The 70,643-nt window shown below is 53.1% G+C and overlaps 2 protein-coding genes across 2 annotated transcripts; one reads left to right on the plus strand and one right to left on the minus strand.

Annotated features, from left to right (window-relative positions):
• Nucleotides 1–18,935: 18,935 nt before the first annotated feature.
• On the plus strand, nt 18,936–19,894 carry FAM181A (family with sequence similarity 181 member A; the record flags this gene model as incomplete). Its single annotated transcript, XM_082619290.1, has 1 exon — nt 18,936–19,894. Exon 1 carries the CDS (start codon nt 19,016–19,018, stop codon nt 19,892–19,894), a length of 879 nt encoding a protein of 292 aa, XP_082475416.1. The 5' UTR covers nt 18,936–19,015.
• Nucleotides 19,895–25,205: 5,311 nt separating this feature from the next.
• ASB2 (ankyrin repeat and SOCS box containing 2) lies at nt 25,206–54,128 on the minus strand (the record flags this gene model as incomplete). Its single annotated transcript, XM_082618455.1, has 9 exons — nt 53,826–54,128; nt 46,703–46,801; nt 43,433–43,599; nt 42,429–42,584; nt 40,140–40,385; nt 36,955–37,126; nt 29,174–29,738; nt 28,070–28,223; nt 25,206–25,342 (listed from the first exon to the last, which is right to left on the minus strand). The coding sequence occupies exons 1-9, from the start codon at nt 54,029–54,031 to the stop codon at nt 25,206–25,208; spliced, it is 1,902 nt and encodes a 633-aa protein (XP_082474581.1). The 5' UTR covers nt 54,032–54,128.
• Between the last annotated feature and the right edge of the window lie 16,515 nt (nt 54,129–70,643).

Below are 70,643 nucleotides of genomic sequence, written 5' to 3' on the forward strand. Positions count from 1 at the left end.
GCTCGCAGGCTCTAGAGCGCAGGGTCAGTAGTTGTGGTGCACAGGTTTAGTTGCTCCGCGGCATGTGGGATCTTCGCGGACCAGGGCTCGAACTCGTGTCCCCTGCATTGGCAGGTGGATTCTCAACCACTGTGCCACCAGGGAAGCCCCTGGTAGACCTGTTTAATGCCCTGTGTGGGGCCCATCACTGCCAGAAGCTCTGATGTGTTCAGGGTCTGTCTCTGGCACATGATGGAACAGGCTGGGCATTCCCCGGCTCCTGCTGTGTCCCAGCATCCAGGGAAGCCCAGGCACAGAGCAGAGCCGCAGGTGCATCTGCTGGGTGTCAGGCAGAATGACCAGGGAGTCCTCAGGGCTGGGAGCTCAGGCACCTGGAGCGGGTACGTGGGAGGAACTGAGAAGAAGCTTAGAGAGGCTGGGGAGGGGTGGTGGCCCAGCCCTCGGAGCGCTGTCGACTCCAGCCATTCATTTCCCGGCTACAAGCCCGACTCGCAAGCGCCCAAGTCCACTCTCCTTTTAAAGTCAGATACACGCATTTGGAAAGGGAAGCATCATCTGTGAGGTCACCGCACGTGGGACTGTCTTCTGCCTCGGGAGTCAAGGCTGGAAATGCCCCTGTAGTGCCTGGCTTGTGGCCCCGTGGCCCCGTGGCCCCTCATGCACCCCTTCTCTTCATGCTGTGCCCTCACCGTCCGTGTTGGGGTCTTACTCACCCCACGACCCACATCCCCCCGCCTGCCTTCAGCACCCAGTGCGGGCCCTGAGAACCCAGCGTCCTCCACCCTAGGCCATTGGACCAACTCCTCCAGCAGGCGTTTGAGGAGGTTCAAGTGCCCTCTGCTGGCTGCTGGCTGAGTTCCTACATGTCAGAGCAACAGCTAGGAGTTGAGAGAGGTGAGCCCCACCTCTGTGCTTGTCCCTGCCCCCTCTTGGGCCCCATTGCCCACCACCTCCCCCTGTGGTCCTTAATATGCTAGATACATCTCCCTTCTTGGGATGCTTTCCCCCCAAGACTCCTGCATTCCCACTGGTCCATCTGATACACTCCAGTCATCTCTAAGACCGTACTCACTTCCTCCAGGAAAAGTCCCTTGATTTCACCCAGGGAAACTGACCTCGCCTGCTTCCTGTCCCTGCTATCCCTGGGAAAACACCTATGACAGCTTCTGACAGGCTGTAAGGTCCTTATCTGTTGACGTGCCTTTCCCTGAGGGGCCTTGTCCCTCCTGTCCTCCGCTCCCACCACAGAGCTCACGGAGACAGGGGCTCACACAGGAAATGTTTGGGGAATGAATGATTTTTCTTTTTTTTTTTGCGATACGCGGGCCTCTCACTGCTGTGACCTCTCCCGTTGCGGACCACAGGCTCCGGAGGCACAGGCTCAGCGGCCATGGCTCACGGGCCCAGCCGCTCAGCGGCATGTGGGATCTTCCCAGACCAGGGCACGAACCCGTGTCCCCTGCATCGGCAGGCGGACTCTTAACCACTGCGCCACCAGGGAAGCCCGGAATGAATGATTTGAGTGTCAACCTACTTCAAAAGTTCTGAGCAAGACTATTCTGAGGCAGATGTCTTGGCGCAAAACCATACATTGGGTTGGCCAAATGTTTGTTCTGCTTTTTCCATAATATCTTACAGAAAAACCTGAACGAATTTTCGGCCAACCCAATATATATGGGACAAAAACATTTGCATAGAAACGTGCCCATTAAGAAAAAAATCAAATAATATGAATGTTTATGAACTGAAAAATGAAATCTTCTTCAACCCTCTCCCATCCCTACAATCTTTCATAAATCACCACTGTTATCAGTTTGGGGTATATTCCTTCCAAACTTTTCCTTAGCATTCCCTTTTACTTTAGTTTACCTTTACTTTTTTCTTTTTTTTTTTTTTTTTTTTTTTTTTACCACAAATGGGGTCATACTATACATGTAATTCTGTCCTTTATTTTTTTTCATGAAATGATCCATCTCGAGATCCTTCTGTGGCAGCACCTGTAGGTTTATGCCATTCTTTTCAGTAGCTGTAGAACATTCCATACTCCAGCACTACTGCATTGTATAAATTCCAAGTGTTTGGGGTTTTTGTCTTTGTTTTTGTCTGTTTTTTTTGTTTGTTTCTTGAGAGCAAACAAGATTTCCAAACAACATCTTCATGCACAATTCACGTGCACATATTTCTGTAAAACTGACTCTTGGGAGTACAGTTGCTCAGTCTAAGGGCAAACTCGCTTCAAGTTGTTTTTTATTCTTTTTTTTGCGGTACGTGGGCCTCTCACTGTTGTGGCCTCTCCCATTGCGGAGCACAGGCTCTGGACGCGCAGGCTCAGCGGCCATGGCTCACGGGCCCAGCCGCTCCGCGGCATGTGGGATCTTCCCAGACCGGGGCACGGACCCGCGTCCCCTGCATCGGCAGGCGGACTCTCAACCACTGCGCCACCAGGGAAGCCCTCGCTTCACTTTTAATAGATGCTGCCGAAGGATTCTCCAAAGAGTTGATGCCAATGTATACTCACACCAGCAATGTTTAAGTGTATCTCTGAGTGTTATTAGACTTTGTGATCATCTCAACCTCCAAATCCAGCTGAAGTCTGGTTAAAATGGGCATTTAGGGTGGCTTCCATAGGAAGAGGTTTGGAAAGTGCGCAGGGTAGGTATATGAACCTCCAGCCTCTCAAAGCAGTGGTGGTGGTCCCACTCCTCCTTGACCAGGAAGAGAAAGGCCCTCCCCAAACCCTGCTGGCCCCTTGATCCTGGACCCATTGCCCAGGACCCTCAGCAGGCCTCCCACCCGGGGGCAGAGGGGCTCCTGGACCAACCAGAGACCCCAGAGAGGCTGCTTGGTCTCTGGCAATGCCTCCCTGCCCACCTGGATGAGATCCCAGATGACTCCATCCTGCTCTTCAGGAGGGGAATGTATTTGGGAGAAGTGGAGAATAATACACTTGGTGGTACACGGCCAGGTGAGGAGGGAATCCAAAACAAAGTGAACTGCAGGCTTCAGAATGTAAGCATGCTTTCTGTGATGTTCAAAGTGGTCCCCTGGGCACATGCAGGGGGCGGCTGCAGCATCCTGCTGGCTCACCTCTCGTTCTAACCATACCCCAGACCGGGAGGACTCTGTTTGGAGAATGAAACTTGGAAATAGCTTGTCATTTGTGTGGTTTAAAAAGATGGAAAAGGGGTGATGGGGCGATGCCAACATTCAAACAGTGCTCTTGATCCCAGACTCAGGTCTTCCTGGCCAGCACCCTTGGGGTGCAGGGGGCACAGTGCCCATAGTCGCCTGGGATCATTTCCATAGTCTAAAGATCACTTCTTTAGTCTTCTAAGAGCTGCAGGATGGCCTCCAGAGAGGCTGGCTTGCCTTTCTTCCTGCTTTTATTCTAATAAGCCTTATGCAAGGACCTTAAAATGACTCAGGGAAAAGCCAAGGTAGGGAAGAGGGGTGGGCAGCCTTGCTGGGGTCAGTAGCAGGATCCCTGAGGGGAATGTCATTAGGGACCCAGGAAGTGCATCTACCAGCAGGTCAGGGGAGGGAGGGTGTGTGCTGGGGACCATGAACTGGAGGCTTACTGGGTATAGCCCTGCGAATGACGAAAACACTGGTGCTGAAATATATATCCCCATGTTGGCAGGTTTATTAGAGTTTCCAACCTGCTTCCATTTTCAGTCATTCTGCCTTCTTTCTTTCTAAGAAAAGGCAGAGTAGGTGTTAATTATTATTCCCATTTACAGACGGGGAGAAGTGTCCAGAGTGGGGGTCCTCACCCAGAGGCAAGGGTCTCCCCTCATGGCTGTTTTGAACGGGGGGCCTTCTTTACTTGGCCAACTCCTTTGTTTCCTTTAAGATTCAAATCAGGAGAACCGGCCTCCAGAAGCCCGCCCTGGGGCTCCCACCCCCGGCCCCTCTGCTTGCTTCGCAGTAAGGCACTGAAGAGCATCCTGTCATCAGGGTTGCAGCTAAGTCTGCTCCCCTCCTGGAACATTCCCTCTATGAGGCAGGGGCGCTGTCCCCTGGGCCCTCCTCCATCCCCCAGGCCTGGTCCCGCCCACCCGCGGGGGCTGAGCAGATGTTGGTGGGTAGAGGGATGGGAGTGTGGGTGGAAGCAACGAGCAAACACCGTCACTGTGATCCTGAACCCCCTGCTGGACAGAAACAATGTGGGGTTTCCCAGGATCCCAAGACTACTCAGGAAACAGAGACTAGATAATCCTGGGGTGGAGGGGCTGGAAGGTGGAGGCAATAGGGAGATAAGCGGGGCTCTGGAATCCCTTCAAGGTGCTGGGGTGGGGTGGGACGTGGAGGGCTCCCTTTAGAGTCCTGATGGGGCAGGAGCATGGGCTGCGGGCCTGGGAGGCCATGAACCTTGGGGCAGATGGACCTAAAGTTTCCCTCACCCTGAATGCTGGAGACCCTGAGCAATTCTGAGGGCGCCCTCTCATGGCCCCTTGATTACAAAGCCGAGCGCCCACAGAAGAATCCTGCACTTTCCTCTCCAAACCAACACATGGGGCAGAAAAGGGGCTTGGAAGAGAGGGTGGGAGCACTGGTTTTGGAGTTGGGAAGCTCGCCATGCCACTAATACACCAGGGTGCTTTGGGCAAGCCATTTCGCCTCTCGGCTTTGGTTTCCTCATCTGATTAACAAGGGGCTCGGATAAAATGAATGGCTTTCACCAAGGGAAATGCTGACCACTGGCCAGCCCTGGGCTAAGCACATGCCTGTGTTACCTGGGCCTCCTCCAAAGGCATGACAAGTAGGTGCCAGAGGAGGAAACTGAGGCTCAGATTGCTTGAGTGGCTTTCCTTTGGTCACCCAGGTGGTAAGTGGCAGAAAGGAGGCTGTGATTCCAAAGCCCTGTCTCTCCACCTCCATATGGGGTTTCTCATGGCCTCCAAGGTCCCTGCCACCTCTGTCCTGTGGTTCAAGGTGTCTGATGGAGAGAAGGAGACTCACAAGAGCCCTTAGCGTCCTGGCAGGCAGTTAAGACAGGAAGTAAAGAGCCAGTCGACAGGGCTTTCATATACAAAATGCACTGTCTATGGGAGTTCCCTGGTGGCCTAGTGGTTAGGATTCCAGCCTTCCACTGCGTGGCCCAGGTTCAATCACTGGTCGGGGAACTGAGATCCAGCAAGCCACATGGTGCGGCCAAAAAATAAAACAAAACAGGACTTCCCTGGTGGCGCAGTGGTTGAGAGTCCGCCTGCCGATGCAGGGGACACGGGTTCGTGCCCCAGTCCGGGGGGATCCCACATGCCGTGGAGCGGCTGGGCCTGTGAGCCATGGCCACTGAGCCTGCGCGTCCAGAGCCTGTGCTCCACAACGGGAGAGGCCACAACAGTGAGAGGCCCGTGTACCGCAAACAAAACAAAACAAAACAAACCAAACAACAAAAAAAGCAAAAATGCACTGTCTTTGCAGAAGAAATTTTGACCACCACTCAACTAGCCATCAACTCTGGGCCAACTCCTTACCCAGGAGAAGATCCGGCTGCCCCAGGGCACAGCTCTTGTCCTCCGCCCCACACAGGTGGAAGATTAGGTGAGTGAACTTGAGCCCCAGTGTGTCTCCTTACAGTGGAAGTAAGGCTCTGGCCGGTGCTTTCTGGTCTCAGGGAGCATCATCTCCCAACAGGCGGCATCTGCTAGGAGCTCACAGGGGCGCAGGGGCAGGCTGGGTGGCAGTGGAGGTGAAGATGACACCGAGGCAGACCCTCCTGCACTGCTCCAGGTGCCTCAGTGGAAGTTCCCCAGCACTGAGGTTTTGGACTTCTTTTTTTTTCGGTCCAGGCTTTGGACATTCCCTCCAATGAGATGAACATTTGACAGGATTGAAGAAAAAACAACAAAAAAAGAGTGATTCTCCAACATTCGCCTGTGTCCTCCTGGGCACTATTCATTAATATCTAAGTTAAGATTCATTTTAATTATTTCAAAATTAATTATTTTAGCTTACTTTAATAGAGGTTAATTAATATTTTAACTGAATTTAATTAATTAAAACTGAAAATAAACCCTGTAACTATCTTGCAAATTGCACCATTATATTGCAGTGCTTTTCTGTGTTAGGAGAGCATTATTCTGTCACATGTAAACATTTAAAATACCACCATTTCTGTACCTTCAAAAGACACTTTAGAATGTCCTTTGAAATGTTTTTAATATGATGAGACTTTCATGAAATGGAAGTGGTACAGGGCTTGCCTGAACCCAGGCTGGGTGTTCCTGGGGACGGCGTCCATTCATGATGGGACTCAACCTCCCTGGGGAGAGACCTGGCAAGAGATCTGGCCAAGGAAACTGAGGCAGAGGCCCAGAGGTATGGGCCAGACCCATGCCCAGGAGTCTGGGAAACATTCATTCATTGAGAACTTATTTTTCGGGCACCCTGTGTGAGGTGGTGTTCTAGGCACTGGGACAGAGCTGTTAGCAAGAGTCCAAGTTCCTGCCTTCTGTGCGACTGACCTCTAGTGGCAGCAGACAGTAAAGCAGGTGAGTAAATATCCAGTGTTTCGTGGAGGTGAGGGCGATGGAGAAGAATAAGGCAGAGGAGGCGGATAGGATGGGGGGAGAGAAGACACACCAGGGGGATAGTGGGGCAAGTCATAAAGGAGGTGAAGGGGTGAGGCCTGCAAAGATCCAGGGCAGGGGTTGGCAAACTTTTCTGTGAAGGACCAGATAGTAAATACTTCGGGTTTGCACGCCCTCTGGTGTTTGTCACGGTCCCTCCGCTCTGCTGCTGTTACCCCAAAGCAGCACAGGCAACAGGTCAATGGATGGGCATGGCTGGGCCCCAGTAAAACTTTACACAAGCAGGTGGTGAGCTGTGGCTTACCAATCCTGATCTAGGGGAAGGGAGTTCCAAGAAGAGGGAACAGCACATGCAAAGGCCCAGTGCCTGGTGACCGAGGAATAGCAAGGAGACTGGCTATACCATGTACCAAGCACAGGAACGCAATACAAGGGGGAGACGTTGGCCAGGAGAGCTCAGGCTCGGTGCTGGGACGGAGGTGAGGGGGCTACTGCATTCACCGTGGCAACTCTTCTGACTCCCCTCTTACCTGATCAGGACCCACTGGGGACCTTGGGAATGGAATACACACAGCAGGCCTGAACAGCCCATTTGCTGATCATGCAAATGTTCCTCTCCTGTGGTAAGACTTTGTTCAGAGAATTCTTTAAAGGGGTGTTTGGGGTTGGATTTGGGATACACACAGAGTTGTGATCAGATGTCAGGAAATGCAGTTAGATGATGAAAAGGAGTCCACTATATATGACCAAAGTGGGACAGTTGCTCCAGGTGGGGGGCAGAGGGGTAGAAATCCGTGAGGTCAGAGATAGACAAGAGGGGACAATGCCCCCCCTTCTCTGAGGGGTGCTGGGGTATAGACACAGACTGAGGTCAAACCCAGCTCTTCTGCTGCTCAGCTCAGTTATAAGAAATAGTTCTTCTACCTCCCCAAGCCTCAGTTTCCTAATCTGTTGAATGGGAAGGACAACGCCCACCTCAGAAAGTTTCATTTGTTCATTCATTCACTCACTCATTCATTCATTGAGGATTAAACAAGATGGCAGATATAAAACTCTGAGCACATTGCAGTCTTCAAGGGGAGTCAGACCCCTGCCCCACCATCTTTCTCTTGGGAAATCCCATTCCTAGGGAGCAAGGGCTCCCCTTTGATAATGAGAGTGTGTTGTTTGTGCAAAGCAGCCGAGAGGGAGAGCTGCGGCTGGGAAGGCCGAGCACTGAAGAGGCACCTGCTGTTTACAGGTTTTTAGGTGACTATCTGTTGAGTTCCCAGGATGACTCAGAAACCAACCAACCATTTTGCTCCATGTTCAAGTTTGTTCATTAAATCATATACTCAGCACACTTTATTATGTGCCTACTGTATGCAAATATACATGGAAGACAACCTTCCTTTCTAGCCTTTTCCTGCCCCACTCCCTGTGGCAACCTCTCCTCTCCGTTGCACTAAACTTCTCACTGTCTTCATTCTCCAGCACGCCTCACACCCCGGTCTCAGTTTGGTGAACTCAACTGATGAACTCTGGCCTGGGAAGTGCGAGCACATGAGTCCTCGGGGAGTCGTTTCCCTTCTCTGGGGCCCTGATCCCTTGATGAAAACCCCAGAGGTTGGGTTACCAGAATGCCAAGCTTCATACCCCCAGCTTTGCATCCTGTGATATCAAAGAGGATTCAGGGACACCTAGCCCATCTCTATCCAGGCCCACAGAAGACACCACTAGCCAATCAGGGCATTCTAACTGCTGAGCCCTGCAGGGTCCTCAGAATCTTTCCAGGGGGTACCTTCCAGCCATTACCAATCAAATCCAAGTTGGCAGTTGAGATTAAACAGACTTTCATTCCTGGCTGGTGCCCTGGATGAGGTGAAGAGACACATCAGAAAGGCGCCAGATACAGTCAAGGTGATGGGCATGTGGAGGGTGGCAGGGGTCAGTACGGGGCAGTGGTCCATTGGGGGCACCCAACAGGGGTACTAAGACACTACTTCTGTGTCATTCCTGTCACATCAGACCCTTTATGGGTGAGACATGCCCAAGGTGGGCTTCACCTGCCAGTTTTGGACCCAGCTCAGAGGGGAGGAAAAAGTGGGGGAAGGGCATTAACTATCAGCCAGGCACCATGTTAGTCTTTTTCAAAGATGATCTTTCCTATTTCCCATTATCCATGCTGCCTGGGAACCACTGTTAGCTCCATTTCAAGATGAAGAACCTGAGCCTCAGAGCTTATTGAACATGATGACTAATCATAAAACCATAATAATCTGCTGGGGTTGGACTCCAGCTTCACCTCTTCTGGCTGTGGGGTCTTAGGCAAGTCGCCTAGTCAGCCTGTCCCTCAGTCTCCTCATCTGTAGAGTGGGGATAATAGCAACAGCCAGCTCATTTTGAAGGAGTTAATATAGATGACATTTTGGGAACATTCTCTAGCATAGAGTAAGAGGTCTATTTGCTAGGCTGTTTGCACGGGTGTCTTATTTATTTTGATATCTCCAGCACCTCACAGAATGCCTTGCACATAGTAGGTGCTCATTAAATGCTTTGGAACTGAGCCATTGAGCTCTGACTATCCTTAGAAGAGTCCCGCATAGCTCTCCTTGTCCCCGTTTCACAGAGAGAAAAACTGAAGCTTGGTGTGATAAGGTGACCTGCCCGAAGTCCCAAAGCTAAGAAATGGTGGAGTGAACTTCCACTCCAGGTGTGTGTGAGCCCAGAGTGCTTCCCATGCCCCTGCCTCCCTCAGGGGCTTCACCCTTCACTTTTTCCTTAAAATGTTCCAAAGACTCACCTGCTGTTCAGCCCCTGAATAGAGGATATGTAACCACGTGTCATAGGAGAACGTGAGTGGACAGTGATTCTGACCAGAAGGAATTAATTAACCAATGAAGTCTGAAAGCTAGATCTATAAAGTAACTGAGATATTTGATAAGTGTGTTCCGAGCTAACCTTGATTCGAGGCAGTGGAAGGTGAAGAATGAACATGATATAAAGTGAATTAAGAGAGTTCAAGGTGCCCATAAGCTGGATAGGGATTGACCATGGGTTTTATCTTATTTGGTGGAGGCTGCTGAAAGGTACAGAGCCACTGCAGGGGTCAGCAGGAAAGGGTGCTGACTTGCTGTGATGTCTGCCCAGGGATGGATGTGAACAGTTGGCATCTGTGAAGGAAATGATAAAAGGCTGGTTCTTTGGCTGGGAACTGGCCCCAGGAATGGTGACGAAGGGATCCTGAGCCTTTCCCCAATCTCCTGATGCTCACTCAGTGACTCAGGTGTTTTGTGAATGGCCAGCCTCTAGAACAATTGGGAGCATTGACTTCTAGAGAAACTGAGCACGGGCTAAGAGCAGAGCCCTCCTTGGTGAGATGGCCGTGTGTCTGTCTCATTCTTCCTAACTTCATCCACAGGTTTGCTTCACTGTACTAAGTGACTTCTAGCCTTGGAATTATGGTGAAGTTTCAGACCTGGACATGTTTCCAGGCTCTGTGAGAACCTACACCTGCCCAATTTATCTGTCCTGGAAGGAGTCTCAGAGAGCATCCAGGCAGTGAACTTCCATCCTGGCTGCACATTAGAATCACCTGGGGGGCTTTTAAAACTACCAGGGCCTGCCTCACCTTCCCCCCCACTGCCCCAGTGAAAAAGATTCTGAGTTTGTTGGTCTCAGGAGGAGCCTGGCATTGGGTAGAGAAGCACTGATTTAGGACAACAGTAAAATGATGGCAACACATTGAAACTAATAGACTGTAACAGTTATGTATGTACACTGAAATACGTAGAGCAACCGCTAAAAAAACTATGCAGAGAGATATATCCAAAGAAACAGAAAACAAATGACCAAATGGCAGACTTAAGCCCTAACATGTCAACAGTTAATGTAACATAAATGGTATAAAAATTAAAAGAGATTGGCAGAGTGGATTAAAAAATGACCCAATCGCCTATTGTCTACAAGAGATTCACTTCAAATATAACTATATAGGCAGGTTGAAAGTTAAAAGATGAACAAAGATATATCATGCAAACATTAATTTTTAAAAGCAGGAGTGGCTATATTAATATCAAGTAAAGTAGATTTTAGAGCAAAGAGAATTACCAGGGACAAAGAGAAGCATTACATAATGCTAAAAGCATCAATCAACCAGGAAAACATAGCAATCTTAAATGTTTGCACATCAAACAATAGAACTGCATAGTACATGAAGCAAAATCTGATAAAGCTGAAAGGAGAAGTAGACAAATCCACAATTATAGTTGAATACTTAGACACCCCTCTCTCGGCAATTGACAGAACTACCAGACAGAAAAGCAGCAAAGATGTAGAAGAACTGAACAGCACCGTCAGCCAGCAAGATCTAATTGACATTTATAGAACCCTCAAGCCCACAACAGCAGACCATACATTCTTTTCAAGTGCTTGTGGAATATTTGCTAGGATAGACCATACCCTGAGTGATTAAACAAACTTCAACAAATTTAAAAGAATTCAAGTTATACTGTGTATGTTCTCTGACCATAATGAAATCAAAGTAGAGATCAACAGCAGAAGGATTACTCTCAAAATCTCTAGGCGCTGGAAATTAAACAACATACCTCTCATGCTTCTCAGTAATCAGTGGGTCTGTAATTATCTGTAATTAGTCAGAGTTCTCCAGAGAAACTATGTCTATCTATCTAATCTATACACACACACACACACACACACACACACATACATATATGGGAGAGAGAGATTTATTATGAGGAATTGACTCATGTGATTATGGAGGCTAAGAAGTCGTATGATCTGCCGTATGCAAGCTAGAGACCTAGGAAGGCTGGTGGTGTACTTCCAGTCTGAGTCCAAAGGTCTGAGAACCAAGCGAGCTGAATATGTAAATCCCAGTTCAGTTCAAGGGGAGGAGAAGACCGATGTCCCAGCTCAAGCAGGGAGGCAGGAAGAGAAGAAATCTTCCCTTCCTCTGTTTTTTGTTTTATTCAGACCCTCAACAGATTGGATGATGCCCGCCCACACTGGGAAGGGCAATGCCTTCTCAGTCCACTATTTCAAATGCTTATCTCTTCCAGAAACACCCTCACAGACACACCCAGAACTAATGACTAACCAGACATCTGGGCACCTCATAATCCAGTCAAGTTGACACATAACATTAACCATCACAGGGTCAAAGAGGACATATCAAGAGAAATACCAAAGACGCACTGAACCGATGGAAATTTAAGATAAAAGATGTCAAAATTTGTGAGATGCAGCTAAAACAGCACTGAGAGGAAATTTTATAGCACTAACTTCTTACATTAGAAAAGAAAATCTCAATTATTTAAGTTCATGAAAGTAGAAAAAGAAAAGTAAAACAAACCCAAAGAAGGGGGAAGAAAAGAAATAATGAAGAGTAGAAATCAATGAAATTGAAAACAGAAAGACAATACAGAAAATCAATAAAATGCTTGTTCTTGGAAAAGATCAATAAAATTGATAAACCTCTAGCAAGGCTGACCAAAACAGGAGACACAAATCACCAGTATCAGGAGTGAACTGAGATAGCATCACAGATCACAGCAGACATCAAAATGATAATAAAGGGATCCTATGAGTGACTCCATGCACAGAAATGCAACAGCGTAGATGAAATGGATCAATCCCTCAAACACTACAAACTACTCAAGCTCATCCAGTATGAAGGAGATAATCTGAATAATCCTATTACTAGTAAAGAAGTTGAGTTTGTAGTTAAAAACCTCCCCCCAAAGAAATCCCCAGGCCCAGATGTTTTCATGGGAGAATCCTACCAAACATTTAAAGAATTAGCACCAATTTTATACTCTTCTAGGAAAAAAAATTTGGAAACATTGCCAACTTCATTTTATGGGGCCATTGTTACCATGAAGCCAAAACCAGACAAAAACAGTACAAAAACCAAAACTATAGACTAATACACCCAATGAACATAGAGAAGAGCAAAAAAAAAAAAAAAATCCTCAACAAAATATCAGCAAATTAAATTCAGCAATATATGAAAAGAATTATACACCCTAACTGAGTGGAATGTTTTTCCCAGGAATGCAAGGCTGGTTCAATATTTGAAAATCTACCAGTATAATTCACCATATCTATAGGCTAAACAAGAAAAACCACATGATCATATAAATTAATGAAAAAAATCATTTGACAATATTTAACACTGATACATGATTAAAAAAACTCTCTGCATATTTGGAATAGAGGAGAACTTTCTCAACCAGATAAAGGGCATCTACAAAAATCCTATAGCTAACATCATACTTAATGGTAAAAGACTGAATGCTTTCCCCCTAAGACCAAGAACAAGGCACGGATGTCTGTTCTCACCTCATCCAACATAAAATTCTTTCTCTGAACCTGGCCCTTCCTGAGACCCCATGTGATGAATGAAAATTTGAGGCTCTAGCCTCTCTTCCTAGAGAGTTGGGTCCTCGGACTCACCTGCTCATTCATATAACTTTCCAGAAAGCACAAGAGAATGCAAAGGAGTTCACCTAATTTTAATATGCTGAATCTGCTCTAATTTATGTTAGGAAAAAGCACATTTTCTAAGTTTGGAACGTTTGTAAATAACACTGACTTGTGACACACCAGCCCCACACCAGTGTCCATGTGTGCACCATGGAGGCTGAGAGCTGCTAATGTAATCCAGCCAGGAAACTGAGGCCCAGAGAGGGTGAGTGACTGGTCCAAGATCACACAGCCAGGTATGGGCAGAGTTCAGAGGTCTTATCTCCAAAACCAGTCTCCCTTCTGGCTTCATAATAATGCAGTGAAATCACTTCCAATATGGGACTTGATCACACTGACATTTGTCTCTGTCACTGCAGTCGAGCTGTGGCCCAGGACACAGGGACTGTCTGAGCTGGGCTGTGACCTCTCCAGGTCATCGCGAGGTCTCTAGCTGCTCTGAGGGCACAATCATGCTGATGTTCAGCCTCAGTTGTGAGGCAAGGTCGCCAAGGCCAGAAGCCCTCGGCCCAGCAGCCAAATTTCAACCCGACGCCTCCCATTACAAGGAAACAGGGAGCCTGTCTGCTCTAATTACAGTTGACAGTAAGCCTCAGGCTGGTCTTTCATAGAAATACTCCCATTATGTAAGGAGGTTACATAAATCATCTTGTGATGTCCACGTCATACATCCACAGAGGTGCTGGCTGGACCACTGTGCCCTTGCCCCCAGTGTAGCCTCTGTATGCTTCCTGAGCGGGGGTGGTTGGACAGTACAGCTGACGTCAGAATGTAATCTACAGGCCCTTATTTCCACATTCCCTGTCATCAAAACAGACTCCTTGCTCTAATCCACTGTTTGCAAAATAAGTAGAAAGTATGCATTTGCGTGTGCAAAGTCAATCTGGACGCACCACACACTGCCGTCGCTGTTTTACACGTTGGACTCCCACACGCTGTTTCTTAATGGGCTTCGCTGCATAAAAGCGGTTTGAAAGCGCACTGCCCCAGGTCGCCTCCCTAGGTTCCCTCTGGCTGGGCTGGCACCAGACATGGCCAACTGCCTCCTTTAGCTTTTCAGTTTCAGGCTGCACCGGCGTCAGCTAATTCTAGAAGAGGACCATGTCAGATGACATCCAGAGATTCTGGATGGGTGGTCCCTAGTAGTTTGGGAAACCAAGGAAAGTTAGGGTGTCGTTCGTTTCACCGCTGGATGGGCCCGAAGATGGATGCTTAAACATCAAGACAAAGTTGATCTCTCCCCTCCAGTAAGTTGCCTTGAGAACAGAGAAGCAAGCGAAATGTGCCCACCCTTGAACCCTCTGGTCCTGGCACATAGTAGGTGCCGAATGGAGTCCCTCGAGATGAATAGTGTGGATAAACTTGAGGCGGGGTTAACACGACTGGGATGTAGGAGATCCATGGTAATGACAGCAGATGGTTGGGACGGGACCCTCAAGTTCAATTCAGCACAGCTCACTTGCTTTCAACAGAGCTTTCTAGAGCCCCTGCTGTGGCGCAGGGGGATGCAATTGTGAAAAAGAGCTTCTTGCTTTCAAGGCACACACACAGTCGAGAAGGAACACACAGTCGAGAAGGAACACACAATTTCTCATCAAGTGCAACCACGGCAGCCACAAGGGTCAGTCATGAAGGCCTGCTCTGTGCCAAGGCCATTCTAGGCACCAGAGATACAGAAATGAACTGGCAGACAAGCTCCCTGCTCTCATGGAGCTTGCCCAGGCAAGGCTGGGAGGTGGGGGCAAGCAATAAACAATAACACTAGACAGGAAGCAGTTGCTTCTAGTCCACAGGATAAATTCTATTCGGCAGGATGGCCAAAGTATTTAATTCATGAAACACTTAATGAGAAGCTACTCTGTGCCAGGCCCCAGTAGGGGCCAGATTCCAAAGGGCCTTTTGTGTTAAGCCAAGGAGGTTAGACTTCATCTTTGAATCTGTAAATGGAAGGATGGGAGACGGTGTCGTATACAATGCTGGCAGTTGGTGGAAGTCTTCCTGGATGTTTGAGCTGGGCCTTGAAGAATGCCGAGGGGACAGGGTTGCCTGAGTTGGGCCCAAGAAGCAGAAGTCTGAGGCTTGCCTTTCGGTGTGTCACCAACTGTAAATAGGGAGAACAATTCACTCCCTGCGCAGGACCAGGACCACAGTGAGAGAACGACTGTGGAAGGACTGTCTAGAGTGAAGCATGGTTATTATTAGTGATGTTTTTCCACCTGTCTATATGGCCCGTTGGAAAATAACGGAGAAGCCTTCCCCAGCAGGTGTCACCGGCAGCGCCAGAGGCCTGGCCTGAGGCCTGGGGTGCCTCCGCGTCCATGTGGAGCCGTGGATCAGGTTCTCAGGCCACAGTTCAAGCCACAGCTGGCCTGCTCCCCTCGCCTGGTCACCGACAGCCACGGCTCCCGTGTTCCTGAGTCGGAAGTTGAAAGTCACATTCCAATGAAAGGACGCAAGAGCTGAACCCGGGACTTGATGTAGAAAATCTGGTCTGCGAGGCCTCCTAACAGCTCAGGGAATCAGCGAGGGCTGGTGGGACTGACACGGGCTTTGTACACAGACAGTCCTGGCTTCAAGTTCAAGTTCTGCCACTTAGTAGCTGCGGGGCCTTGGGAAAGTAACTGCATCTGTGCTCTTCCTCTGTGATGGCCACACGCACACCCTCGGAGCTGTCTCAGGGCCACGTGAGATGGTCCGTGTGCATGCGTCTCAGCACGAACCAGATGTCCTGCAAGTATCGACTGTCTTCACCCCGTGTTTTTCTCCCTCCCTCCCTTCCTTCCCTCTTTCCTCAAAAAGTATTTGGTGGAAGAACAGCCAGTGTTAAGAGCTCTGGAGATTTTTAAAGATGCAGACTCAACTCCCATGGAGCTCAGGGACCTGTTGGGGACAAGGGTCCATTACTGGCTGAAAAGCAAGGGGATGTTGTCACAGGCAGGCAGCATCAGGTGGGTTGGAGTGACTGCAGGTGCCCTGGAGTCTAAAAGGAAGCTGAGATCCGAGCAGAGTGGCCTGAGAGCGTCTTGATGCTCTTAGAAGGGAGAAGGCGTTCCAGAGAGAGGGGCAGGCAGGAGCAGACATGGAGTGTGCAGGAGGCCAGGCAGGAATGGGGCCAGTGTCCCAGCAGAGAGTAATGGAGAAGGTGTCTCCTGGGCCGGTGCTGGGTTATGGAGGAACCGGAACGCACATCAGGCTGGCTGACCCAGCCTCCACCAGGCAGCTGGCAGCGGGGAGCCATGATGAGAGCAGTTCCAGAGCCTAACCTGGTGACCTCAGGCATTAGAGTGTTTTCTCCAGCCGTGTGTGTGCAGGACATTTTGGAGCAGAAAGGATGTTTCTTGCTTCTCCCAGTCAGGGTGGGCTGGGTTATGCTGCAGAAACAAATAACCCCTAAATCTCAGGGGTTTAAAATGACAGTGGTTTAGCCCTCAGCCACACAGACGCTGCTGCAGATATGGGCCAATAATCCAGGATGCTCCAGTCCAAGGTCACCTTCATCTCAGCAGCAGGGGAAGAGGGCATAGAGAACAGTGCACTGGCTCGTAAATGCCTAAACTGAATTCTCCTCCGAACCCGTCCTTCTGCCTGTAGAGACTCTCAGGCCAGAGAGGAGGCGGCTTGGAGCCCAGTGCTGTGGGCAGGCGCCTCGTGCTGGCAGTGGCTGCCTATTGGCCAGCAGGAGGGGGTGGGACCACCACTCTTGGGTGAGTCCTCCTGCCCTGCCGGTGCTCCCAGTCTGGGGGAGTGGGACCCTTGGAGAGGAGTCCTTGGCATTATAGGTTGTGATGTCAAGGTGTGGGTTGGTGTCAGCTGGCTAGGGACAGGAGGAGAAGGTGGCAGAGGAAAGGGGGAAAAGAAAGGAAGAGGAGGGGAAGGAGGAGGGGAAGGAAGAGACAGAGTGTGGGACGGTGGGGGCCCACCCGGCTGGCTGGCATGGAGGCCTCGCCCATCAGCATTTCCCAGGCAGCTTCCCTCCACCTGCGGCCTCACCTTCCCTCCGGGCAGTCAGTGGGCAGGGCCAGAGGCTGGCTCTAGGCTCCCTTGCTTGCTCAGAGCGGCCCTGCTTGCGGGCCCCGCCAGCGTTGGCACGGTGACAGTAGCCAAGTGTGCAAACTTGTGCCATTGTCCCCAGGCCAGGGGGAGCCATGGAGACTGGCTAATATGACACAGGAAAATGTTTGCTGATGGCAATTCTATGGGCTTTGTCCACCTCTTTCTCCATCATGACGACTCGATTTAAGTCCCTAACTGTTTGACTACAAATGCTAGGGGACCGTGCAACGCCAACCTTTTGTCCGGCCGCGCTGAATGGGCAATTCAGGCTTTGTGCAGCTCAATTGAGGAAGCAAACATAAAGACAAGATTCCTGAGAGCTCCAGCTCCCTTCCCATGGATATCCCAGCACCTCGTTAGAGAGTCCTTCCCTGGCTACCTCTCCAACATCAGTGTGCTGCCCGCCCTCGCAGGCCTGCCAGCGCCCGATGCCTTGGGAAGGGGGTGGGGAGAGAGACAGGACAGGGGAGAGAGGGAAAGAGGCAGAGACAGCAGAGAGAGCCACTCAACACCCGGGGACAGCGGGGGAAGCAGCCCACCCCGGCTCACCCCATCCGATTGTCTGTCTGCACTGGAGCATGGCAGCTGTAGGCCTGGAGTCTGGGGGAGCTTTGCCAGCCCATCTCTTCTGGGCCCAGCCCCTCCTCAATCTTGAACTTTTTAAACGTGCGCGCGCGCACACACACACGTACACACACGCACTCGTGCGTGCACGCGCGCGCGCACACACACACACACACACCCCGCCCCCTCGAGGAAACAGGGAACCGAGGTCAAGGGGAGGAGGGGCGTGGAGGCCGAGAAGGAGAGTGGGCTGAGGGGTAGAAATTTACCGGGAAATGATTGCATTTGGGAGCTGTCTTTTTTGTGATGGTCCCCATGGTGACAATTTGTGACGGCAAAGAATGTGGGAACGGGGCGCTGCCGCCTGATTGGGATGCTTTGTATCTGGAGAGGCGCTCCTGATTGGCCTGAGGGGCCCCCCAGCTCCGGGGACTCGTCCTCCATTCAGCCCGCCCGAGGGCTGCACAACTGCCTGAAGCCGGACCACGGAGCTCGCCGGCCGCGCCGGGCCTGGCCCAGGTCTGCGGCGGGGAACCTGCCGGGCCACCTTGGTGGGGCCCGGGGCCCCGCACCCTCGGTCAGTGTGGAGGTCCAGGCGTCTTAGGCCCCACTGGGTGGGGACGTGGGGCAGGCTGGGGCCTGGGGGAGGGGCGAGGTGCTGCGGGTGGTGGCCGAGGAGGCATGAAATTGCTGCAGATGCTTCTACGGGGGAGTCCCTGCTGCCCACAGCCTGAGATCAGCCCGCCAGGCAGGCCTCGGCTTGAGTGCCAGACAGGGGTCCTGCCTGTCCTGCGTGAGAACTGTGGGTGGAGCGTGGGGACTGAGGAGGGGGGTGGATGCTAGTAGGGTTGGGGGCGGGGGTGGGAGGAGGAGGGCACCGCCGGGGAGACAGGGGGCTTGGCCTTGCCTTAAAGTGGAGCGGTTGCCTCGGCTCAGAAAATGAAAACCTTGCTGGCAGGTTGTGCATGCCGGCGGCGTGGTATGTGGGAGACACAGTGGGCTCCAGCCCCAGCAATGCCACTTGTGGCTGGGTCGCCTAGGGCAAGTCGCCCGACCTCTCTGAGCCTAGGCTGCGTGTGCAGGGCAACAGACCCAAGACGATGAAATGTGTTTGTGCATCACAGATGCTCTGGGAATGCTTAGAGGCTTGAATGAGCGTCCCACGGCCCAGGACTCTGTCTAGGGCTGAGGGGTGTTGTGGTGAGGCGCACCGTCGGCAGCCATGTGGCCTCTGGGGAGGGCTGAGCGTGGTTGCGCAAAGAGACTCTAGCGGCTGCTGTGTCCCTCCAGGTCAGCCCCGTGCCCTTCCCTGGAGCCGCCAGCCGCCTGCAGAGCTGCCCTCTTCATGGAAAGCCCCGTGCGGCGGTCCCCTGGTGATGGCATCCGACAGCGACGTGAAGATGCTGCTGAACTTTGTGAATCTGGCATCCAGCGACATCAAGGCGGCCCTGGACAAGTCTGCACCCTGCCGCCGCTCGGTGGACCACCGCAAGTACCTGCAGAAGCAGCTCAAGCGCTTCTCCCAGAAGTATGCCCGGATCCCGCGGGGCCTCCCCGGCAGAGGGGCCGAGCCTCACCTGAAAAGGGGGTCCGAGGACCGGCCTGGGAGGCTGCCCCTCGATTCTGGCCACAGTTCCAGCCCCAGCGGGGGTGGGTGCTGCAAGGAGAAGGCGTTGGGGAACCCCTACAGGGAGGAATGTCTCTCTAAGGAGCAGACCTTACACGGGCCAGATCCAGAAGCTGCCAGGCCTGGCCAGGTGCCCATGAGGAAAAGACAGCTACCCGCTTCCTTCTGGGAAGAGCCACGGCCCACCCAAAGCTACCCCGTGGGGTTGGAGGGGGGACTGGGCCCCAGGGAGGGACCTCCCTATGAGGGTAAGAAACACTGCAAGGGCTTGGAGCCCCTGGGGCCCGAGACAGCCCCAGTGCCCGCACCCCCAAGGGCACCCGCTGAAAAGGAGCCACTCAAGATGCCTGGGGTCTCCCTGGTGGGCCGTGTCAATGCCTGGAGCTGCTGCCCCTTCCAGTACCATGGACAGCCCGTCTACCCAGGCCCTCCAGGGGCCTTGCCTCAGAGCCCGTTCCCCGGCCTGGGCCTCTGGCGGAAAAGCTCGGCTTCCCCCGGCGAGCTGGCCCACTTCTGCAAGGATGTGGAAGGCCCCGGGCAGAAAGTGTACAGACCCGTGGTTCTGAAGCCTATCCCCACCAAGCCGGCCATGCCCCCGCCCATCTTCAACGTCTTTGGCTACCTCTAGCCGGGCTGGGAGGGCCTTGGTTCCCACCGCTGGCTTGCAGGGGTGTTGGAGACCCCGGGAGCTCTCCTGGTGAGCAGTGGGCTGGGCAGTGGTGTAGCCTCTTGAGAGCCTTCCCTTTGTGTGTGGGGGGAAGGGGGAGGGCAGGATCGGGGCAGGGGCTTCTCAGGCAGTTGCCCAGCCAGCCCTTGCAGCCTTGGGAGCGGTGGAGCCGGGCTCGGCCGGCCCCTCTCCAACCGGGCCAGAGCCCGACAGATCACCCGCAGGCCTGTGCAGACCTCAGTCGGCGGGGCGTTGCTCTGGTCTGCCGGCCGTTCTAGAAGCCAGAGTTACGCACCTGTGCATCTGCCACCCACTGTGTAAGCCAATCTCAGTTCTGTTCTTCTTGTTCTTTGTAAATATTAAGAAGGCTAAAAGAATAAAAACATTTCTTTTGCAGTTTTCACATCTTGGGTCCATGAAGTTGAATGGTCCCCAGGACTAGGACATGCTGGCTGGCCCAGATGGAGGGCCAGAGGCTTACAGAGGCTGTGGGGGAAGCCTGGAGTGGCCCAGAGACCTCCGTGATGTCTGGGGATGGGCACTGGGGCCCAACCGCTCAATTCCAAGGAAGGAGGGTGGAGACAGTTCACGGGAAAGGATGCTCTGATTCCCCACGCCAGAGAACAGAGCGGGGAAGGTGTGGCTACCCAGAGGGTCCAAAATGCTCTAGAGAATAGGGAGGCTGGGACCAGGGCAGGGGGACCTGTGCTCCTGGCTCTGCCGTGGAGTGTGGGGCTGGGGCCTTCCTCTTGGGGCCTCTCTGCCCCACCTGCAGGATGAGGGGTGGGAAGAGAATGGTTCCCTCTGCAGTACCTTCCACTCCAATCACAGCCTCAGGGCAGAGACTGGGCCAAGACCAAGCAGGAGCAGAGCCCCTTGTGGACAAAACAACTGGTTGTTTGACCAAATTGCTCCTTTTTTCCACATAGTCTTTGGTTCTCTGTCCACGGGCAAAATCATCATCACCGTCATCATCGTCATCACCACCGTCATCACGTCTAGCTCATTCAAATTCCTAGGTTACCTGCCAATGGCTCTCTTCCCCAGGCCTGATGCAGCCCCTGGCACACCCTAGGTGCCCTGCCAGTGGAATGATGAGGGCCTCTGCCTGTGACAATGCACAGAGGGGGGCACTGGTGGCGGGGAGTGGCCCTCGGTTTGGCGCCAATAGTGCCCAAACCTTGGGAGGTGGGGGTCCGGCAGAGCCAGAGCCCGAGGGGTCACCCGCACGCCCGTGCAGACCTCAGTCGGCGGGGCATTGCTCTGGCCCGCACCGCACGCTGGCCCAGGATCTGCGCTGCTGTGTGTGGCATGGCTCCGTGGCTGAGAGCGTAGGGGCTGCCATGGGCGCCGAGCGGCTCATTTCATCAAAACACAGTTCTCACGACCGGGACAGGCGCAGGGGACCAGCCTGGTTGGGGACTATGGCTCCCAAATCAACAGCATACTGCTGAACAAGTTAATGCCTGCTCTGTGCCTCAGTTTCCTCCTCTGTAAAGCAGGGACTAGATCAAAGATAGCAAACGGATGCACCCACCACTTCTGAGTCCAAGGCAAGTATCATCAACTGGTCACATACTCTCTCTGTTGGGGCCCAGATGTGGCCTCAGAATCCTTCCTAACACAAGGCCCCAGGATTAGTGATTGCTAAGGGCCCTTGCTACCCTGCCCGTTTTTACTCCAGGATTCCCCTGGAGAGGGGCATCCACATGGAGGGGCAGCTTCACTGGGAAGCCGGTGGGTTTCTGGTGGTTTATGCCTGATGGTCTCAGAGGACTTCAGAGCCATGAGGGCACATGATGCAGGCAGGGTTGTCCTGAGTTATTATCTGGCTCATGGGGTAGGGAGTCCTCAGCCAGAGCCCTTGCCTCAGGCTGCTCTGGTTTTAAAGAACAGAGAGGGGGCCTGGAGGAGGCATGTCCCCTTCTCTCCCCACCTGCACATCATTACAAAGGCCCTGCAGGACCCACTGTGATGAGGCTCAGCCCCTCCACACTGTACAGCAGGGTGTTAAAATCTCTAATCTGGGCCCTGCCACCAGCTAGCTGTGTGACCTTGGGCAAGTTACTTACCCTCCCTGTGCCAGAACGTCCTCATCCAAAAACTGTGATTGAAAATAGACCTGCCACGTGGGTAGCTGTGGGGATGCTGTGAAATACTTCACAAAGGATGAAAAGCTGCACCAACCCAGTCACCTCTCCTAGTTATCTGACGGTGTCTGTAGGTCCTTCCACACCGACATTTCAGTGTTGTTTATAGAGTGGGCAACCCACGGGAACGGGTGCCCAGGTCATCCAGCCACCCGCACTCCTTCAGAGAAGGAGCCCAGCTCTGGGAGGCATGTTTTCTTGGGGTGCTGCTCGAATACACCGGGCCTGGGTCCCCACAGCTCCTCTGGGGCTCAACCTTTCCCAGGGGATACCTGGCAGTGCCTTAATTCAAATTCTGGGAGCCTTGTCTGGAAGCAGAAACCTTTACTAAGGTGACACTCAACAGAAGCACCCGACACCATGATTTTCCACGTCGAAGCAAGTTGGGGAAAAACACAACTTGGAAAACATCAGTATTAAAAACAAACAAACAAGAAACAGCCGCAGTAGCAGCAGGAGCTGCTTCCCTAACCAAGAAGTGAATGGTGTTGTTTCAACCTGAAACCTAGGAACTCATCTCCTGCTCACAGGCTCAGATCTCCAGCACTGGGTCAAACGTGCCCCTGCTCACGAAATGACACTTTCAGGACGTTTACTCTTTGGTGATGCTGTCTAGACACCTCTGAGGCTGAAGTCTTCCCAGGGGCTGGATAAGCGCAGGAGTGGTGTCTGTACAGTCCTCTTGACAGCAGAGATGGTCAGAAAACGGAACCGCTGGCACAGTGTGAGCACTGACCACTCAGAACTGACCCCCCCAGGGGGAAGCAGGACATTTACGCTTTAGCTGCTGGGTGATTCGGAGGTGGGGGGCTGGGCAACGCGCTGGAGGGGAGGGGCCCTGACCAGTGGCTGTGACTGACTGGTATGGACGTATGTCAATATTCTAAGAACCCAAGGCGACTCCTGTGCCTCCCAAGCCGGGCTCCACATCCTACAAATAAACGGTGCTGATGCTGAATCCAGGGGCTGAGCTCTCCCTTCCCACATCTCCCACCACCTCCTCAAGACTCACCTCCTCCAGGGGAGACCTCCCTCAGACCAGCGTCCCCATCCTGCCCAATGCCTGTGGCCCCTGCCTGTTAGGACCCTCTAGGACACAAGGTGACCTGAGAAGTGCTGTAGTTTTCAGAGCTTTGCCTGGTACCCAGCCTCACCCCAAATGCCCCCAAACATCTTTCTGCTCTGTCCTATTATTGCCTGCCACCCGCTCTGGCTCCCAGGTCAGCAAAGGCATTCTTCAGTCAGGGCTTTCCTCTGGCTATGCACTGAGCCCTCCTTGGCCCCTTCCCCTGGGACCCTGGGCTTGAACATCCCCAGTCTGGGAGGACGCAGGTTTCCTTCGATATTTCCTCAGGATCTCTGAAGCAAGACAGCATGGGACTCTAGCCAAGCACTGCTGGGCTGGAATCCCGGGGATTTGCTGTGTGTACCCAGGTAAGTCCCTTCCCCTCTCTGGGCCTGTTTTCCTTCCTGTACCAGGAGGGAGTGGGCAAGATGTGGCCTAGTCCCCTCTGACCCCTGTCTGGAAGGTGTCATCTGGCAGACTCGTCCTCTTCAGGAAGACACTGGGACTTACTGGTTCCACGGCAAGCCAGCGTGTCAGAGCCAGCAAGGCCACCAGGGGCCTCAAGGATGGCAACCTGAGGCCCCAGAGGACTGAGCCAACACCAGAGCCAGGCCTGGAACCGGTGCTCCCCCAACCTGCCCAGCTGCTTGTCTGCCAAAAGCCAGAAACTACGGCTGACGTCGCTTAAGCCTCTCCTGGGGCGGGGCTGGAGCAGACTCTGAGGAAGGTTACCTGCTCTGGTGTCACCTGAGTGGCTTTAACCCCGTCAGGGAAGGCAGCGCCTATGAGTCACTGGGACTTCCATGGAAACAAGGCAATCTCGGCGAGCGTGAGCAGGACTCAGATGGCGAGAAAGCACGATAGCTGTGCCAGACCTCAGCCCTCTCACCTGCACCACCCCACATGGGCGTGCAGCTCCTGCCGGACTCCTCCCGCCCCCACATGAGGACGGAAGGATGCAACGGGGGGCACAAGGCTTCCTGTCTCTCAAGTGTGGTGCCTTTGCAAGGGCTGACGATGTCCATCCCTCCGGCGTTTGCTCACAGGAGCCGGTATTTGAATGGTTTTCCCCAGTATCTCAGCTTTTGTAGCAAAACGGGTAAGACGTGAAGACAGTGCCAGGGAACACGTGTATAGGACAAGCCCAGGTGTCAGGAGACTTGTAGGATCTGAGACCCTGTTTGTGATGAAGCTCCAGTTTCCAGGACAACTGAACCGGGAGAGAAAAGCCAACCTTGGCTGCTCCAACCACAGGGCAGGAAGCTGCCCCCTCTTCTGGGGCTGTCAGGTCTCTTCTGGTGGATGAAGGACACATTCTCTTGGGCCTTTCAGAACCCCAAACAAAGGTGACACTATCAGGGGGTCCATGTGCCCTGTCCCAGCACCTGCTCCTCCCCCACTCCTGCCAGGAGCTGGGCTAAGGACCTGAGGCCCTGGGCGGGGGGGGGGGGAGGGGGTCTGGCGAAAGGGACTTCACCAGGCAGGGCACCGTCTGTGCAACATTTATTGTGCCTAAGGAAGCCCTCTGGGACCGAGGTCTCCCCACCCCACTCCCCTGGGCCACACCTTTGGGGAGAGAGCTCAGAGTCAAGTGGAGAGTTTCACAGAGCAAAGGGGGAGGGGCACAGGGACACTCTGCAGCAAGGCTGTCTGGGAAAGACAGACTCGCCCCCGAAAGCTCTCCAGCCACAGCCCAGAGGGGGCGCCCGGGCTTCCCTGCTGGCCCCTGCCTTCCCCAGACCACTCCAAGTTCTGCTCTGGTCCCATCTCCTGGCCCCAGGAATGGAGCCTTCTGCCATGCCCGATGGCAGAGAAGGTCGGGGATCTCCTCGTCCATTTGAAAACAAACATGGTTCTTCTCCTACTTGACACATTCCGTCCTCTGCTCTGGGCAAAGCTCTGGCCCAGAGACCGGTGAGATCACGGCGCTACCCCAGCTGAGATGGAGGCAGCCCACAGCCTCGTCTGTCACCAGGTCCCCTTGGATTTGGGGCCACTGCGGTCCTGACACTCAGTGAAACAGTCTGAGGAGCCACTCCTTCTCCACGTGCCCCGGTTACTGGGTGTTCTCATATTTCAGGTATCTAATCAGCCTGCCTGGGAGTGGCAACGTGTCCAACAGTTTTATACGGTATTTCCCAATGGCTTTTCGAACTTGCAGCCGGCAAAGGTGAGCCAGGGGTCTTGGAGGTTCTGGAAAAAGGAGAGAGAGATGCTGATTCGCCGTTTGCAACCGGCAGAGGGTTTGCATCTGTGACCCCCGGCTTGTGGGAAGTAGCCAACCCACGTGGCTGGCTAAGAGAGCGGGCGCCTGGACTACCCCCATGCTCCATAACCCCGGCCCCTGCCAACTGAAAAGACGTCACCCCTCATTCGTCTGCACAGCCCAGGGAAGTAGTAAGGCAGGTACCAAACCCATTTTACAGGTGAGGGCTTGGCGAGGATCACACCTGGGACTAGAACTGGCATTTCCTTTGTCCTGTGCCCCTTCCTCTACACATCAGCCCAGAGCCCGCCCCTCCCCACAGCCTTAGCAAATACGACCTCTTGAGTGCCCCCATGCATGGAATTCAGCTCTGGGCTCTGGGGGGTGCAGAGAAGTCAGGGTCAAGGGGCAGGGACTGGGCAGCTTCCAGCAGGTCCCAGAATCCCACCGGGCTGCCTCCTCCAGAAGGCCCCCGGGATACCTCATTCAGTGGAGTTTTCTCAGCTGGGGGGTGGGGGGAGCGGGAGAGAGAGGTAAGAGCAGGGCCTGATGCATCTAGTAATTCATTTCAGCCCTGGAACAGGGTAGGTATTTGCTGAATCAAAGAATGCCATTCATTCATTCAACAAACACATGCTGACCCCTTCACTGTGGCTGGCCCCGTGCTCGGGCCAGAGATGCAGGGGTACCCACTCAGGAGCTTTGGGGAAAGGCTTCCACACCAGATGGCGCATCTGAGCAGGGTCCTGATGGGTGGGTAGGAATCTGCCGGGTGAGGGAGGGAGGGAGGGAGAGAGGGCATTCCAGGCAGGGGAAGTAGCAGTGCGAAGCCAAAGAGGCCACCGCCACTCAGGGAAGATCAGGGTGCAGCAGGAGTGTGGGGGGAGGGGGGAGGCCAGCCAGCTGCAGGGCTGTCTCACTAGCTGCCCCATCACGGCATTGCTGACACTTCCGCTGCCCTCTGATCTCAGGACAGAGGTTGCCCTCTGGGATGCTCAGCCCTGCTCTCGGCTGAGCGAAGTCTGAGCTTGTGGGAAGGCAAAAGGCCACTGGTAGGCAAAGGACACAGGGCCACCAGGGCTGGTATCCTGGCTGGCTTTGGAGTCTCTGATGTCAGCGTCACAGCATTAAATGAAAACGCACGTGGGAAAGTGTTTCGCAGATGGAGGGTGGGCTTTAAAGTAACCAGAAGAGGTATTGGTTAAGAACGATTTGTTCTTCCTGTTAATAAATGTCTGTAGCTTCAGCATATTTTTTTTTCCCAGGGACACAGTTTAGTTGTAAATTACCCTTCCCAGGCAGGGCTTGAGGAGGGGACAGTGAGAGGTGGGACGACATCTAAGCAAGGACCGCTCTATTCTCTAGTGGCCTCTAGTGGCCAGTCACCGTGATGGCAACCAATTATTCATTAATTCAAGGAACGTTTGTTTATTGAGCATCTAGAGTTCCCAGTGAGTGGGCAAGTCCATCCCACCCTCCCCCCGTCCTCCACCCCCTCCTCCTCCCCGCTGTCGCCAGCCCAGTAACTTTATTAAGGGCCTCAATTCAAGAGCTCCCAGGCATTTGTGCAAATGGAAAATCCTACAGCAAGTTTGGGTTCAAAGGGGCACAGGGGTCAAGGAGGAACCCGGCAAGTCAGAGTTGGGGCACTGGGCTGTGGGACAACTGGACAGGTAATGAGGCAGCGTTTTCACCTGGGGACAGCAGCAATGGTGGGATAATAATAACTTCCTGTGGGTCAGCCTCTGTGCTACGTGATTGACAAGCACTGGGTCAGAGACAGGATTGTGCTCCCTAGAGCCAGAGAAAGCCCTGGGGCAGCTGGATTGCCTCGGGGCAGGCATCTCCTCAGTATCAGCTGCAGCACCCAGTTCAACTGGCTCTGACGCCTCACCTGCCCATCATTTCTTATAGGAATTCTTGGCCTGACTCAGCCAGGCTGCTCCATCTACACTGCACACAGCTGCTGGACCATGGCCAAAGCCCACCTCACTGTGCCAGGCGCACACCCGGCCCTGCAAACACCCCAAGCTGGCAGAGCTGGATGGGGCTGGACATTGAGCCTGCCAACCTGCTCTGTTCAGACAGGGATACTGAGGTCCAGAGGGGAGTCCTGCCCACGGTCACCCAGCAAGCCCCTGGCTCCAGAGCTCCGGGGGCCTGGCCCCTAGACCGGTGACCTGGAAGCACTGGTACCACCTGGGAGCATGTTGAAATGCAGACTTTTAGGCCCCGCCCCAGACCTGCTGAGTCAGACTCTGCCATTTTTAAACAAGATGCTCAGGTGCTTCGTGTGCACTTCGCAGTTTGAGATGCCCTAGCCCATAACTCCCTCCTCCACCCCACCACACTGCTTCCCAGTGGCCCATAATCCTGGGCGACTTACTCTAAAGGTCCTGATACCCCACGGGGAGCCGGAGTTTTTCTTTAAAGCATCCTAGAGAGAGTTAGTGGCGGGATGTTGGGGTCGATCAAACCTGGGTTTGAAGCCCAGCTCTGCCACTAACTAGTGGTGAGACGCTCACCAAGTGACAGTCTGAGGGTCAGGCTCCTCACTTACAAAACGAGGAATCACGGAGACACTGGATGTGACACGCAGCACAGAGCCTGGCACAAGAAGGTGCTCATCAAATGTCAGTAACAGTCACAGGCCCCGAGTCCCGGGCCTGAGTCAGGCAGGGTGAGCTGCCGGCCGCAGCAGCGACAGCCCCTACCTGCTTTCTCCTTGATGACAGCCCAGTCCTCGAAGCTGTCAATGTGCTCCTTCAGCCGGGAGCAGAGTTGCACGTTGCCCACGTAGTCCAGGAGGACGTCGATGATGGGCCCTGCCCAGCGGCTCACCTCCGGGGCAGACAGGATCTCGCAGAACTGAAAGGGAACACACACCAGTGCTGGGACACCCAGGACCAAGGGCACTGCCTCAGCAAGCTCATCCTACAGGTGGTGGGAACCTGCGGCCAGTGAGGGCAGGGGACATGTCTGAGGACAGACACTGGGCACGCCCAGGGTAGAATCCAGTTCTCCACATCCACACACACCCCTCTCTCATCAACACAGGCCTACTGCTGCCAAAAGCGGGAGGTGGGCAACTTGGGCAAGTCACGTCACCTCCCTAAGCCTCAACTTCCCTGTCTAGAAAATGGGTATATGACACCAACTTCAAGGTTTTTTTTTTTTACGAGAATTAAGGTAATATAAACATAAACTTCTCTGCACACAGAGGATAGCCCATAAGTGATGGCCATTAGCCATTGTTAATACCTCCAAGAGGAGGGTGTTTCTAATTTCCTTTTCATTTTACGTTCTGGCTTATTCAAGTCATCACCATGGACAGGTCTTGCCGCGGGGGTCACTGACTTTCCGCACCTCACCTGACCTTGTACCAGCCTGCTCTCACCTCCACCCCGATCCTGGTCAATCAACCTCATATTCCAGGTGTAGGTTTGCTGGGGGCGATGAACCCCTCAGTTTTGCAGAGTTCCTCACCAACCCCCTGCTCCACTGTTCCTTGCCCCAAAACAGCAGACCAAAGAAAGGACTTAATCGCTCACGTGAACCACTAAGTTCTGCTGCCTCTAAAGCATGCTGACACCGGGTTCCGCTGCCTCCGAAGGGCGCTAAATACTAGCTTACACTCCCTCCAAAGTGCACTGACCATGAGTCCACACTGCCTCCAAATCCTGCTAACCACCATCTTCTGCTGCCTACCTAGTGTATTCCACCCCGCCTCCGGTGCACAAAGCCCCGAGCGAGTGAACCACTAGTCCCCCCCAGCCCCCACTGGCCCTGGCCGCACTCCCCCCGACGCGCCTTCCTACCTGGACCACGCCTGGTGCCTTGTTCGAGCGGGGCGCGTCGTTGAATCTGCTGGAGGGCGACGGGGCGGGCGGGTGCGGGCCGTTGCCGTACAGGCACGAGAAGCAGGGCTCGCCGTTGCAGCCGAGGTCCATGAGGAACTTGAGCAGCGACAGGCACTTCATGGCGAACATGATGGTGGCGGGGAAGGCGGTGGGGTGCGTGGCGATGTAGGCGTCGATGTTGGCGCCGTGGTCCAGCAGCAGCTGAATGGTGCGCAGGCAGCCGTGGCGGATGGCCACCAGCAGGGGGTTGATGACGTCGCGGTTGGGGTCGGCGCCGGCGAGCAGCAGCAGCTCGGTGGCGTACACGTTGTTGTTGACCACCGCGAAGTACAGCGCAGAGGTGCGTCGGTCCTCGTAGAGGCGCGCGCGCTCGGGCGCCAGGGGCGCGTTCACGTCGAAGCGCGCGCTCAGCAGAGCCTCGAGCACCTCGTCGTTGTTGCGCTCGGCGGCCAGGTGCAGCGGGCTGATGCCGCTACGGCGCACGCGCGTGCGGCTGGTCACCGGCAGCAGCATCTGCACGATCCTGCGGGAGGGGCGGGCACGCGCGGGTCACGGGGCGGCCCGCACGTCTGGGCCGGACCCGCCCCCGGGGGGAGCGGAGGGGCCAGGCTCGACCACTCGCAACCACTGAGTGAGGAGGCACGGGTCCACCAGCAGGGGGCGCCGCGGAGACAGCCGTTCTCACAATTACCACTTGGGGGAGACTGGGTCTGCTTTACAGATAAGGAAACTTGCTTAGAGAGCTTCCACCACCTTCTCAAAATCACAGAGCCAGTAATGAGTGGAGCTGGGCTTCAAACCCACAACGCTTAGCCTCCAAAGTCTGAGTCCTTAAAAACCTCAGCCAGACTGGCCTGTGGTTTCAAGAATCTCTTGCCGACTTATTTCAGGCTAAGGAGTGTTGCCCATTCCCAGCTCAATTATCTGAAGGAATTGATTAGAAGGCCCCCAGACCTAATGAATGTCCGGGCTGCTATCTTCAGAAGGCAGTAGAGCCACATCGTGAATCATGGAGCTAGACCCTGCCCTGCCTAGGTAGGCTGGGGGTGTGGGTAGGCATGGGCGGGCAGGGACAGCCGTATCCAAGGGCTCACTATGTGCCAGGAGACATCCAAAGGCTTTACAAACACTGTTCGGTTTAATCTTTACAACACCCCATAAAGTATGTCTCGTCATTCCCTTTTTTCCAGATGAGAAAACTCAATGCTCAGAGCGGTTAGGGGGCTTGCCCAGGCCATACATCGGGAGACACAAACCAGGATTTGTACCCTCCTCTGACTCCAGGGCTGAGCTGTCCTGCATCTCTGTCTTGCTGCCCTGAGGCCTTGGTGGAGCCACCAGGTCCTGGGGGACAGGAGGGGACAAATCTGTCTGGCCCCAGCCACTCCTGCCCCAGACCCCAGTTAGCCCTCAGTGACCATGAGGTCGTCTCCACGGTCCTGGGAGTCTCAAAGCCCCTTCCCCTGAAGGCTGACTCCAGCCTCTCCCAGGCTCTCTGCCCTGCCTGTGGCTTGGAGAGGGTTGATCAGCTGCGGCTGAGGCTGGAGATTGCTGCCAGGCCTGACTCTGCTCTCTTCTGCTGAATCAGGAGCTATTCTCAGCACTTAACCTACACTAATCTGTTATATCCTCCCAGCAGCCCTATGAGATGTGTACTAACATTAACCTCATTTACAGATGAAGAAAGAGAAGCCCAGGGATACACAGCCAGTAGGTGATGGAGCCAGGATTTGAACCCAGCTAGTCTGATTCCCCCTAGAGTGAGGACCAGACTCTTACCCACTCCTCTGCTTCTTGTGTGGCAGTCAGGACACAGCTGCTATGTCACAGGGTTTTACATTCTTCACAACACATTACTTGCCTGCCTCCATTTTACCTTCACTGAAAGCTGTGGAGGTAGCCAGAGTGGGTCTGTGGCCTTCTTTGTAACAGACGGGGCTCAGAGGGATGAAGTGACTGATCAAGGGCCATAAAGCAGTTCTGGGGCTTGACCCCAGGAATCCTGACCCCTTGTATTTGCTGTCTTCCCCTAGACCCCTGCCACCTGCCAAGCTCTTGCCACTGACGTGATTACAGACCCTAATCCACACAATCCAGGCTGACAGGTGACCTTGTGTGGGCTCCAAGGAAGTGGCCATGGCAGGGCAAGCAGGTGCCACCAGGCCCATTCCCACACCTCTTTGCCTCCTGGCACTTGGGCTCCTGGGGCTTCTGGCTTCTTAGAAATGTGATGCCAGGGACCTCCCGTTAGGATCTCAGTGGAAAGTATTATTATGGTTAGTGACGCTGTGTTTGCTTAAAATCTGCCTCTCAAACCTCAAAAGGAAATTCACACACCCAGGGGGGCTAATTGCCTCCTAATTTCTGTTTGTGCAGGCTCAGGAGGCCTGACCTCACTCTGTTGAGGTGCTGGTCAAAGGCGGGGCGGGGGCCTCACCCTGGACCACAGCCATCACCAACAAATGCTCCCTAACAGCCGTAACAAGTCCAAGCACGGGAAAAACAGTGAAAGGGGCTGCCTGGGGCCACTGGCCAGATGGGCTGGTATCTCTGGCAGGTCACAGCTGGTCTCTACTGGTCCCCTGCCGAACCAAGGGAAAAGGGCAGAAATGTGGGAACATGACTGGGCGTTGCCTAGAGTCCCAGAAAATAACACAGTGAAATTATCTAATTGGTGTATGCTTCTGGAGGACTTGGCCAAACTGAGGGTAAATGTAATGCTGCAGGGTCTGGAGATCAGTGTGTCCAGCCTCCCATTTTACAGAGGGTGAAACTGAGACCCGGGTGTGGGGTGGGAGGTGGAGGTTGGACTGGAGGTGGATGGCAAAGCCACAGCAGAATGCAGGTGTCAGAATGCCCAAGGCCAGGCCTTTCCATGATGCCCCAGTCCCCCTAGGCCTGGGGAGTGTTGGTCATCCCACTGCATGTCATCACTTCTCTCCCATAGCCCAGTTGGTGGGAGGAGGGCAGGAGGATGAGGAGGAGACCCCACAAGACAGGCTGGGACATTCCCACTTCTCCCATGGGCAGGTCCTGGGACCACAGGTGCTCAAAATGCACCTTAAGAAGAGAACAAATGTACCCATTGCCTGGCAGAAACTTTGGTGTCTGGGAGGCCCAGTTTCCTGTCCCTCTCTTCTCCTTTCCCCAGCACGGAGGCTGCACCCACCAGCTCAGCCTCCTGGATCACCGGGTCACGGTGGTGTGACCTCTGCCAGCACTCAGTATAAATTTGACCATGGACTTGACTTTCACAAGGGAACCAGCCGCCCACAAATGGTTCTGCTCCCAATACCACTGGTAGCACAGTGTCAGCCTGGCAGTGTGTGTGCGTGTGCGTGTGCGTGTGTGTGTGTGTGCGCGCGTGTGCGCGCGCGCGCGTGTGCGTGTGCGTGTGCGCGCGTGTGTGTGCGCGCGCGCGTGTGTGCGTGCGTGTGTGCGTGTGTGCGTGTGCGTGTGTGTGTGTGTGTTGAGGGAGGATTACCTCTTTGCTGAGCCCTTATGGAGCCAGGAAAGCTCCACCAGTGGAGAATCTGCCTCAGGGTGCTCCCAAGGGCACAGTGGGACTCCTGCCCACGAGGGATCCCTCTGGGGGAATGTTTGCAGCTCTTCCCCTGGGAGCTGCAGCAAAGGAGCAGGTCCTCCATAAAGGAGGAAGAACAGGCCCACCGCTACTCTGTGCCACCTGTTGGATGAACAAGCAAGCCTAGGGGTCTCTGGGTCCTCGGAGAGAAAATGGAGCTTGCTGAGGATGCAAACTGTGTACTCGCAATCCCTGTGCATCTCAGAATCCCTGAGGGAATGCTGAAAATGCAGATTCCTGGGCCCTGTCATTCAGGGCCCAATTCAGCAGGTCTGGGGAGGGGCCCCGGAATCTGAGGTGGATGATCTATACATCACGCCTTGAGAAACTTTGCTGCAAACCTTCATTTTCCTCCAGAAGACACAAGCAGTAAACCAGTTTCCTGGAATGGATGGGGTTAGATAAAGGGGCCTGTCCTCTTATTTTCTGGGAGGCCTTGAGCTCTGAGCCTCAGTTTCCCTTTTAATTAACGGGCATGCTAACTTGCCTATGAATGTGTTGAAAAATGCATTTTAATTTAATGTATTAAATGTTCTCTATTCTGCCTTTCCCAGAAAGAGTTTTAAGTGGCTTGCAAAGGTAATATAAATGAGAAGTAAAAGAGAAAGAATATTTAAAAATTAGGGAAGGCCCAAAATACAAGTCAGTATTATATGTCAGCCACAAACTACATATTGGTTCTCCCCTGGGATGCCTGGTAAAATCACCTGAGGGCTTTTAGAAATCCTGCAGCCCTAGCCCCAACCCAGATTACTTACAACGATATCCCTGAGGGTGGTGCCGAGGCCTCAGGGTTTTAAGAGTTCCCCAGGGTTCCAGTGTGTAGCCAAGGTTTCGAACCACTGGTTTCAGTGCTATTCTAAATTCGGTTTAAAGGGATCTTGCGCCATCTGCTCTTGTCTAATACAATTTCTTAATAAGTCTATCTTTGGTGCTGAGTTTTAATCCCATAAGGTGTCTTTACTAAACTGGAAAAGAAAAATAAGAAAAAGTGTGTCTTGGGGCTTCCCTGGTGGCGTAGTGGTTAAGAATGCGCCTGCCAATGCAGGGGACACAGGTTCGAGCCCTGGTCCGGGAAGATCCCACATGCCGCAGATCAACTAAGCCCGTGCACCACAACTACTGAGCCTGTGTGCCACAACTACTGACCCCGTGTGCCTAGAGCCCGTGTTCCACAACAAGAGAAGCCACCACAACAAAGAGTAGCCCCCGCTCGCCACAACTAGAGAAAGCACGTGTGCAGCAATGAAGACCCAACGCAGCCAAAAATAAAAAATGATAAATAAAAAAAGAGAGAAAGAAAGAAGAAGTGTGTCTTGGAGGTGCCTAAGACTTTGGTGTCTTGGGGGCTCCTTTCTCAGCCAAATGTCACGCCCAAATGTCACACCCTCCAGTTAAAATTGCTGAAGACACCATCTGGCGAACACCGAGGCCACATGCTGGAGCCACTTTCCATGCTAGGACAGGCAGGGCGTCCTGGCAGGTGGCTGAGTGCAGAAGGCCCAGGGAAATTCACATCAAATCCCCAAGCAGCCAAGGGAGGACAGCGTGGAGAGGGCCACATGCCACATGCCCAGGGAGTGAGTGCAGCACTGGGGGCTTGCCTGGCCGCGGGCGCTGCCAGGTGGCAGGAGCTGCTGGGAATCGGCTTTACCCCTTTGTAGGGCAGCCCTCAAAAGGTGGCCTGGTCCCTCTCAGTCTTGGGGTCCAGAGGGAACTGGGGTCTGAGAATGGAGGGTGAATAACCAGGGAAATGGCTTTGGGAGTCAGAACGAGTCCAAAGCAGGAGACTCTGGGAGAGCATAAGCCATTCACATTGGTGGTTCCAGAGAGGCCCAGCCTTTCTCCCTGGCCATCCTTAGCCACACCCAGTGCTCCTTCAAACTCCCCACCAGCTGGGGCCAGACTGCTGACATCTAGTTCCACCTGAAGCCATTGGGCGTGACTGGAGGATGCCAAGTGACAGTCCCAGCTCTGCCACGCTCTGGCAAGCCACTTCCCATCTCTGTCCTTGGGTCTCTCCTCTGCAAAATCAGGCTTGGATTAGATCAGTGGTCCACCCCCCCGCCCCGAGAGGTCTGGCTGGGCTGTATCTGGTTGACTCAGAGCTTTTCAGTGATAGAGACTTGGGCTCCTTCTCTCCTGGAGATTCTGGTTCCGTGTGTCTGGGATGTGCCATTTAAAAAATAGCCCAGAGTGACTGTGCTCTATAGGCAAGTATAGGGAGCCAGTGTACCAGGAGATTTCAAGGGTCAACCCTTCTATCTCTTTCCCTCGGGATCTCTCTGGAGTCAGGTTAAGATAATCCATGTTTTTTGACTGATGCTGGATCTTTCTGGAGCTGAAGAACAAGATGCTATCTTGCCCACCACCTATGTCTGACTTAAGTTGCTTTCATCCCTTCGCTGGCTTCACTGAAAAATTATGGAATGTACCTTCCCTACATAAGAGAGAATGCAGACCCAGTGAGCACCTACTGTGTGCCAGGTGCTCTGCTGAGGGCTTTATTTCCATTCTATAGCCACATATATCCATTTCACTAGTCCCTGCAACAGCCCCCGAGGCAGTGCAACCTACCTCCCATTTTACACAAGAGGGAATTGAGGCTCAGAAAGGTTAAGCAACCTCCCCAAGGCCTCGGGAGGCATTCAAACCCAGATATGTCTGCCTCACGGCCTGCTACTTGGTCCAGAGAAGGCGGGGCCTCCTCTGTGCCTGTATGGGGCATGGAGCGGGGAGGGCATCCTTGGTTGGTCATTTGTGCGGGTACCTACAGAGCAGGGCCTGGGGCCCCTGAGGGTCAGCTCTATCTCCTGTGTCTCCACTCCATTCTCCAGGATGTCACTCTCACCCCCATTTCCCTCTGCCTTAGCGGAGGCCACCCACACTCTCCAGCACGCAAGATCTTCTCCCTGCTGAGGACAGGGCTGCATTTCCCAAAGTGTGTCGTCTGGGGTACACGAGATGGGATTTGAGGTGAGAAGTTTTTTTAATTAATTGTAAATTGATCATTTTAACGATTTAATAGTGTGGTAAACGTTCCCTTTTGAAAATAAATTCATTTAAAATAATAATGTCTTGAAAGGAAAATACTAAGAAGTGAGGGTACAGATATCTAAAATCAGGAAGAATGTCTGTGAATGCTCAAAGTGTGGGGAACACGGGTCGAATGGAAATTACTGGGCCCTGTGCATCCTCCACGGGCAGCTAGAGTTCCACCTCCTAGGCGAGTCTTCCCTGACTCTCCAGCTAGTGGTGGCGTGGGTGGAGGTTTAACAACTTGTTCTCTGGGGGGAGGAGGGGCCTCTGATTTCTAACAGTCATTAATTTCCATGGTGTAAATACTCTCACCATGGCCAACCTCAGACTACCGATGTGATCAATCAGCTCACAGGAGCTGTACAAGCCAGCTCTAGCACACCTCTGCTTCCAGCCCATGCTAGTCTCTAGGACCACCACGGACCTCAGCTCTTCATGCTCTTTCATTTGTTATGAATTTGTGTGTGTGTGCATCTTCCATCCCACCAGATTGCTCCCTGAAAACTTAAGCTTCTCTCATCTCACTCAAAGTACCTAGCACATAGTAAGTGCTTAAGAAAAACTAGCTAGTATCAACGGTACTATTTGTATTATTGTAGGTATCCCCTGTATGCCTGCTAACTGCCTAAGAGGTTATCTTTGCATCCCCAACAGAAATATCCACTAGTCCAGACTCATATCTGGCTTCCTGTGTGGAACCCAGTAGATGTGACGTTTGGAACAGGTGAGTTCCTGTCATTTGCAAGCAGAGTGACCTTGGGCAGGTCGCTCAACCTCTCTGTCTTAGCTTCCTCATTTGAGAAAAAATGAAGATAATCGTATCTACCTCAGTAGATCCGTTAAAAGAATTATGAAAAGTACAGTTGTTAGGATTAAGCACATTTCTAAGGTAAAGTGCTGGAAAGTGCCACATAGGTGTTGGTTATTATTATTGTTCCTGGTGTTGTAAGCATTCACTCTAGCTTGCTGACTGCTGAGGGGTCTTCCTCTTTTCCACCTCAAACGTGGCCTGGGCTCTGACCTCTCCTGGGCCTCCCTACCCCCATGGGCGGGGCATTCAGAGGAATGGGCGGGGCAGGGGAGGAGCCTCGGGTGCAGGGGCGGGGCCTGGGCTGACCTGTAGTTGCCCTTCTTGGAAGCGATGTGCAGCGGGAGTATGCCATCCTTGTTGGCCTTGTTGGCGTCGGCACCCTGCGACAGCAGGAACTCCACCACCTTCTCGTGCTCGTTCTTGCAGGCCTCGTAGAGGGCAGATGCGTGGTCGCTGGCCTGTGTGTTGATGTCAGCACCTGGCAAAGGAGAGGTGGATGGGTGAGTGATCAGGGCGGTCACTGTCCTTGATGTAACGCCCACCTCGGGCTGGCCGCTGCTGCCCTAACCACTGTGATACATTGGATCACCCGGAGGACCGCCAGCTCCTTTCTGCTACATTGAGACCCGCTGTCTGCCATCCTGAGCTGCCACGATGATGCTGGGATTTACTGAGCACTTGCTCTGTGCCAGACACTGTGCTTTACCTATGCTATCTCTTTGAGTCCACAACATATTGTAACCCCATGCAATCAGTAACAACTTTATCTCCATGTCACAGACAAGGAGGATGAAGCACAGAGAACCTCTGCAACTGGCCCCAGAACCCCCAGCTCCTAAGAGAAGAGCCAAAACTTGAACCCAGATGATCCGATGGCAGAAGCCTTGGCAGATGGTCAGATGGCAGAGACCATGCTCTCAACACTCATTCCACCTAAAAGGATCCAGATCCTGCCCTGGGGAAGGCCCTCACAGCTCTAGGAGGGCACAGAGCCTCCTCGTGAAGAAAACCCCTAATAATTTTATTCATTGGGATTTGTTCTTCTCTGCCTTCCATGTCAAGGAATAAGAGAGGAATTACTTCTTGTCTCCTCTGAAGGAAACACTACACCGTGCTGCAGGAGGGAGGAATCCAGCCTGGTGACAGTCTCCCATGAGCCCAATCCCCTAAGCCTTCTCCGTCTCCTGGTGGTGATGGAGAGAATGCAGGGGTTTCTCTGCAAAGAGCGGTGCAGCCTGTTCCCAGTCCCTCCCTATTCCGGAAGGAAATAGAACTGAGATAGTAGTGAAATGTCAGTAAGGGCTGAAGAGCATCTGTTAACCGCAGATCCCCTCTCTCTGGGCATTCAGCTTATCACAAACTTTCTTGTAATTTAAAATTTTTGATGACTGACTTCTGGTCTAGCGGAAAGAGCACAGGCTTTCATGCCAGACACGAACCAGCTGAAGTTTCTGTTTCATGCTTTACAAGCTCTGTGGCCTTGGGCAGCCTTTAGGAGCCTCAGTTTTCTCATCTGTTGACCAGGAATAATAGTACCTACTCAACTGTAAGGAGTAAATAAGGCAATGTAAGCAAATATCCGCTATAGACTGAAGCACTCATGTCCCCTGAAAACTCTTACGAAACGTAATCCCCAGTGTGATGCTGTTAGAAGGGGAAGCCTTTGGGGGGTGATTAGGTCATGAGGGTGGAGCCCTCATGAATGGGATTAGTGCCCTTATAAAAGAGACCACAGAGAACTCCCTCGCCCCTCCACCATGTGAGGACACAGAGGCTGCCTAGGAAGTTGGGACAGGCTCTCATGGGACACTGAATCCACCGGCACCTTGATCTTGGACTTCCCAGACTCCAAAACTGTGAGAAATAAACCTTGGTTGTCTGTAAGCCACCCAGTCCGTGGTATTCTGTGATAGCTACCCGAGTGAACTAAGACAACCTCCCCTCCAGGTGGCTGGCACAGAGGGACTGCTCAGCAAATGTGAGTTCTCCAGGATGGAGGTGCCGGGGCTCAGAGGTTTGTTCTGCCTCCACCCCCAGGGAGAGTTGGACAGCGGCTCTGACACTGTCAAGCTCTCAGAGTCAGGCTCCCTGGAAGCCTGGACCCCGCCGGCCGCCGGCAAAGCCGCCTGCTCACACAAGAAAAATATTTGTATTTGCAAATGGACTCAGCCCACAACGGGAACAGACCCTGACTCAGGGTGTCAGCAGGAGAGCTGGGCAGATGTTTAGTGTTAGCCAGTTCCCCTCGCCTGCCTGCTGAGCACCCTGCCCTTTGCCCAGCCTCCTTTCCTGGCTCCTAGGACCCTGCCTGTGCCCCTTTGTCCTCAGGCTGATCAGCCCAGATATGTCCCCAGTGGCAAGGAAGTGCCCTGGGTCTGTTTTCCCAACTGCTCGGGCATGTGCTGAGTAGGTGGATGCTTATCCAGGCCAAGTCCCAGGATGGAAATTCTTGAGGCCTGGGGTGGGGTGGCGGGGTGCGAAGAGCATGCAGTTTGGAGTCAGATGGATGCAGTTGGAATCCAGGCTCTGACTGTGACCAATCATTTAACCTCTGTGAGCCTCGGTCTCCTCATCTACAAAATGACATGAGGACACTCCCTACCTCTTAAGGCTGTGGAGGAAACCCCACTGGCTTCTTGTGTTCATGCTTAGTGCAGTGCCTGGCACACAGCGGGACCTCAACAAATTATTCCAACTCAGCCCCAGCGTCTGGCTTACCTCTGGGTTCCCTGTTGCTCAAGTGCAAGGGTCACTTCCCATGGAGGGAGAAAGGAAATCAAAAGTGTTCTTGGGGTAGATCAGAATATAATACTCTTTAACCAAAAGAATGTCTGCCAAAGTCTTGGAGTCTTCTGTTACTGGGACACGATATTTCAGGCAATATTATTTTATTTTGTCCCATTAAGTGAACAAAGATTTTTCAGAGGCAAAGAGTGCAAAGACCAGGGTCCAAATCCCAGTTCTCATTTTCCGTGAGACCTTGGACAAATCATTTTCCCATTCTGGTCCTTGGTTTCATCACCTATAAAGTGAGGAGGTGACCTAAATGTTGTCTGAAGTTCCTTCTGGCCATGATAGAAGGAGAAGTGGTTAGGGTGTCGGGAGACTAATATTCTGGCTAGTTCTGTCACTAATTTGCTACGTGATTATAGATAGATAAGTCCCTTCCTCTTTCTGGGCCTCAGATTCCTCATCTGTAAAATGAGGTTGTTGGGCTAGGTTAGAGATGGCTAATATACGGCAGGTGTGCCAATTCACTCCAAGTTTGTACCTAATTGCAGGGATCACTGGTGGAGCTCAGCACATTTCCGACTGAGCCTAGAAACAGCCTCAGAATCCTTCTCAACGCAGTACTCCCGGAAGATAGCATCACTCCGTCAGAGTATATCCATAGAGGACCCCTAAACTTGCCTTCCCTTAGAGTTGGTCTCTGAGGTCCTTCCCAGCTGTGCCCCTTGGGAACTCCATGACCCAGGGACCCTAGCACTCACCGTGTTTGGCCAGGAACCTCAGTGCCTCCAGCTGCCCACTCTGGGCGGCCACGAACAAGGGGGTGATGCCATAGGCATTCTTGGCTTCCACCTTAGCACCTCTGCTCACCAGGATCTCCATGACCTCCAGGTCATTGCGAGCAACAGACTCGTGCAGAGCCGTCCAGCCTCGGTTACAGCGGTGGTTCGTGTCCGCGTTGTACTGCACCAGAATCCTCACCGCCTCCACGTTCTTGCGCTCACAGGCTGTGCCCAGGGAGAAGCAAGATGGTCAGCAGGGCCCCGGCAGGACCTGGCCAGCCAAGACTTCATCCATTCGTTTGTCCACCTACCCATTCACTCATCAGCCATAAGTGGATTCACTCAACAAATACCTACTGGATCTGTACTAAGTTTCAGTCTCTGCATAAACCTAGGATATACAACTAAAAGTAATAGTAATACTAACCAGAATTAATATTTGCTGAAATGTATCTGGCACTGGTTATGTGCCAGGCACTCTATTCTAAGCACTTCGCATAATTAACTAATTTAGTTCTCCCAACCACCCTTAAGGGATGTAGTGTTATTCCCTTTCACAGATGAGAAAAGTGAGGCACAGAGAAGTTAAGTGACTTGCCCAAGGTCACACAGGTAGTAAGTGGCAGAACTGGGATTCAAATCCAGGTAGTCAGTTCTGGAGTCTCTGTCCCCTGGAAGGTTCTGGAATGCCCCTACCTCATCTCCCTTTCCAGTGTTATCTGCTTCGGTCCTCCACGAGGCCAGAAGGGGAGGAGGAGGGCAGTGCCATAGTCCTGCTCAAAACACTTCCTCAAAAGCTACTCACTTAATTTGGGCTAAAATTTATCTTCTGAGCCTGCTCAAACCTCCCTTATAAGCCTCACCTTGCTCTAGGCCCTAAATGCAGCCTTAGCGCTGGCAGAGCTATTACCCGGGAGGCTGAGCACTTGTCCAAATTAACCATCCCTGGAAGCTTCTCTGAGTCAGTCGGAGGGGGTGGTGAGAAGGAAGGGGGGCTGCCTGTGTAGTGTTTCAAACAGGACCCCAGGCTTGGCTTCCTCACCTGTAAAGCACAGATAACGGAACCTTCCCGAGAGGATGCCGTGGGAGGGTGGGGTGAGGTAGCGCACGAAGGCTCTAGGGTGGAGCTTGGCACATAGTGGGGCTCATGCAGGACCAGGGCTCAGGCTTCAGCTGTGAGTCACCCAGCATATTGGGCGCTCTCTCTGGGACAGCTGAGGCTCCAGGTGATGGCTCCAGTGCCCAGAGGACATGAGTTCTAGGGAAGACACTTCCACCACAGGTCTGCAGTGGACCTGGTTCCTGCTGCCTATGGAATGTTCCAGGTGCTGGATACCAGACACAGGGGAAATTGGAGATTTCTGTAGTTTTTCAAAGTGTAAAGTTCCTATCATTTTTGCAAGACCCGAAGCTGATTGCTTCAGCATATAGGCATGAACTAAAACACTTGATCGTGGAGTAGTTCAGAGTGTGGTGCTGGCATCCAGCTCGCGGAGTTTAGATCCCAGATCCGCCCTTGCTGGCTGTGTGATCCTGGCTGCCTCATGTCCGTTCTCTGTGCCTTAGGGCCTCATCTGTCAAATGGGTTACTAGCATTGCCTACCTCGTACGTGGATGGATATGAGGGTTAGAAAAAAGAGCAGAGCCTGGTACGTAGTAAGCACTCAATAAATACCAACTGTCATGAGTATTCGGAGTTTGACCCTGGGTACTGCCAGGGCAGCCAGTGAATGTCCTTGGATGATGTATTGAGTAAGCCAGGCGTGTTTCCTTTGCTCGAACATCCTGGAGGTACAGATTCCCTCTCACGCCTCTTTGCTTTTGCCTATGCTGTTCCCCTTGCTTGTCCAGCTGGTAAATCCCTCCCATTCAGGCTCCGCTCTGGGACCCCCTCCTGCGATGCCCTCTTCCACATCAGGGCCCCTCCCCAATGTTCCCGGGTGCCTTGTGCCAAGCTCTTCAATGCCAGTAGCTGACTATTACATCATCTGCAAATCGACGCCCACCGGGTGGGGAGAGCACATGGGCACAGACAGTATCTTTTCATCTCAGGGCTCTCAGCGTGCCTGGCCCATGGGAGGACTTGGGAAATGTTGACTGAATATGTGCACGAATGAATGGTTCAACTATGTAAGTTATACTTCTGAACGAGGCTGCACCATCAAAGTAGACCCCCTTGGGGAAGTTGTACACTTTGCAAGCAATCCTCCCCATTGCCCACCTAGTTTCTGGACCCTCCCTCGGGGAAGCCCACCCCAGTGGGCTCACCTTTGTAGAGTGGTGTCTCTCGGGCCTTGTTGGAGATGTCGGGCTCAGCCCCAGACTGGAGCAGGAATTGGAGGCAGTCCAGGTGTCCCCTGCATGTCGCCAGGTAAAGGGCCGTTTCCTCCTGCAGGGTGCGCTGGTCAGTGACTGCCGGGTATGCTGGGGAGGATAGACCAGGAAATTCAAAAGGAGGAAGATAGCCACCTCCCCCTCCAACACAGGGGTGGTCCCAATTTCCTCCCAGTTCCAGGGACAGATGTGAGTGACCTCCACCTGCATTTACCATCCACACTGCCTTCATCCCCTTGGCCTTGGATTCAGTCACTTTCACAGGGCTGTTTCAGCTTCCCGGTCATATTAATCCAGCTCAGATGCCACCTCCTCTGGGAAGCCTTCCCTGGTTGAACCCCTCCTTCTCCGAATGACCCTGTCCTTCCCTTACACTCCCACCAGCCACTGCCAGAAGTCCATCTCATGTAGTCGCTTCTGCCCTGGAGTGTGTTGGGCTGCCTGGGGTCCGGGCTTCTCGAGAGCAGAGGTAACTCCTGCCTGCAGGTGTTACCCATCCACATCTGGCCTGGGGGAGAGCTGAGGCTCAGAGAGGAGGCATGATTTGCCCAGGGTCTCACAGCTGCTGGAGACAGCCTTGGCAGGGTACAGGCACAGCTGTGGTATTTTCCACACCAAATCAGCCCCTGGAACATTCTCGAACAAGCTGGCAGTGGCTCTCCCACAAGTCAGCCTTCCCTCATTCCTTTTCTAAGAATTAGGCCCTCCTGTCCTGGGAGGCCTGGAGAGGTGGCGGGATGGGCCGGGCAGCGCTGGTGGGATGGGCAGGGAAGCACTTCCTTGCTTCCAACTTGATGACTTTAACTCTGCAAGCGGGGTGGTAACTTTGCCTTGCCCCCTTCACCATGGTTGTGGTGAGGCAAAACTCCGCAAGGAAAGTGCCCTTGCCCGTGCGTCCCGTTCCCACCTGTGGCTGCGCACAGAGCCCACCGCCTCACCTTGATGCAGCGCCTTCAGGCAGCTCAGCTGGCCGTAGTAGGCCGCCTCGTGCAGCGGCAGCCAGCCCTCCTTGTTGGGCTCTGCAAGGTTCTTCCCCGCCTTGATCATCGCCTTCAAGCCCTCTGCATCGCCTTCCTTGATGGCCTTTAGCACAGGGTCCACGGGCCTGTGAAAGCAAGGGGCAGGTCATTCCTCAGGACTGGGGCAGGCAGAGGCAGGTCCAGGTGGCCTTTCTCCCAGAAGGAAAGCAGGGCCTGCTGGTGGCCAGGAGTGGGGCTGGCTGTGGGATCGCACAGTCCTGCTTGGCCCTGCTGCTCTGGGACAGGTGCTCAGCCCCTGCAGCCGTGTCCTCTCAATAAGGAGAATAATTTTTCCTGACCCACATGGGCGTGCCCTGGGAACTCTGCCCTGACCTCGGTCCTGACCTTGGCCTCTCCAACTCAGCCCCATCACGGCTTCCTCAGCCTGCCTGTCCGGGTCAGCCTCTCCCTGCCTCCGGTCCTAAGCCCTCAGCTAACCACTGGCTTTTACGTGTCTTTGATTGTTTGCCCACTGTCTGTCTCCCCCACTGGACTATGAGCTCCAAGACCACAGGGCCCGTGTCTTTCTTTCTTTTATCCCTTATGATTTGGTTCCCACGGCCCAGTGCAGTGGCTGGTCCATAATAGGTACTTAATAAATACTTGTGGCTTGAAAGAAAGAGAGAGAGAATATGAAAGGAAGGGAGGGAGAGAGGAAGGAAGGATTCAGGATTTAAGAACCCCGACAATTATTTCACTCCTTCATCTCTTCTATTTCCAAAAAGACAGCCTCTTCCCTGTTAGAGTTTTGCTTGTTTCTTTGGGGATTGTATTTATATCTCTTTCAAAACAGTCTTTGCAATGGCCTCCTTTGAGCATTTGGAGGACACACTGGCCTATGAAGATAAATGTGAGGGCTCTGGATCGGGCTTTGCCAGTGTTCCGTCCCCCTGTGAGCATCCCTGGGCCTGGAGTGTTTCCATGCCTTTATCTCCAAGATGGGTACCACATTGAGAAACTCTACTAGAAACATGGCCAGCTCATTCACTTCCACAGATGGAAACCAAGGGTCCCTTTTAAACAGCTCCTTGGTGGCCAAAAGAGAATTAGGGGACCCCTCTGTCCCCGCAGCTTTCAGTGGCTGCATCTGCTATACCAAGACCATTTCTACCAGGAGGATTCGGGCTTCCAGTGTCGGCCCCCCAAAGGGATGGATAACTGACCCCACAGGAGGCTTTAGTGATAATTAAACTCCTTCCCTGAGCATAGCGCTCCAGAGTTTACCAAGCACCTCCACCTTCGGGGCCTGTTTGCACTGAGACAAAGGCGCAGACTCTTCAGAGGGGGAGTCCGTACAGTGAGCACCTCTCTGGGGTTTTCCCAACCCCTTTCCTTTCTCCGGACCCTTATTCTCACCTCTAGAACTTTCAGCTGCTGAAAGACTTAAGTACCTGAAGGATTAATATGTTTGACACCTTCACAATTTAAAACTTCTGAATGTCAGAAAGATTTCAGGGCTAATGTGAAAGATAACTTCTTAGCTTGGCTCATCCAAGCCACTTCGTTTGTTCGTTCGTTCATCCATCCATTCATTCATTCATTCACTGAGCTGGCTTCCCCCATCCTTGGAGAGTCAGTGAGGAAAACAGACTGCTGTGGGTCCACCCCTGGGGAAGGGGCTGCATAAGTGGTCCCATTTCCCTGATGGAGGAGGTGAGACCAGAGGCAGGCCTTGTCCCAGGGCCGTCATCCCTGTCAGTGGCCACGATAGGCCCAGAGTGTCTCCAGGACCAGCCCCTTTACCCTCCCAGCTGCTCCCCGCTCCAGCGTGAGCGGCACTTCCTCCTGACTCTCAGCCTCTCTGGTTATTAATAGCTTCAGAGCACAGATGCCGGTTAAGGACAGACCCAGCAAGGATGATGGGTAACTGACCAGATAAGCCCTGAAGCCCCATCAACGCCATCACTGCCACCTTGATGAGCTCCGCTTACGAGCGGCCAGAGCAGCCCCGGTTGGTGTCAGGAAAAGCCCCAGTGGGGTAGGTGTCCTGTCTCTCCTGGAAGGTCTCCTGTGGGACCCGGCTGAAGTGGAAGGGAGGAGGGCTGGCTGTTCTTGTGGCTTTGGCGGGTGTGCGGTGTCATGAGACCATTCTCAGGACCCACCGCTCAGCTTGGGCCTCGTCCAGCTGTGGTGCAAGGACCCTGGAGCGCTCAGACACACACACCGCCAGCTTCTGTATGAGCTCAGCCAAAGTGCCCGCCCCAGGGCTGGGGGGAACTGCTGCGGGTATCAGACCCTCAGAGACCGAGGAGCTGGACAGGACCCTGGAGGCCACCCTGTCCTCTCCAACCTTCTCTACGGAGAAGGGAGACTCAGAGAGGGCCAGCAACTCACGGGCAGTCTCACAGGAAGTAGCAACAGCACTGAGACCAGAACGTGGGTCTCGCTTTTCCAGGCTGTCAAAATCCTACCTGCAGCACCAAGGAAGAGAGGGCTGGCAGGGCTGGAAAAGGGCTGGGAAGAAGAAACAAAACATGGGCCAATTGTCTCCTCCCCTCAATGTAACTGATCAAGGAAATAGGGGCTCCAGCGATGGGACCGCTTTTTTGCTTTTAGCTGCTTCTAGGGTCGAGCAGAGAAGGAAACAGCACAGAGCTATTTTCCAAGGACTCACCTAGCCCAGCACCCTGGTGCCAGGCAAACAGAGCCCTTCCTGCAGCTCGGATTATCTTTTGGTTTTAGCACCTGGCACTTAATAAATAAAGGCAACCAAGCAACCACAAACTTGTGGGTGTGGGCGTCGTGGGTGTGCTCAGATAGACCCACAGTGACGGCATGCGGGAAAGTGAGACAGAATGGGGGGCTGGCTCATCGGCCTCAGCTCTGAGCCCCTGGAGGACTAGGGCCGTCTCCCCAGTCCCCCTCTCGCTGAGTCCCCAGGTTCAGAGCCCTACGGGGCTACTCCAGCACGCAGGGCCCATTCTGGGGGAACTGAGGGGTTAATCAGAAGCTCAGCCTGGCTGGCAGTTCCTAGACGATGGAGCCTGAGACCACCAAGCCCAGCTCGGCAGGAGCTGCCGGGTCTCAGGGGGACACACCTGGGAGGGGTGCTCCTGGGAGTCCCTCCAGAGTACCCCTCTTCCTGGGGGCTGTGGGACTGCTTCCCATCCCTGCACCCCAACCCCAGTTTGGAGGAGAATGAGCTTGGATGGTCTGGGGGCCGCGCGGTGGGTGGTGGGGGGGACTTACGCCAGCTGGAAGGACTTGCTGCGGTTGTATTTCTGCATAACCTCCTGGAACAGGCCCTTGGGGGCTGAGGTCGGGGTGCTCTCAGGAGACACAGCGGACCTGGAGGGTGCAGGGCAGGAGTGAAAGAGGGAAAAATACTCTGCATATGAGAAGCAGGTCATGGCGGAGGCAGGAACAAGGATGCAGGGAGAGCGAGGGGGAGAGACTGACAGACAGACACAGGGCTCTGAACCAAAGCAGATGGCCGGGTCCTCCCTGTGCGCTGGACACAGCTGCTGTGTCTCCAGATTATTTTTGGCCCTTGGAGGAAGCCCTGGGAGATTTAAATGACCATATAAGACAACAATGAGGTTAACCTCACCCCACCCCCGAAGGTCCCCCTCCCCAGCCAACCACGCAGGAGGCAGATATGAAGCAAGGTGACATTCTTCACCCAGGAGGACGTGAGGAGGAGTCAGCAGCAGGTCCCAGGATGAAAGGGGCTCAGTCCCAGGGCGGGCCAGGCTGGGTCCCCACAGGGATGGACAAGAGATTCACCGGGGTGGGGGGCTAGGAGAGCAAAGCTGGGGCGCCAAGCCAGGTCTGTGCTCCCACCCTCACCTCACTGGCTCCTCGTTAGAGGGTCCTGCTGTCCCGGGGTCGGGAACAAGCAGTACAAAGGGTAGAGCAAAAGGATGCACGAAGAAGTTCATCGGAGTCGGGGCTTGGAGTCAGAGTGACACGGGTTCAAATCCAGGCTCTGGCACTCCCTGGCTGTGTGACCTCGAACAGGTGCATCTTCTCTGGGACTTAGTCTGGTGAGGCCTGAGTGCGTGAATGGTGTAAAGTGCTTACCAGAGGGCCAGGCACAGGGCCCCACACGTGTCCACCATTCATTGCATCATTATTTCATCTCTCTGAGTCTCAGTTTTCCCACCCCACTGGGCTGTTGTGAGGACGGGAGGGGTGAAAGGAGGGGTGGTGGCCACTGCACAGATCTGGATTGGTTGGAGCTGGGATGGGAACAGGACACGCTGGCCTCTTTTCCAGCGGGTTGGGGACCCTGGTGCAACAGACATCCCAGCGGACCCAGCCTGGTCTCCTGCGTCCCTCTGTGGGGTCCCCTGTGGGATTGGGAAGGATGTTGCTACAGGTGACCAGCATCCCGTGGGCCACGGAGGTGCTGGAACTGTGACCCTGAGGCCCTGCAGATTTTGTGGACACCCTCAGCCAGGCCGGGGCACAGGGAAAAGGAGGGAGCAGAGAGAGACGGGAAGGATGCCAGCCCCCTTCACCTGCTGCACCACGGCCATCACCTCCCACCTTCCTTCTCCCCCACCTGCTCCTGAGCAGCGAGGCCGAGCGTGATGCCATGAATGCTAGAGCGGGTGCCAATGCCACTGCCTTTCCTAGACTCAGAGACTGAGGCTCCGAGAGGCAGGAAACGGCCCCAGGGCCACACGCAGCTGCAGAGTCGACTCCTGTCTGCCGCGGAGCTCCGACACGTGCTCCCTCCTCCAGAGGCTTGGTGTCTCCCGCCCCTTTGTCCCTTCTCTGGCTCTCAGGCCGCCACGCTGACAGGCCCTGAAACTGGGAACAAGCCCCCACCCCTCTCTGTGTCTCAGTTTCCTCGTTTGCAGAACGAGGAGGGAGGAACAGACCAGGGGTTTCCCCGCTGCTGTGGTTGCCGTGGAGCCTTCACTGCAATGAACTCATGTGGAAACTCAGGATGCCATACAGATCTCAGACCACATCCTGGGGACGGGGGTGCAGAGACTGGCCCTGCCAGGGCCCCTTTTCCCCAGCCCTGAGAGCTGCTGTTTCAGTGTCATTATCTGCACTTGCTCCCAGGCCTGAAAAGCGGAGGATGCTGGGCAAGATGGAAGCAGCCTGAGGCCAGGCCCACCTGAGCAGTCCCCAGCCCTGTGGTCATGACAAAGCCCTGGGCCTCTATCTCTACATGGCCCTGGGGACCCGGTCACTCTCATCATGGATCCATGTGTGGCCTCCCATCACTTTTTGTTGTCAGAATGTTTTTAGCCCGGTAAAACTCATTGATGAAAACCTACCCACCACCCTAAAATTAGGACATATCTCTGATGGTATAATAATAACAGCAACAATGGAATGGTGAGGCTGGTGGGGATGGCAGCGAGATGGCGACGGTGACATTCCCTCACGATGGGGCATGGCTTTGCCTCCTTTCTATCCTCCCCGCCCCCTGGATTGGTCCCACGTGCAGAGGAGGAACATTCAACAAGAATTTCCCAGCTCCTGCTGCTTGCACGGCCTGTGCTAGGGCCTGGGGGTGCAGGTCAATGGTACACTTCTTTTCGTTGATCCTCAGGTGTTCAGAGGCTCACGGGGTCGGGGGTCGGGGAGCGAGGACACATACCACCACAGAGCCGCAAGGGAGGGGCTGGGAGAGAGGCAGGGGGACTCGCCCTGGGCGCTCTGAAATCGAGCGTGTTAACTAGGCTTTAGGGGCAGGGAGCATGAGTGCTCAGAGCCGGGAGGGGAGCCAGGCCGCGGACCGCGTTCCGGGCTCTTTCTGATCAAGGCTACAGGCCCCATTTGACCACAGGTGCAGAGCAGGGAAATTCCCAGCAGAGAAAACCACTAGGGCTGAGTCATCAGAGGTGAGAGGAACCTGGCAGGATGTGGGCAAAGGTCATGCCCTGGAAGGGGCCCAGGTAGGGCCCCACGTCCTTTGTGTGGGCGGGCAGGTCGGGGGTCGGTAGTATGTCACCATCACCAGCTCCCAACAGCCCCGTCCTGGAGTCCAGCTGGTCCCGGCTTCAGACACAGGTCAGGCTCGGTGAGAGTGGGGACCAGGGCTGTGATGACAAGGCCCCCTGACTTCTCAGTGGGCCCTGTCTGAGTTAATGAGAAGCCCAGGCCAGCCCCAGGAAGGCTGTTACACTGGCCTGGACCCGACTGAATGCGGGTGGCAAGCAGGCGTCTTAATAGCAGAGGGAGCTGACAGATACAAGAGTCCTCCCATGCCTGCCACCGAGCAGCATCCTATACCTGTCCTCCCATCTGGTCCTCACACGAACCCTATGTGGAGCACAGGTGTCATGAGTACAGGGCCTGGCACCGTAGGCGCTTGATAGATTTAAATGAATGAAACAAAACATGCAAACAAAAGCCTTTGTAGGGATAGTGTCCCGTATGGTAATCTTGGTGCTGTGTGGTTGTATGCCAAGACCTCAAATTCCTGGAGAACCAGCCCCCTGCCCTCTTGGCTGGAGAGAGGAAGAGCTCACACAGGATTGCCCCCTCCACGTCCATTCCCCCCATGAGAGTTCTGTTTCCCCCTCACCCACTGGCCAATGCATCCTTTCTGGGCTGGCCAGAGAGGACTCACATGTAGAGAACATGGATTCCAAGCTGCAGCAACTTCTGCCTTCCCATCCAGGGCTAAGATTCACTGAGAACTTGCTTTGTACCAAGTCTTATGATAGGCACACGGCACAGGTCATCTCATTTCTTCCTCTAGTCCACTTTGTGAAGGAGATGAAATTGGCTCCCTTTTGCAGATGAGGAAACTGAGGCTCAAAGAGGTTTGCTTCCTCTAGCCTGTTTGGCAAACTCCTATTAATCCTGCAAAGCCCACCTCCTTGACTAAGAAGTAGATCAACCTTTCCTGTGTCCCTCTGTCACTGAAGCAAGGCTCTTTGCTGCATCCATCCTGTTGGATGATTATGTACCTCTGGGCCTTTGCCCTCATTAGACTGAAAGCTTAAGGAGAACAGGAAACAGGCCTGATACACATCCAGGTGCAGGGAAGGCACCTGGCACATGGTAAGTGTACAGTAAGTGTAGGTGGCTTATTTGAATTGTTTGCAGCTGTGCACACGTCAGCCCAAGCAAGTTCCTGCTTCATGCTTTCTTCCTTTTTCTTCTTAGAAGTTTAACCTTAAATAAAATGCAGAAGTTTAAAGACTGGAAGACTCAGCTTCCTGGACCCACTCGGACTGCTATTTTGGTACCCTCGGGCTCCCTGTTTCATGAGTGCACGAACCCTACTTCTCCACTGGATGGGACGTTGGTCTGCCTTTCAGGGGGCCCTCAGCAGGCCAAGGCTTGGAAAATGATCCTCATACATGTTCAAACTTCACCCCTTACCTTGTGGTGGGAGAGGAACAAATTGGGAAGTGACTTTAAAAGGGAATGTTATATTTTCTCTGGGATGCTGAGCTGACTTCCATTTCTAGGATCCCAAAGACCCGCTTGACCTTTACGTCCACGTTTGCCATTTTGGTCACAAGCTGATGACAGTAAATTATATTTCTGGAGAATTTTATTGGATTCAAAATGCAGGGACTTCCCTGGTGGTCCAGCAGTTAAGACTCCGCGCTCCCAATGCAGGGGGCCCGGCTTCGATCCCTGGTCAGGGAACTAAATCCCGCACACAGCAACTAAGACCCGGCACAGCCAAATAAATAAATATTTTTAAAAAATGCATTGATTTGCCTAAAAACATTCATTGGGCATCTACAGTGATCCAGGCTCTTTGCCAGGTACTGAGGAGACAAAAGTGAGTAATATCTGTTCCCTGTCCCCAAGGAGGTCACACAGTGTCACTGGGGACACTCTCAGGAGGCCGGGCAATGCCTTCCTAGGGTGACACAAAAGCTTGTCCACGATACAGAGGCAGCCTTGAGATGGGCACTCAGGGTCCTCAGGGAGGAAGTGGGGAGAAGTTGTTCAGGCTGCAGGATGTGGGAGAGCACCCACCTCATCTGATTAGCTTTTCATAAGAATACTGCAAAGTAGGCCTGGGCAAGTTTTGGTTATTGCCATTTTAGGCATAAGGCTGCTGGGGCTCAGAAAAGTCAAGTAACTTGCCTAAGGACACACAGCCAGTAGGTGACAGAAGAAGGAGCCGAACCTCCCAACCCACTTCTGTTTCCACTCCAGTCTGCCGCCTCCTCACTCGTTCACCCATTCATCCGTTCACAGAGAGCTATGAGGTGTTGCCACGGGTCGGGCCCTGTGTGCTAGACACGAGGCCTCACAGGAAGGAAGACGGCTGAGGCCCCTGCCTTCAAGGAGTTCACCGGTTAATGGCAGAAATAAATACATAGAAACTGTTGTAGTCAGGGCAGTGGAAGAAACAGCCAGGAAAGTAAGAGAGCAACTTGCTTGACCTGGGAGGCTGGTCAAAAATGAGGCCGAGCTGGCCAAGTGGAGCCTCTGGGGACATATGTGATGTCCGCTTTCTAAACCTGCTGTGGGTCTACTTAGATGAACTCTATGATATTTGGGGATAAAAGTGGACAAGGGCTCTATTGGGCCCCATACTTACTGTAACACCATGTCTGAGTGTGAGCACAAATCCGTGTGTCTCTCGTTTGGGGGACCCTGAATCTCTGTGGGGAGAAGTCTCTTCAAGGTGGAGGACGGACAGGAAATAGAGAGAGGCTTTTGCAGAATCAACAGAGCTGGTCAAGCGTCTGAACTTCAGGGTGGGACAGACCTTGGTTCAGTTCCTGGCCCTGCTGGGTGCGTGTTTTGTCATACGTAAAATGGGCACAGAAACATCCACCTTGTGTGGCTTTTGTCAGGGTCAAGTGAACGCCTGTGGGCTGGGCATGTGGAGGAAGAGAATTTGATTAACAATCACATGAAAGGGATTCGCTTCCCTAGCAGGGCCCAACCCAGCCTCCTTTCAGAGATGAAAGGGCAGAACAGAGCCTGGGAGGTTTCAGGTCACGTCAAGAGTGAGGAGATGCAGGTTGAACCCTCCTGCCCTGCATGACTGTGCCTGGGTCTTGGGTGAGGGCCGCATGGCCTTGGATAAGTCCTTTCCCTGCTGCGTGAGAGCTTTCTTTCTCAGGATCAATGTTTACACCCCACATGGGGCCTCCACTTCCTTACCACTAGAGGAAGGAGGAGGTCAGGGCCCAGTTCTAGTGTTTTCAAGTGTCTACAGGACTCCTGGAGGGGGTTCCCACACGGGGGAGAAGGCTGCAGAGGCCCCAGGACATACAGCTTGTGCTGCAGGCCAGGTTGGAGGGAACTTGCTCTTTTCTCTATCTGAGCCTCTGAGGAAGAGGAAACTGGGGTCTGACTAAGGCTGAACTGGCCAAAACAGGAACCAGGGTCTCTAGAGCATCAGCCACCATGAGTCCTTGGCCCTGGGCTTCTGTTTTTCAGATTGGGTCTCAGGACGGGGTGTCCTTGTGGTCAACTCAGTAACCTGGAGCCTTCATATTCCTTCCAGCTGCCCTAGGAGGTTGCCTGCCTTCCCCTTTAGGGAGGGGGCTCCTGAGTGATGGACATCCCAGGCCTTTGCCCAGCCTCCCTGGCAGAAGTGGTCCGGCCTTGGAAGGGCCAAAGTCACTTGGGGAGCACCCTGGCAGGTTTCATCAGGGCACAGGGCCAAGATGTACCGTCACCGCCTTCCTCCGTGTCGACTGGCTCTGGACATCGGAAAAGGTCTGTTCCTTGTTGCTGCTGTTATCACTATTACTGTCTGAGGTTCAGAGGGGTTAAGTAACTTGCCCAAGGTCACACAATTCAAAATTGCATCTGTGGACCTGCAGCTGTGGCCCGTGTCATATTTCTACGGGTGCGACATGGTACTGCTGTAGATGGTCCTGCCAATGGGATGATGAGGTCGTGCTGAGATGGGGAGCTGGAACAGGAGGCAGGATGGTTTTGCTGGGTAGATGTCATTGCTTCTCAGACATGTTTTGCCAGGGAGATGGCATAGAAAGGGTTGGAAGCCCTGGCCAGATTCAGAACACCAGTTCCTTTGCATCCAAACATAAAGCCAGGGGTACAATGCCAAGCCATGGGCTCTGGAATCAGATAGCTCCGATCTCTGCACCACTGTCTGCTAGCTGGGTGACCTTGGACTAGTTACTCAGCCCTGAGCTTCAGTTTCCTCATCTGTAAAATGGGAATATAACATAGAGCCTCCTAGAAGGTCCTTAAGAGGATAAAATGAGGCAAAGTGTGTACAACACCCAAGGTGGCACTTGGCACCTTCAGAGCTCAGTAAGTTTAGATAACACATGTAAGTCATTACAGTGTGAAAATGCATCTTAGAGACCAGGATAACTTGGTCCTGGATTAACAGTGTTTGTGATCTGTGCCTGATGGACGCCCCACCTGGCCTCCCCTCGCTCACCTGGTCCATGGGTAGAAATGTGCAGGTTCGCGGTTGACACGTGTGGACACAGCGGCCTCAGTGGTGGTTGGGCCCCGAGTCTTGTCAGCCAGGCTCTGCTCAATGGCCATCTGGACCAGCTCATCCTCGCTCATGCTGCTATACAGGTTGTACTCCTCTTGTCCAATGGCACGCTGTCTGCCCCGAGCTCTGATCTCCGTGGCCATCCTCTTCCACCTCCCACCTTGGCCTCCAGAAGACACTCAGTGGGGTGGAGCAAGCATCAAATCAGAAAAGTCTGTGAGGAGATCCAAGCCACCCTGGTCACTAAGAGTTTTGCAAGGTAGCTATGTTTACACACAGGGAAGGCTGTGCTTTCTTGTGGCAATCACACAATCATTTTTCATCCATTCATTTTGTCATATGATCCACCCAACCACCCACTCATCTACACGTCCATCCACCCACTCATCTATTCATCACTCCACCAGCCTATCTACCTATCCATCCAACCAGCCAACCATCTGTCCAATTATTCATCGTCCCATACATCCAGCTGTCCACCCACCCACTCATGTATCCACTCACCCTCCCATCTGTTCACTTAGCCATCCATCTGTCAAGCCATCTAATCACCCATCCAACATCCATGCTCCTATCCATCACTCATCTGTCTAGCCAATCATCCAACCATCCACCCATCTCTCCATTATTCACCCTCAGATGTATCTGTCTATCCACCACCCATCCATTTATCCATCCATCCATCTATACATCTATATATTCAACCAACCATCCACTCATCCACCATTCATTTTTCCATTCCGGACAGCCTATCTATACACGTGTGCATGCATCATTAACTGAGAGATTATTTACTGAGCACCTCTTCTATGTCTGACATTCTTCTAAGAACTGGTGATACAACAACACGGTCCCAAGAGACAGAATCCCTGCCCTCCAGGAGATTACACAACCGTGCCCACTTTCCTTCCTTCCAATCATCCAACAACACCCTATCCACGCATTTCTCTGCCTTGTGCTAGAGTTGAGATTATTAGAGATGAATCACATGATCTAGTTAAAACCGATTGCTAAAATCATTTGCCATGTAATTCCAGGGACTGTCTTCTTACAAAAATTGCCTTCAGGAGAAATGGACATTGGTTGAGTCAACCGTTTTTAGGAAATGAAGTAAAATCAGCTTAGCCTGATTTTCCTTTTGACTGGCTGACATGCAGTGTGGCTGTAGGTCAGTGATTCTGAGCCCTGACTGAAAATTAGAGTCACATGAGATCTTTTTAAAAAATATCCAAAATACCAGTGCTGTAATCCGGTTTGCTCGGCAAACATTCACCCTACCCTTTCCCCTGCAGGCAGAATGTTGCCCCTTCCTTCCCCACTGAGATTGGGCTTGGCCACGTAACTTGCTCTGGCCAATGAATGTTAGTGGACATGATAAAGCAGCCACTTGACATGGCGTGTGAAGCGGCACTTGCTCTTCTGCCATCGCCAGGACTCCCCCTTGGAGACATTGCCCTTTAGCTGGGCCTCAGAGTCAACCCACCTGTGGCAGCCATAGCCCAACCTGCACAGAGGAGCTCTCCAGTGGGCCCGCAGCCTGAAGCTGAGTAGCCCAAGCTGAGTAGCCCAGCCTGGCCTGGCCTAGATCAGCTTATCGACCTGCAGCGCCAGAGCACAAGAATAAATGCTTGTTGGGGGTGCATTGTCATATAGAATTCTTGTGGCTCTAGTTAACCAATACCCAAAAGACTAGGCCAGGCACTTCACAGAGAGGACATGTAAAAGGCCAACCACCAAACGTAAGGGTGCTTAACTTCCTAAGTGTTTGGGAAGAATTCAGATTAAGACCCCAATGCAATACCACTATACACCCACCAGAATGGCTCAAGGGAAAAGATGGGAAGTGGCAAGTGTTGGAGAGGAAGTGGAGCAACCAGAATGCTCCCCACTCGTGGCAGAAGTGTCAAAATGGGATGGCATTTGCTAATGCTGAGCATATACGTGTCATGTGACCCCAAAATCCCATTCCAGTCTCTATGCCCAAGACAGGTGTACATATGTTCACCAAAAGACAAGTATGAGAATAATTCATAGCAGCGTTATTCAAAATAAACCCCAATGGGGCTTCCCTGGTGGCACAGTGGTTGAGAGTCCACCTGCCGATGCAGGGGACATGGGTTCGTGCTCCGATCTGGGAAGATCCCACATGCCGCGGAGCGGCTGGGCCCGTGAGCCATGGCCGCTGAGCCTGTGCGTCCGGAGCCTGTGCTCCGCAACGGGAGAGGCCACAACAGTGAGAGGCCCGCGTACCGCAAATAAATTAATAAATAAATAAACCCCAGTGGAAACTCCCCAAATGTCTATCAGCTTTTGAATGGATTACTGCACTGTGGTATATGCATGTGATGGATAGTATGCACCACTGAAATAGTCAAACTGCCACTACACACAATAACAAGATGCATCTCACAAACCTGAGTGAGCAAAAGAAGTCAGATAATAAAGAACATACATACACGATTCGATCTGTATAAAGTTCAAGAACAGGCAAAACTAACTTATGGTGATAGAAGTCGGGAGAGTGGTTACCTTTGGGGGTTACTAAGTGGGAGGGAACACGAGGGGGGCGCTGTATTTCTTGATCTAAGTGGTTACAGGGTTGGTTGGTTCCCTTTGTAAGAATCCCTGGAGCCGTTCAGGTATGATCTGTACATTTCTGTACATTATACCACAGTAACACATCTACTTAAAAGAATATAAAACTGGTTCTAAACAGGATTGGTGTTTGGGCCCCATCTCAGACCCATTAAGCCAGAATCTCTGGGAGTGTGGCCTGAGCATCCCACTTCTTCGAAGGGCTCCACGGGTGACTGGGAACCACCACCTGGCAGGAGGACCAGCCATAAAGCACAAGCAGGGGGTAGGGGGCACCCATCTGGGGTGGGAGCGGGGCAAGGGGCGGGATCTGACATGGGCTGAACCCTTGGTAGATATTCTTCCATCTAATTCCCGTCACAGCCCTAAGAGTAACACCTACTGCTCTGTAAGGCACCAGCAAATGAGAGCTGTTATTATCAAACAAATGTGGGTTTTCCAAACACAGCTAGACGAGGCTGCAGCTCCGCAGGCAGCAGGTGAGCAGCACGAGGGCATCTGGGGATGAGGGTCCTGTGCCCTGCCTCAGCCTTCCTGCTGTCAGTCCCCTCCACCTGCTTCTCCCCACCGATTCTGCCTGGTTCAGGCCTTGACTTCCTCCTGCTCGGCCTCAGCAATGGCCTTCATGGTGGTCTCCCAGCCCCACACCCCAGACCTCACCAAGTCCTTCCTCGGCCTAACAGAATAAGGACTGCACGCCTTGCCTTGGCCTCCCACCTCTTCAAAACCCAGTCCCCACTCTCCCTTCTCCCTCTTCCTCTGCATCCCTGACTTTCCAAGTAAGGCGAGGGCACATCTCTCCCCCAACCCAACCGTGGCTCCTACCCCAGTGCCCTTGCTTGAGCTGTGCTGGACACATCTCCGTCCTTCCTGCATTTTAAGAACTGCTTCTCGGGGCATCCCTGGTGGTGCAGTGGTTGAGAGTCCGCCTGCCGATGCAGGGGACATGAGGGGACACGGGTTCGTGCCCCGGTCCGAGAAGATCCCACATGCCGCAGAGCAGCTGGTCCCGCGAGCCATGGCCGCTGAGCCTGCGCGTCTGGAGCCTGTGCTCCGCAACGGGAGAGGCCACAACAGTGAGAGGCCCGCATACTGCAAAAAAAAAAAAAAAAAAAAAAGAACTGCTTCTCATTCCTCAAGGCCCAGAGCAAGTGCCTCCTCTTCCAGGAAGCCTACCCAGTTTCTTCCAAGGAGCATTCTGCTGCTAGAACTTCTCCCTCCGGGCTGTGGTCAGTAGTTCATGTGTGGACTTGACCCTGGGTGTCTTCCCAAGGCCAATGCCTTACGAGGGGAGAATGCCTGGTTCAAGTTTACTGTGCGGGTGGCTGTATGTCTCCACTATCATAGGGCACGGCAGACCCTCTTGATTGCCCACCCAACAGCCATTTCCCCCAATTTCTCTGATAGCAGAACCTGGCTTTGTTCAGGCAGCAGTGTGCCCTCTCCCATGGATGAAGCATGACTGTTCCAAGACAATTGGGACAATCTCACCCCCTTGGCCAGTGACTAATTTAGGGGTAGGCATATAGCCTGATTTTGTCCAAAGAGACATAAAGGAAATTCTGCCGGGGTCTCCCAGGAAGGACTTTCCTTTTCCTAATAAAAGAGAAAGCAGGGGCTTCCCTGGTGGCGCAGTGGTTGAGAGTCTGCCTGCCGATGCAGGGGACACGGGTTCGTGCCCCGGTCTGGGAAGATCCCACGTGCCGTGGAGCAACTGGGCCCGTGAGCCAAAATTACTGAGCTTGCACGTCTGGAGCCTGTGCTCCGCAACAAGAGAGGCCACGATAGTGAGAGGCCTGCGCCCCGCGATGAAGAGTGGCCCCAGCTCTCCACAACTAGAGAAAGCCCTCGCACAGAAACGAAGACCCAACACAGCCATAAATAAATAAATAAATAAATAAAGCAAACTGTCAACAAGTAAAAATAAACACTATTATATTTTAAAAAATAATTGGAAGTAATTTAAAAAAAAAAGAGAGAGAAAGCAGTGAAGAAAATGACTCCTCGCCCACACCCCTGCTTTGTGCTGGAGGACTTGCTGCTTGGAGTGGTGGCAGCTATCTTGTAACCATGAGACAGTGAGTTTGACGGAGTGAACGACAGGTCTTCTGAGTCCTTCATTATATTGTCGAGCTGCTGAACCAGGGCTGGGTCTGCCCATCCTGGCCTGCTTATTAGGTAAAGACTGAAGATCCTTATGGTTTTAGCCAATGTCAGGTGGATTTTTTGTTATATGCAGTCAAAAATCATCTTAAAGCATGGTTCTTAGGCCTGACCGAGAGTCTTGAAAACATGCCAAGGCTCTAGTCCCACCCGAGACCATGAGCTCAAAGCCTCCAGGGCTGGCAGCCAAGCATTGCAATGTTCAAGGCTTCCTTGACAATTTTGGTAAGTAGCCAGTGCTGAGAACCACAGCTCCACATCAACTGTCAGGTAGCTGCTCTGTGCTCCACACTAAGGGAGGGAAAAGGGGCATTCTGACCTCAAAATCACTTTGTGCCTAATGTTTGGGGTACTATTATTAATTATTATTATTAGCATTATTATTTTTTTGCAGCACCGACAGCCTCAGTTTTGTTTATGGTGTAAAGAGCCCAAGACTGGCAATCAAGAGACTGGGGGGTTTACGTCCCAGCTCAGCCACGAGCATCTCTCTTTCTCTCTCAGGCTCTCAGTTTTTCCATCTGTTAAATGGGGGATGGACTAGACCCTGCCCTCCATCTCTTCCATCCTGGAAGGGGACACTGTGCAGCCAGGTGGTCCCCACCCCCACCTGACCCAGGTCCTGCTCCCCACCCCTTCTTTGCTTCCCTGTGCCTGAGGTCCCTGCCTTGGCTTTTCCAGGGCTGGAGTGTGGCTCTACCCCAGCCTGGCACAAGGCAGAGGCTCAGTTCATGTGGTGCTACCCTGACCGGAAGTGCCGATGCCCAGTGCCTGCCCAGTGTCGTGGTGCCCTCGCCTGAGGGCATCTGCTCCAGACCAGGGGCGAGGGGGAATAGCACTGGACTAAGAGTCAGGGACCTGGGTTATAGTCTCCAAGTTGATGCTAAAGTGCTGTGTGACCTCAGCCACATCCCTGTCCCTCTCTGGGCCTCAGTTTTCTCATTGCAAAAAGAGGGTTTTGGCTAGAAAGTTTCCAAGGGTTCTTGCAGTTCTAAAGCTTCTACAACTCGTTGAGATGTTTGGTTAGCTCTGTGCTAGTGAACACCAAACTCTCTGTCCCTGGGAGTCCCTTATAGTCACTTCAACAGGTCCACCATATGTATAGAGCTTAGCATTGGTCATGGGGGAATAGCAAACCAAGCAGGAATGGAAGGATCTCAGATTTGAGTGTCAGGAACCCCAGGTCTAGTTTCAACTCTGCAACTTACTAGCAATGTGACCTTGGTCAAGTCACTTCCCCTTCTGGGTCTCTGTTCCTTTATCAGTAAAAGTGGGAATGAGACAACCCACTTCACCATGTTGAAGGAGCCATATACATGTGCTGGTCAAGTGCAGGCAGCTGGGAGGGGACCCCTCCAGCCCCTCACCCTAAGGTAGCATTGGCCCTGCAGCCTGGTATGGGTAGCTCAGAGGTACCCGGGCAGCACCCGGCTCCAGCAAGCACCCTTTCCTTGACCAGATTCCTAGGGAGGCGAGGACAGCCAGGTGATGGTTACCTGGAACTGCCATCTCCCTCAGCTAATTCCAGACTCCCCAGGCCCTCCCCCATGGATCAGACAGCGTCCAGAGACTTTCCCTTTTGTCACTTATTCCATGGCATTGCCCCAACAACAGCCCTAGAAAGTAAGAACGTTTTTTGTTGAATTAACTTATTAATTCTTATGCATCCTCTCTCTTTTCAAAAAGACTTGATGCCACTACATGATTGATCCCATTTGATAGATGAGGCAATTAAGATTCAGAAAGGGGAAGGGAAAGGTTTGCATGAGGACAGGCAGCTGGAAAGTGTGGATTTGGAGCCCAAGCTTCCTACCTCAAATCCAGTGCTCCTTCTGGGAATTCCAGGGACACCAATCCAAGTAAGTGGCACTCACAAGGGTTCTGATCAGGCAGGGGTAATATAGCCATCCTCACCCAACCCGGCACCTGCACGGTGGGGACCATGGTGGGTTCCCACAGATGGGGGTTGACCTTGAAGGGACCTTGAGGGAGAAGAACTTCCCTACCCTCACTGTGGGGTCGGACATCTCTTGATTTTCCCACTGAGATCCTTAGCCTTTGAGGGGCTTTGAGTAAGTCCCCATCTTTAGAATCCTCCTGTTCAAAACGGAGACCCTGGTAAGTACTGCTGTTAAGGAGGTGGTAGTAGAATTAAGAGGTTCAAGCATGACAGGCCTAGCGCTGGGTCTGGCCGTTGGTAAGGACGTGTGTGATACCAGGCTACTTCCCCATCATTGGGCCTGTGCAGTTACAGGCTAGGGCTGTTGCCAGGGATGCTGGCAGGTGGAACTGCTCCGCCTTAGCATGAGGGGGCAATTAGGAAGCAGCCTATGGGGAGCTTCCCTGGCGGTCCAGTGGTTGAGACTCCACGTGTCCACTGCAGGGGGCACAGGTTTGACCCTTGGTCGGGGAACTAAGTTCCAGCAGGCCATGCTGCATGGCCAAAAAAATGAAAAAAAAAAAAAAAGAAAAGAAGCAGCAGGTGGGGTCAGCTTGGCCGGGTTCAAATCACAGCTTTGCTGGTTATTAGCTCTGTGACCTCTCAATTTCTCCACCTGTAAAATGGACCTAAAAGAGTACCTATGTCATGGCAGAGTGAGGGCAGGGGTGAGGAGGTGAGATCCTGGGTGATGCCCTGCCCCTCTCTTGCCCTCAGTTTCTCCTCATCTTCGTGCTGTCCAGCTTAATTTCTGAGGCCTCAGCCTGGGGCCTAGGCTACCTTCTGGGCCTGAGTCCTGGAGAGAGGCCAGCGGTCTCAAGGGACCCTCTGGGAGGCTGATTGGGATTAAAAAATAGCCCTTTCCCAGGGAAAGCGAGAGTGTAGTGGGCCCTGCCCGTCGAGCCAGGGGCCTGCAGAGGGAGCGGTGGTCGAGAGTGGCTGATCCAAGGCCAGCTTGGAACAGGGGAGACTGGAGCCACCCCTGAGGCTTCCAGGGGCTCCTCTTTTGCCTCCTTTGTGGGGCCCCAAATTCTGGCTCCAGGGGAGCCCCCACCTCTCCCAAGGCAGCTGTAAAATGGGAATAACAGTGGCTGTGACGGGGCTCCTTGAGTTAACACAGTAAAGCGCTCAGAACAGTGCCTTGTCCATCCACAGTCAGTGCTCTTCTAAGTTGGGCCTCAGTTTTTACATCTGTGAAATGGGCATAGAAACATGGACCCTTGCAGGACTGGAGTGAGGACTAAATAATAGCATTTGAAAAGTGGTCCTTCTTCCCCCCAGTTCCTTCCTCTCTCCGCAAATCCAGGCTCTCTGACAGCCAGGGTCTGCCTGGGAGCTGTGGTGAGGTCTCTGTAGCCGTTTGGGGGCCTGCGGCGGGAAGAGTGGCTTCCTGGATGTTTTATCAGAAACTGGGGTTGGGAGGTGTAGCTGGGAGGGTTGGGGGCAGGAAAGGGACTGGCGGTCATCCTCCAGGGCATCAAGCTCCCCCTCAGCCGGGGACTTGAGTCAGGAGTCAGAGCCCAGACAAGAGGCTTCCTGTCCTCAGCTCATCTGCTGTCCCTTCCCTCCTGGCCTCATCCCCTGGCTAGTCACCCTTCCAGACACAGTTCATGCAGCTCCTTCACCAGGAAGCCTCCCTGATCTGACGGCTGAGGCATCCAGAGCTGCCTCCAAGGGCACCCCTGACGTTCTAGTGCTCTGACTGCCCACTGTGGGCCTGGCTCCCTAGAGAGTCTGGAAACTTCCACAGAGCAAGCCTGTATCACATTTGTGCCATAACCCCAGGACATACCCAAGGCCACAGTAGGTACTTAATAAATGTTGGATGGGCAGGTGAATGAATGATTAGGTCAAACCTTGGAAGCACAGCTATTAGGAGAAGACACTGTGCGTGGTAGAGGGCGTCTGACTGCCTGAGTTCAAACCCCGCTCTGCCACCAGCTGGCCGTGTGATGGGGAGCAGATGACTCCACCCCCTCTGCCTCGTTTTGCCCCTCTGTAAAATGGAGATAATAATAGCATCCGGCCTACAGAGGTGCTGTCAGACAAAACGAGGTAACATAGAGAAATGTGGGACAGGGCACTCGGCATGTGGCCAGTGGCCCAGGAAAATCTGCTAACCTTAGTCCATGGCTCCCAGGATGCTGCAGTTCTCTGCTCTGACCCATTCCTGCTGAGAAGCTGTCACCTGGAACTCGTTCCCAGTTGGCAGTTCCATGCAAACTGTTCTCCCCTGACAGCTGTGGTCAGGAGGGTCGGCTGTGGCTGTCGGCCCCTGAGCTGTCCCGGGTAGCCCCGAGGGACGCTGCAGGGACCCGCTGGGTGGGCCCAGGGGTCAGTCACGGGGTCAGAGCTTGGGAAGGAGGGAGATCTCCACGCTCTCCCTAAACCCAGCCTGGATGCAGGATGGCTTCTCCCCACCACTTCCAAACCCACTGCTCCCCAGGGCCCCTCCCCCTGCTGCCTCCCTTCCTGCTGGCACGACCTGCTGTCCTAGGAGCTTAGAAGGACCCACAGCCCAATCCACTCCTCCTCGTCCTGGGTTTGAAGTCAAGTATGAGGTGACCACCTACAAATGACAATAGTGGGTTTCTGGTGAGCACTTAGTTCCTGGATCAGGGCCGCACGTAGTAAGGACGGGATGAGTATATCAGGCAGGGTCCACCTGGATGTTTTAGGTGTGAGTGTGGACTGTGCAATTCAGCTCTTATGCAAAGCACTATGGTTCAGACACTGCAACAAGCACTGGGAGAACCACAGCCCTGATGCCTCCCTTTGCAGTTAATTTACACTCTTACGTATGTTGTTAGCTTGAGCTGTGTGATAGATTTGTGATGAGGGTATGGTTCCCATTCTACAGATGAGGAAACTGAGGCACAGCAGGAAGAAACTGATGAGGAAGGGACCAGAGGCTACATCTTCTGACTTCACACCTAGTCCTCATCCTATGTAACCCACAGCCTCCAGTTCTTTTTTAAGTTTTGAGTAAAGGCCTGGGTTAAACTAAATTAATTATCTATCTATCTACCTATCTATCTATCCATTCCAGGGCCTCACTTCACATGACCTTAGCCCAAGGCAGTCCTAAATACCTGCTGCTTGGCGAGCCTGGGGCCGTATGAGGAAGTGAGGAATTGACCTGGGCTGTTCCTTGGCCCCCAGGGTCCTCAACCCCTCTCCTTGCAATGCCCAGTATGTTTACGTCAAAGCTTATCTTTCTGATCTGCTGTTCCCCCAGGATCCAGAGGGGTCCTAGGAAATCTGAGGAAACACTTCCAGCTGGAGAGCTCGTGCTTGTAAAACATTAAAGCATTATCCCCCCTTCCTGGGTCCTATGGCTTTAAAACCTAAACCGTAAAAAACGCTGGTGCTCACACTACTATGTATAAAGTAGATAAACAACAAAGATCTTCTGCATAGCACAGGGAACTAAATTCAATATTTTGTAATACCCTATAATGGAAAAAAAATCTGAAAAAGAATATATATGTATATATATATATATATATACATATATATATATATATATATATATGTATATGTATATATATATGACTGAATCACTTTGCTGTACACCTGAAAAAAATAGCCCTTTCCCAGGGAAAGCGAGAGTGTAGTGTGCCCTGCCAGTCAAGCCAGGGGCCTGTGGAGGGAGCGGTGGTCGAGATCCAAGGCCTGCTTGGAACAGGGGAGACCGGCGCCACCCCTGAGGCTTCCAGGAGCTCCTCTTTTGCCTCCTTTGTGGGGCCCCAAACGCTGGCTCCAGTATATCAACTATACTTCAATAAAATTTTTTAAAATAAAAATAAAAAGGCTGGTGCTGTGGGTCCCTGAACTGTTTCCTGGCCAATTTCGTGTATTGCACCATTTGACTTCTCAAAACCTCCAGAGTCAGGGGAGGATTCTTCCCATTGCCCAGATGAGGAGACTGAGGCCCAGATTGTAAGTGGCAGAGAGCCTGCCTGCCCCTCTTTTCACTGGACCTTCTGACACCGAATATTTAGGGCAGTGGCCAGGGGTTATTTACTCTGGAAGTCTCTACTCTGGCTAAGGGGCGAGCCGGCCTTGCAGGGAGGGAGAGTGGAATCCAGGTAACCTTCACTGGCCCCCAGAGGGGCCCAGGTCAAAGCCCCAGGGTGGGCCTTTGTAACAGGCAGTGCTGACAAGCCTTTGGCTGCCAGTTGTCCAGGTCCTGGCAGCTAATGGGATTTGAGCCTTTTGTCCAGACTCTAAAGCTCAAAAGCCCCTCCCAGCTCTGCTAATCCAAGAAACTTTGATGCTAGTTACACACTCCCGGCTTCTCTCGGGAATTAGGACGTTAGGTTTCTGAAGCTGGGCCAGGGTTGTTGGAGGTTACCAAGGGTGTCTTATCACAGCTGACCCCATAGCCCAGGAGGGAAAGCTGAGCCCCAGGGACGGGGCATGACAGGCCCAAATGACCCAGGTAGGAGGTGACGGCCAGGGATTTGAACCTGTCCAAAGCCGCTTCTGCTCCCACACCACCACACCACTGGACCCTCTGTGCCCACTGTATGTTTGGGAGACCAAAACTCTATCTGAAATGAGCTGAGCGCCCCTTGCTAACCTGAATCTGGATGAATCACTCACAAGTGGTCTAGGACCCTGATGACAAGTTTTAGAAGATTATTTACTTATTGTTGTACATTGAGGAAGCTACCCCAAAACAGGAGGAGAGAAAGAGGGTGAGAGGGAGAGAGGGAAGAAGAAAGAACAAGAGGAAAAAAACCTCTTTCCTGTTATTGGTGGAAAATATTCCATTTTCCGAGGAGAAGCATAAATTCCACACAGGCCCAAAGGTCCACAGTCTGAGGCGGTGCCATGAGCACCAGCTAAGAAAAGCATCCGTGAATGCCAAGTGTTATCTCTTTGGGCCCCATGCCGTTGAGTCCCCAGGCTCGTGGGTTACCTTCAGCTCAGCCTCCCAAGTGGAGGACACGTCTCTCACCCCCTGGCCCTGCAGGGGGTGGAGGTGAGCCCTAGCTATGCTGACCCTGGTACAGCTAGTACCTTCCCAAGGTCCTCCTGGTCCGTCTCCCTGCCTTTTCCTGCTGCAGCCAGCCTGGCTCGCTTGGCACATACGGTCTGGGCGCAGGACTCCAGGCCCCTGCCCCAGTCTCTGTTCAGGGCTCAGCGAATGCCTTGCTTTGCCATCTGTGCCAGCACCCTGGGCTGGGGTGAGGAGGGGCCAGCTCACGGGTCTGGGGCTGAGCCTCTGACAGCTGCTGCTCCGCCCCTCTGCAGCCCAAGTATGGCCTTACCTAGCCCTATTCTGGGTACCTGGAGGACAGGGACTCTCCCTCATCTTGGCCCCTGGGTGGCAGAAGGTTCTGGGAGCTCTAACTCCAGGCTTCAGAGGGGGAAGTCTCAGGCGGGGCAGAGGTGTCCTCCCAGAGCCGCCACCTCACCCAGCCTAACCACACGCAGGACTGGCTGGAAATTGTTTTATTCGAGATCACACCAAAATCAGCTAGGATTGTTCTCCTTTCTGTTTTTGTTTGTCTGCTTTTTGCTCTCCTGCCTTTATTTAAATCTTTTTCTTCTCTCTCTGTACTTCTCCTCTCTTTTTCCACCCCTCTCTTCTGTGTGCTTTTCTTTAAAAAATTCAGGCAGGTTAGGAATCACCTGACTTTTACCTTACCACCATCTCCCCGAAACGTTTCCCTCAACCGCAAAGCTCTTAACGACTTCATTGATACCCTCAGGCATTAACGAGTCCAGAAGAAGGTGATGAGGATGAGAAGTTAAGATATAAACAAGTCCTGTGACAGCCGCCCACTCCGGGCAGCCTGACCCTCTACAGCTCAGCAGTGGAAGGACAGTGGGTGGGTCCAGAGATATTTTTGTGCCTCCTTTGGGAAGACTCTCTTGGATCCAGCCTGTCCACAATATACAGCACCTTATGATGCTTCGAAGGTGCCAGGACGTGTCTGTTTACCTCAGTGCCAGTCCCCTGGGAGGCTGCAGAGACCACGGCTTGGACTGTGGGCACTGGAGGCCCATTGGCCAAGAGGCCAGGATTTGAGTTCCAGCTCCAACTCCTCCTAGCTGTCTGGCTTTAGGCGAGACCCTTAACCTCTCGGGACTTCAGTTTCCACATCCGGGAAATGGGAGTAACCATCACTTTTAACTTATGCCCATGAGAAGAGTCATAGAGAGCAACCACCGCAAGCCCTGGACTCAGTGCCTGGCTCACAGTAAATGTTCAATGAACACTCACAGATACTGATCACTCTTATTAATTGTAAGGTCACCAGGGGTGGATCATACGGGGTCCCCACCCCAAGGAGGAGGAGGAGGGCATCATGGGCTGGCCTGTTTGTGCAAGAATGGATGATGCAAACTAGAAGGGTGCCAGGTGGAGGCAGCTGCCAGCCCCTGGAGGAGGTTGTGTTGTAAACAGACCTGCCACCAGCTGTCGGGACCCGTCCAACTGTTTCAGAAGTGACTGGAGCATCTGCCCCTGGCTGCCTCACTGCGCTCTGCCGCAGGCCTCCGACAGCAGAGATCAGGGCCTATGGCTGGTGGGCTGGCCCCTCAGGATCTGCCTGGGCCCCTGTGAACTCCCTCAGTCCCTATCTCACACATAAGCTCTTCCGTCTTGGGCAGGGAGCTTGGCCTCTGCCCCGACTCAGGTCTTCATCACTTACCTAAGGGTCACTGCCTCCCTGCCTCCTCATTCCGGGTCATCCCCCTGGCTTCCTGGTGAGCTGCCTGAAGTCAGATGCCACCCACGCCTCCTCTGCTCAAAAAGGATCAGAAAATGTTCCATCTTCCTGCCTCGCCTGGTGGGACCTGCATCCCCCATCCCCACCCCCAGCTTCCCCTCCCAGCATCAGCCCCGCTTCTCACCTCCTGACCCTTTGCTATAGCCACACTGCGCTTCCCACCATCAGCCCAGACTCACCCCGGCTTGTCTGCCTTTGCCCGAGCCGCCCCTCCACCTGGAGGTCCCTCTCCCACCCTTCCTCCACCCACCTGAAGACAACCACCCATCCTTTCAAAGGCCATCACCTCCTTGAATATGTCCTCATGTTTACACACACACAACGCTTCTCATTCTTTACGTGGTGTCATAGTTTTTGTTTGCAGATTCTATTCCCTCTCTTAAACCCCACGTCATTGCAGCTACAGCCCTTGGCATCAAGGCTGCTATCACCTGCCCCACCCCCCACCCCCCCACACACAATACTACACACACATAGGTGCTCCATGAATGGCACATGAAATTGACGCCCCCATGCATGAAAATATCTTTCATTCAACCTAAAAGTATTTCTGAAATTCATTGGTCTGACACAGACATTGCCCAAGGCCTATGGAACCAACAATAACATCATTGATAACTCCTTTCACATTTCCATTTTTAGAAGTGCACAGCAGAGTGATATTCTGAGCAAGAATCCTCCAGAAGATCGGACAAGTACGTGCAAACAGCCGATTCTTGTCCCCCAAATCCAAAATGAAAGTCACCAGCTTGCTTTATAACTCAAGAGAATAAGAGAAAGAGGGAGACGCAAGAACATACTTTGACGTGAAGAAGTTACACATAGGCACCGCAGCGGTAAGCCCCAGCCAGACAAGCAATCTTTCTGTATAAGAAAGTTGAAAGCATGCGTTACCTGTTAAGCTCTGAGACAAGGGTACAATTCAGGGGTAATAAAAAAGATTTTCTTGCGAGTGTCTTAAGTCAGAACATGCTCCCTGAGTTTGCCTTCTGCCCTGGCCCTGGGCTCCTGGCTGCTGTGCCAGGCAGTTCTGAAACACTCTCCTTTGAAGCAGGGAGTTTATTTTGGGCCCACCGCATGACCAATGATGGCAAGCCAAGCTATAAGATGTTATGAATCTCAGATTTCCTGTTTAAAGATTGCACTGGGGAAGCCGAGATCCTGATTCCTCCAGGGCGCCTCGATTACGGACTTCACTTCAGAGATCATCTCGGTCGGAGCTTTGGCCCTCCCGTGATGTCATCACTTGTGATCCCTGACATGGAGGCCATATATGGATATGTTTCTGGAACTCCCCAGGAGGGAGCGAGAGAGGAGAGAGATGCAGAGGGTAAGAGACACGGAGCTGGGAGATAAAGACACACGAGCGAGGAAGGAAGTGTAGGAGCGATGAGAAGGGAAGAGAAGGGGGAGAAAAGAAGAAAAGTGGGAAGAGAGGATGGAGGGAAGAGAAGTAAGAGGAAGGAGAGGAGACAGGGAGGCTGGGAAAGAGGAGAGGAAGGAGGGAGATTGAGAGCAGGCAGGGAGGCAGGGAGGAAGATGGGCTGAACCAGAGGGAAGGGAAGGTGAGGGCGTTCAGCGCAAGGGCCTTTGCAGAAATCACTGCATGCGTAGCAGGTGGCAGAACCTGATATTTGGAGGTACAAGGATCCAGCTGTGGAGGCCAAGGGGTGGGGCTGGAGCTACAAAGGGCGAATAAGCACGTGGGCAAGCTCTGAAGGGAGGCACACAGCAGAAGGGAGCCCTTCCTCCAGGGCCAGGGAAGGATACCCCGTTTCTGGAATTGATGGAGTGCCACAAAATGTCAGCCTCGGGTGGAAAAAAAACAACACACACAGAGACACATGCACTGAGCACACAGGATGCCAGGCACCCATATGCCTGCATCTGTGTTCAGATCTCAGGTGTCAGAGTCAGGGGGCTGGAAGTGTCACTTGGTCTATTCCTCTAAATGGAAAATAATTTCAATTTCAAAGACCCCTTCCCCCTTTCAGGATATTGGATTTATGACCCCCTGGCGTGGCTCACTTTGCGTAGTTCATCTGGAAATAAATCTCAGTGAGTTCAGGGTGGGTGCCCCGTAGTCGGGTCAGTGTTCTGGAGGGCTGACCCGGGGCTGAGGACGGGAGGACATGATTAGCCTCAGGCTGTCTCCCAGCTACTCACATCACTCCCGCTGGGACAGTCCCCCCAGGCGACTGTGGCTGGCGACCCTTCAAGGACAGCTCACACTCAGCCCCTCCCAGACTGTGTGCCATGGTGGCGGGGTGCAAGAGAAGGTGGCGGCTGTCTAGGGTTTTTTAATATCTGGGGATTTTTCTCAGTAGGAAGGAGTTCTAGTGGACTCCCTGGAATGCATCCCTGGGGTCCTGCTGCTTCCTTGGGATCCCTGCCAGACACGGGGCACAGCTTCCTCTGCTGTCGATGTGTCACAGACCTCAGGTTTGGCCTGGGAGGGCTGGGCCATGGGCAGACACAGGGCCCCTTCTCAGGTGACCCCCTGCCTTGCCTCTCCCTGCCAGTCCAGACAAACCACTTATCATCAAGAAAGCTGGAGAAACTGTCTCCAAATCCTGTTGCCTGTGCCTGCACTCATCTTTTGAAAATTAAGAGCCCAAATGGTGGGTGAAGCATCACAGGGAACAGAAAGTGCATTGGGGGTGGACAGCAGAGGGAGGGGACTGGCCAGATACACTTTGACTCGTATATGATAACATCTTCTGGCTGTACTCACACAACTTTTCCAGCAAGGGCTACCATCACCCCATTTCACTGATGAGAAAATTGAGGCTCAGAGAGGCTGGGGGGTTTGTCCATAATCCCAGAATCTATAAGTGATGGTTTAGCAGTCTGAACCACATCTGCCTGATGGAAAAGCCAATGCTTTTAGTCGCAGCTCTATCCCCCAGGTAATGGGAATCCAAACGTTGAGGCCATATGAAAGGAGCCCTGCAAGGCTACGACTATAAATCGGTGAATATTTGCTGTTCCCCCGGTCCTTCACTCATCCTACCTGGGAGGCTCGATGCTGCAGATAAAGGTCCACAGACCCTGAGATAAACACCGGTTGGCTTGTCTGTTGACATCACAGGTCACTCAACTCCAAAATGAACAGGTTGGCTAACCTGGTGATTCCCCACCTTAGCTGTACGTTAGAATCCTATTAAACTTAGCCACGCCTGCCTCTACCCCAGAGATTCTGATTTCATTCATCCGAGGCAAGGCCTGGACAGCACCAATTTTTTAAAACTTTTCATTAAATAATAATATACGGGTTCGTGCCCCGGTCTGGGAAGATCCCACAGGCCGCGG

Source organism: Mesoplodon mirus (genome assembly GCF_964341445.2).
Source record: "Mesoplodon mirus genome assembly, chromosome: 4".
Taxonomy (NCBI): domain Eukaryota; kingdom Metazoa; phylum Chordata; class Mammalia; order Artiodactyla; family Ziphiidae; genus Mesoplodon; species Mesoplodon mirus.